The sequence below is a fragment of the Peromyscus eremicus genome, chromosome 15 (genome assembly GCF_949786415.1).
Source record: "Peromyscus eremicus chromosome 15, PerEre_H2_v1, whole genome shotgun sequence".
Classification (NCBI taxonomy): domain Eukaryota; kingdom Metazoa; phylum Chordata; class Mammalia; order Rodentia; family Cricetidae; genus Peromyscus; species Peromyscus eremicus.
In genome coordinates, this window is record NC_081431.1 from 58,499,488 (window position 1) to 58,556,247 (window position 56,760).

A 56,760-nucleotide genomic window follows, 5' to 3' on the forward strand; every position below is an offset into this window, starting at 1 on the left:
AGTCTCACTGCGTAGACAAACCACATCTAAGGGGAGCCCCATGCCCAGCTGCTGATGGCCAACCTAAAACAAATTCAATGGCACTTTTGGAGACGTTTCGTTTCATAATGGCTTTGGTTGATCTTTGTTTGGTTTTTGGTTTTTCGAGACAGGGTATTTCTGTGTTGCCCTGGCTGTCCTGGAACCTGCTTTGTGGACCATGCTGGCCTCAAACTCAGAGATCTGTAGCAAGCTTTCTTGTTGGACTTCCTTGGACGACCAGCCCGCAAATAAGGACACAGTGATTTATTATTAATTATGAAAGCTTGGCTTTTAGTTTTAGGTGTGTCCCCAACTGGCTCTTATAACTTAATTACAACTTATAACTGCTTCTCTTAATCTACATTCTGCCACGTGGCTTTTACCTTTCCTCAGTACAGCACTTGCTCCCCCATCTTCCTGGTGTCTCTCCGCCCCTCTCTCACCAGAAATCCTGCCTATCCTCTCCTGCCTAGCTATTGGCCATTCAGCTCTTTATTAAACCAATCAGAAAGTGCCTGGGCAAAGATACATCTTCACAGTGTACATACATTCTGCAACAGAGATCCGCCTGCCTCTGCCTCCCTAGTGCTAGGATTAAAGGTGTGTTCCACCACTGCCCAGCTGTGTTTTTTTTTTTTTTAACCTTACTTGTCTTTTGCTTAGCTATTATGGTCTCTGATTTTGTGTTTGTACGGGTGTGTGTGTGTGTGTGTGTGTGTGTGTGTGTGTGTGTGTGTGTATGCGCGCGCGCATAAGGAGGCCAGAGGATGAGCTGTTGTGATGTTTTAGGCGCACTCCACCTTTGTTTGTGACATCCACCACTAATTCAGAAAATGCCCCACAGGCTGGCCTACAGGCCAGTGTTACAGAGCATTTTCTCAGTTGAGGTTTCCTCTTCTCAGATATGTCTAGGTTTGTGTGTCAAGTTCACAAGAACCAACCAGTGGCGGGTTCCACTTTGGAGAATAAATTGCATAGGCACTGTATTCACAAGGAGGAGAAATTCTTGATCAATTGATGGATTTATTTCTCTCTTCCTAGACCCAGTCCTTGCAGAAGTCTCCCAGAACCTCTAATTCTCCTCTTCTTCCCCTTCCGTCCAGACTCTGATCTGTACAATTTTGATGGGGAAGTCATGAGATGCTGTCACCAGCAGTTTTATACAACGAATCTCCATCACAGAATCTTCCTCATAAAATACCATCTGGTCCAACTGACCTCTCACCAAAGGTCCTACTAAGGTATAGTGAGCACAGTGTTTGGGGTAGTCCATGGGGTCATAGCCCAGCAATATCTGCCCCTGTTGTAAGTAGTTCAACTTAGTCTGAGCAGAGCCTGTCCACACTGCTACCCGGATGACTTTCTGTGGCTTCTCCAGGACCACCAGCAAGTAGTTGCCTTTTTCAGGGTTCAGGACCCATAAGCAGTCATCATTGAGAATGTAGGCATATTGTGGAATCGTATTCCAAAATGAGAACATGTCCGTGAAGACAGTAGCCACAGGGTTGTCTGGTTCTCCCAAGTCTTTGTCTTGCCCCACAGGAAAGCATGTGTCTTCAAACTCAGAGTAACTGCCCATGTGGTAGAAGATGGAGGAACTGAAGTGAATGGGAACATTTTGAGACAGGAGAAGACTGAATTCAGAGAGAAGCAAGTGAGTGGGAATGTCCATGGGGAAGAGGAGCAAGAAGGCGGTCAGGCGGGGGAGGTCCCTGGTGTGGAAAACCTTCCCAGAGATCTTCATGCTAGAGAAGTCCAGGGTCACCCAGGGGAGCTCTTCCCAGGCTAACACTGCCCAGTAGATGTCAGACACAAACCTGGGGGCACACCTCACATTATCTCCTAGCAACAGGAAGTAGTCAGAGAGATTGCTGGCAAAATTCATGAGGAGGGCAGAACTTGTTTTCTGCTTAGAATAAAGCGCTTCACAGGGTGAGGTATGATTTACGCTCTTTGCTAAGGAGCCACCAAGCAGACCGTGGACCACTGCCAGCCTCCCGGATTCAATGTGCGGCAGGAAGAGACCTGAAATGTTGGCAACTGTTTGGTTGAGCCATTTGGGGTCAGTGTCTGACAGAAGGACCAATACCAGCATATATTCCAAGTCTTGTTCTGTGGAAGCTTGGAACAGGGACTTCAGGGTGTCCAAGAGGTAACTCCCAGCGGTACGCTGCACTGAGGAGATCCCCACGGTCAGCAGCCCTGAGGAACACAGGGACACACACCCTCAGTACTTCAGCAAGGTGGGTGGGTCACAGGACTTGCTTCCCAGCCCTTCACCTAATGCCAGTTCCCAAGCCAGGTTCGCATCTGCTTCTCGTGGGAGTATAGGGTTGTGGGAGGTGAATACCTGCTCAAAGGTATGAGTCTCACTTGCTCGCTCAATACTTTGAAAGGCTCATAGGAGACGCTTCACAGAGGGTAAGGCTCTCTTTGGTATGGAACTATGTAGCTATTGCCATGTAAGCCAATTCTCTTAGCCTGGCCTTGACTATTAGAGTTATTCCAACTACTGTGGACTACCCAGTCCTGGACTAGAGCATCCTCAAGTCCCTTTAAATCCTCCTCATGTCTGGCCAGTCCATTCCACTGAGCTGTGCAGTTCAGTGGCCGGTGAGTTCACACTACCTTCTTTTTTGACTACCCACTTCTTCCCCGACCCCTGTCCCAGTCTTCCTGGTTCCTCTTCCATCCATCTTCCCTTCCCCAGAAATCTGGCATGAATGAGTATCCACCAGAGGCTCCCTCACAGCATCACTCTGGCCTTTTGGTCCTGCTGGGCATTCAAGGGGGATCGGGTAGGAGGAAAATGAACCTAAATGGAAACCTGTACTGGCTGGCCCTCACTCGGAGTACCTTGCTTCCCACTAGCTGCCAGCTCAGTCCTTTGGACCCCACTCTCCTTTTCTAGATGAAAGACACTGCCTGTCCATTTCCAGATCCGATGGCCCCTTCCACATACTCACACCTTCCCTGGAGAGAGGTTCCAGCCAGGAATGTGTAGTTGGCATGCTGGAGTACACGGGAACTTTTCTGCATCTTGGTGAAGTATTTCAGATGGTTCTTGATTTCAGAGCTGATTTGCTCCTGAGCTAGCTGCTGTATTATTTTCTCCTTTTCATTCTGAATACAAGATGATGTATTATCAGCCCCAAGGGTGATTCTTAGGATCCTCTGGAGACAACTGGGCACGTGTCCTCTTTAGGGCAGATTGGATGACCCCAGGATCCATTACATGGAATCTGCTAGGGCCCAGCTTTCTGCTCTCCCCTCCTGGTCATGACCTCCCACCCCCCACCCCCAGAACTTGCCAGCCACAGCCATGTGGCCCTGGAATCCTGTAGAGTGAGAACCTGCCCACTAAGCCATTGCCCACATGTCATTTCTTTACCATGGGTCAAGCTGGCAGTCATTGTCGAACTTGACTCAGGCCTCTGCTGGGTTCTGAAAGACAGAGCCTGGCCCTGTCTTTAATGTCTTCCCCACACTGCCTCAGCCTGAAAGTCCTTTCTCTTGCTGAGTCTCGATACACACCGCTCTGCCTCCCAAAGCCTCAGCTGCCCTGGGTGTGTGCTGAGGTTCACACTGGGGGAAGTTACTTCCGATATTATCTGTCATGGTAGGTGTGCTGAGGAGGTGGCAGCAGACAGGTGTTCCTCATCACCTGTGTCCTGCTGGTCAACACCTCCTCTGATGGTGCCCAAGCTCTCTCCATGCCTGGAATGCCTGCTCCTCTTCCTGCCCTTCCCAAATCCTGTAAGTCCCAAGGCTAGTTCAAAGGTAACCTCCTCTCTGACACAGTCTGGATTCCTCAGACACTCTCCTTTGGCATTGCCATGATGAGCCTAGAGGCTTTAACCCTCTCTTACGAAGGGTGGAGACGCCTCTAGCCCTAGTACTCACCAGCGATGTGTTATGCTCGACACGTGCTGATTTATTCTCTCGAATAAAGAATCCCAGGATGACTAAGGACACCATGACTCTGATGCATCTCCACAGGCAGCCTTGCATGGTGCCAGGAGCCGCTGTGGAAGGAAGCTGAGCAGCAGTAGATCCCGAGGGTCTCCTACTCAGAGAGCAGGGGTGCCCTTCCTGCCTGGCATGCCATGTCCTGAGCCCACCCTTCCCGGACTGAGCGTTCCCAATACCTGATTATTGTCTTAACCTTTTTTTGTCCAGATTTTCTCTTGCCCCTGCTTTTAGCCATCTCAAGAAAGATAACAAACAAGGGCTTCATTCTGTGGAGCTCCTGCCCTCTCTATGCTCCCAGGGGAACTGGAGAGGATATGTTTGCAAGAAGAGGAAACAGAGGCTGTAGGTAAAAGTGCTTGCTAGCAAGCCTGACGACCTGAGTTCTATCCCTGGGATCTACATGGTGGGAGGAGAGAACCAACTCCTGGAAATTGTCCTCTGACCTCCACGTGGATGCCATGATGTGCTTGTGCCTACATATGTGTACACACATACTTAAAGAAAGAAAGAAGTAAATTCCTAAGTGTAACATGTAGCCTGCAGGTAATAGACTTTCTGGGCACTTCTCTGCTGTGTGAACTCTGTTCCCATAGACCTTTGTTTACTCCCTTGGGAGAAATGCCCTCAGCAAGATGTTTCCTCCCTCCTCTTCAGCAATGCAGCCTAGTGTGCTTAAGACATTATGTAAACAGTCCGCATTTCACCGTGAGACCGCCTGTAGCCTGAGCATACCTGGTGATAGTGATGAGAAATGGCATGTTTGCCACTATTTCTCTGTGAGCTATCTGGAATAAAAGTTTCACAGAATTCTGGTAAAGGCACTAGCCTAAGAGTCCTCTGGTTCTGTTCAATCTCAAATTCAACTTCAATTCCTTGGCAATGGCCACTGGCAGGTTGTGATAGTAATAAGCTATTTTTAAAATGTGTGTAGGTATTTTACCTGTAAGTACGTCTGTGTGCTACCTATATGTCTGGTGCATGCAGGGGCCAAAAGAGGGTGCTGAAACCCCTGGAACTGGAGTTACAGATGGTTGTGAGCCACTGTCTGGGTGCTGGGAATTGAACCAGGGTCCGCTGGAAGAGCAGCCAGTGCTCTTAACCACTGAGCCTGTCCAGCCTCCATAATACTTTTTTAAATGGCTGGGGTGGTAGTGGCATATACCTTTAATCCCAGCACTCGGGAGGCAGAGGCAGGTGGATCTCTGTAAGTTCGAGACCAACCTGGTCTACAGAGTGAGTTCCAGGACAACCAAGAATACACAGAGAAACCCCGTCTCGAAAAACAAAACAAAACAAAGTTTAAATGAAGAGGAAATTTAGGGTTAAGTGTTAATTATATTTTCTCCCAAGTATCAAATTCAAGCCAACATCTTCCTGTGGGGATTAGTGATAATTAAATTAGATCTCATCTCTCAACTCCATACTTACTTTTGGGCCTGATCCTGTCCAGGATTATGTTAAGTAGATAGACAAGGTTTTGGGTGAAGTCAGAAGGACTTGGTGTATCTACATCATGGCCGACTGCAGGGATCCATACAAACCTGGAAGAAAGCAGAAATTTCTATTCAGGACCACATCTTCACCAAGTTTCCAGTGCAAAATCCACTGAAGTCTTTCTGACCAGCAGAAAATGATGCTTTAGGGTTAACTGGAGTAGGATTTTCTCTGAAATCAAGAAAAAGAAAAAAAAAACCCTTAATGTTGAAGGATGTAGTCCCAGAGTGGCTCCTCTGAGGTTGCTGTAGCCAGTCACTCCTCCCAGGAAACCTCACTTGACAACCATTGTTCAGCCTGAATGGGTGCTGTGTGTCAATCTGGCCTTACATCAGGCACCTGCTATTAGGTGAGGTGGGGACATAGTTTTAAAACCAGCCTTTCAGTCTTGTGTCTTGAAATTGGAATGTTACCTGCTAGTTTGAGTCAACAAGTGTGGATTCTGAGTTATCCTTCCTTATCAGAGGGCCCCATTGGCTGGTTAGCACTGTGTGTTCTCACCTGCTGTCTGTGCTACCTGGTGGATTACCACAAAACTGTACTCAGATATCCAGCTCTCCTAATATCTAACTCTCCTTTGGACTTAGAAGTGTGCAGTAGCCCTCTGAAGTTTCCCTTTATTTCTTTTTCACTGCTGGGACTGTATTTCCAATGCTATTGCTTCCCCCTCCCCCATGTGGTGGTCTGAATGAGAATGGTCCTTGTAGGCTCATGTTTGAATACTTGGTCCCCAGTTGATGCAACTGTTTGGGAAGGATTAGGAGGTGTGGCCTCAACAGAGGAGATGGGTCACTGAGGGTGGGCTTCGAGGTTTCAAAAGACTGGTGCCATCCTCCATGTCTCTCTATCTCATGGTTATATCTCAAGATGTGAGCGCTCAGCTCCAGCTCCAGTCCCATGCCCGTATACCTACGGCTGTGCTCCCCACCATGATGGGCATGCACTCTAACCCTCTGAAATGCTAAGCCCCAAATAAACTCTTTCTACTATAAGCTGCCTTGGTCATGGTGTCTTATGACAGCAATAGAAAAGTAACAAAGACACTCCTCCACCTCCCCCCTTCCTTCTCCTCTTCTCCTTTTCCTTGTCTTCTTCCTCCTCCTCTCCCTCCTCCTCCTTCTCTTCCCTCTTCTCCTCCTGGTCTTCCTCAAAGCTTTATAGTGTTCTTTTTTTTTTTTACCTTTAGACTTATGATCCATCTCAAAATAATATCCATGTATGGAGTGAGGTAGATGTTGAAGTTTTTTCTTTTTTTTAAGCTGATACCCCGTTCTTCCAGTACTACTGTAGAAAGACTCTGTAAATTCTTGTCACATCTGTTACTGAGTATGTTTGTGTCTGTTTTAGTTTCTTTGAACTATTTGACTGTCTCTACTGTTACACACATCATCTATGCTTCCCTCAGGGTTGTAATGGTGGGTGGTCCCTGTGCACTTTCTTACCGATGTGTAGGACGGATTTTTATATGGAAGGCACTGTGAGGTTCTAATCCTATTTATTTTCCCCGTAGATGGCTGTATTAGTTATCTTACATGCTGGAACAAAAACGGCTAACAAGAGAGATTTAAGGAAGGAGTAAGTTTATTTTGGCTCACAGTCCAAAGGTAAATCACAGTGGCAGGAGCTTGAGGTGGCCAGTCACGTGACATCAGTTAGGACGCAGAGACAGATAAATAAATGCCTGTGCTCAGTTTGCTTTCTCCTTTTTATTCAGAGACCCAAGCCCATCGAATGGTACTGCCACGTTCAGGGTAAGTCCTCCCACTGCAATTAATGTAATCTAGAAATTCCTCACAGACATGCCCAGAGATTATTCACATGGTGATGACTCTGTCTTGTCAAACTGACATCATTCTAGGGTGAGGAGGTGAGGGGGGTGAGAGGGGTGAGGGGAGTGAGGGGGGTGAAGGGGGTGAGGGGGGGTGAGGAGGGTAAGGAGGTAAGGGGGTGGGGTGGGGGAGGCACATGCCTTTAATCCCAGCACTCAGGAGGCAGGTACAGGCAGATCTCTGTGAGTTTGAGGCCGGCCTTGTCTGAAGAGCAAGTTCCAGGACAGCTAGGGCTACACAGAGAAACCCTGTCGGGGGAGGGGGGAGATTAACCATCACACAGGTCACGGTGGCACATGCTCCCAGTCACAGGAGATGTAAGCCAGAGGCATTTTCAGTGCTGCTACAGCCTACTTCTTGTATCTCACAGATCGACTTCTCCATACGGGTTGGGGAGAAATGTCCCCATAGTTTCCATTGGCCTTTCTATCTACAGGAAACTCTGAAGGGTCAACTGTATCCTCATTGCTATAGTTGGCACCTGGGCTACAACTTGATTCCCATTTTAAGTTCCTTTTGCTATCACCTCAGCAGGTCTTGGATCATGTCTGGTGATGTGATCCAAGACTACATTACAAAGAGTCTGAATCTTTGTCAATGACCCCTTTGAACTGGGTTTGCTGCATGTATCTATACCTTCACACAATGTACAAATATTCCACAACTGGATGTAAATACTTTGATAGCTGGACCTTGGTGGTTAGCCTCAGGAGGAAGAAGTAGCCAAATTAAGGGAATAGGTTAGCTTTAGTGTCGTAACCTAACAGTTAGGCAAGGAAGGGTGTTGCAGAACATTATTTTAAGATGTGTTACATTTGTTTATGCTGTGGAACATTTGTTTAATGATGCAAAGATGTGTTGCATTCTTTTATGTTGCATTTGTTTAACTCTGTGAAGATGTGTTACTTTGCCTGTCTAAAACACCTGATGGTCTAATAAAGAGCTGAATGGCCAATAGCAAGACAGGAGAAAGGATAGGTGGAGCTGGCAGGCAGAGAGAATAAGAAATCTGGGAGAAAAAAGAAGGAAGAACAGAAGAACAAGGAGAGGAGGATGCTAGGGGCCAGGCACACAGCCACACAGCCAGCCATGGATGAAGAGTGAAAGTAAGACTCAGAAGTAAGGAAAAGAAGAAGCCCAGAGACAAAAGGTAGACAGGATAATTTCAGTAAAGAAAAGCTGGCAAGAAACAAGCCAAGCTAAGACCAGGCACTCATAAGTAAGAAAAGGCCTCTGTGTATTGAAGGTGGAAGTTTCTATCCCACCAGAAACTCCCAAACACCCAGCAGTTGCTTCCCAAATTACCACACAGAGGTTTATATTAATTACAAATTGCTCAGCCAGTAACTCAGGCTTATTACTAACTAGCTCTTACACTTAAATTAACCCATAATTCTTACCTATGTTTAGCCACATGGCGTGATACCTTTTCTCGGTACAGCATTCTCATCTTGCTTCCTCTGCATCTGGCTGGTGACTCCTGACTCTGCCCTTCCTCTTTCCAGCATTCTTAGTTTGGTTGCCCCACACATACTTCCTGCCTCGCTACTGGCCAATCAGTGTTTTATTAAACCAATTCGAGTGACAAATCTTACAGTGTACAAGGGGATTATTTCATAGCAGTGTATTTATTTGGGAGCTTGGTGGCAAGCCCCCCCAAAGAGTGAAAGAGACAAGAGTAAAAAGCAAACAACAACATTTTGATGGACCAACATGAGGCTCTAGAATTTCCATGTAGGGCCTGAGAAAGCTGGGGTGGGGAGGAAGAGGATATGGCTCCTTTAAGAGTTTCTGCCTTCTGGTGAGCCCTTGAGCAGCCAGTAAGCTAAGTGGTAACAGAAAACTAAGTAAAAACGCCTGCCACAGCGCAAGCACTGGCATTCTAGAGCTCTAAGAAGGTTGAATGTAGTTCTTGGTCACCTACCTCCAACCTGGCCACCAGCTTCTTCTGGGTCTTGGATGGAGTTGAAGACTAGATAGTTATAGTTGCAGTTTTTTCTAGTTATGGTAGAAAGTAAGTTAGGTCTAAAACTTTGAATTCACTAAGATAGGATAGATAATGTATTATTTTCTCTGAATATGCTAACTACCAATAGACAGAATATTGTAAATGTAATTTTTACTTGATAACTGTTTTTGTTGTGTATAGTTTTTACTATATTAAAGTTAAAACCTTTCTTTTTATTTAGACAAAAAGGGGGAAATGTTGTAGAATATTATTTTAAGATGTGTTACATTTGTTTATGCCGTGGAACATTTGTTTTTTTTTTTTTTTTTTTTTTTTTTTTTTTTTTTTTTAAAGTGCATCTTTTTTTTTTTTTTAAAGATTTATTTATTTTATGTATACAGTATTCTGCCTGTATGTGTCCCTGCAGGCCAGAAGAGGGCACCAGATCTCATTATAGGTGGTTGTGAGCCACCATATGGTTGCTGGGAATTGAACTCAGGACCTCTGGAAGAACAGTCAGTGCTCTTAACCACTGAGCCATCTCTCCAGCCCAATCCCCCCCTCCCCGGAACATTTGTTTAATGTGCAAAGATGTATTGCATTTGTTTAACTCTGTGAAGCTGTGTTACTTTGCCTATCTAAAACACGTGATTGGTCTAATAAAGAGCTGAATGGCCAATAGTGAGGCAGGAGAAAGAATAGGCTGGCCTGGCAGGCAAAGAGAATAAATAGAAGGAGAACTCTGGGAGAAAAAAGAAAGAAGAGCAAGAGAACAAGGAGAGGAAGATGCTAGGGGACAGTCACCTAAAGTAAGATATTCAGAAGCAAGGAAAGGAAAAAGCCCAGAAGTGAAAGGTAGACAGGACAATTTAAGTAAAGAAAAAAAAGCAAAAAAACAAGCCAAGCTAAGGTCAAGCATTTATAATTAAGAATAAGCCTCCATGTGTGATTTATTTGGGGGCTAGGTGGTGGGCCCCCCAAAAGAGTAAAAAGCAAAACCAACCAACAACAGAAGAGGGAATGGGGGAGGGCAGGACCTGCCAGAGCCATGCTTGCCATGCTTGGGCCTACTGGAGCCCTTCATTTACCAGCTGAGCCATCCCGCTGTCTCTCTAGAGTCTTTTTTATGTTTACCACATGCAGACATCTGAATATGCATCCAAGATTTGTTGTGGGATATCTGTACACTGTGTGAAGGTGTATTGCTGTGATTGGTGTAATAAAAAGCTGAAGAGCCAATAGTTAGGCAAGAGGTATAGGTGGGACTTCCTGGCAGAAAGAGGAAGTAGAAAGTGAATTAAGGCTCTGGAGATGCAAGGAGACATGGCAAGGAAACAAGAGGTGCAAGATGGAAGAGAGGTAATGCCACATGACAGAACATAGATTAATATAAATTGGTTAATTTAAGTTATACAAGCTAGTCAGAAACAAGCCTAAGCTATAGGCTGAGCTCTCAGAATTAATAAGAAGTCTCCATGTCATTGTTTAGGAGCTGGCTGGTGGGAAAGGAAAAGACTCATTGCAGTCCAGCAATCAAAAGCCCCCTTTTGGACCACCTAATTAACATGACTGACTAAAACAAACCAACTCAGGTAGGCAGTGGTGGCACACGCCTTTAACCCCAGTAGTAGGGAGGCAGAGGCAGGTGGATCTCAGTGAGTTTGAGGCCAGCCTGGTCTACAGAGTAAGTTCCAGGACAGCCAAGGATACACAAAGAAACCCTGTCTCGAAAAAACAAAAACCAAACCAAACCAAAACAAAACAAAACCCCAAAATATGTGAGTGGAGACATCAGGTAGGAAGGTCACTGCAAAGCGGGACCATCTCAGCCCTGGGTCTCAGATGCTATCTGACAGCATTCTTAGCCTTTTGATTGATGGAAGCTAGGGGTCTCTTTGTATAACCCTAGGGATTTACCTAATAGTCACAAAGTTGTTAGGTCACATTCAGAAGTAGTAAGTAAATGGCTATTAAGAGGTTAAGAGATCTCCACATAATTCATAATTAGGCCCTGGACCTGTAACATTCCACCCTCTCTGAAATCATTGAAGTTCTAATCAGCCTGTGATCCAGCCAGTATGTCTTCCTCCCAGAGACTTTCAGGCACCATAGCAATGCCATGCTACAATGCTGTGCTCTAACAGCCAAGCTGTGTTTGGAGATCAGACGACAAGCATGTGGATTCCAGAGAGAGGATTTATGTCATTAGGGTTGGCAGAAAGGACCTTTACATGCTGAGGCATCTTGCTGGCCTTATACAACCTATTCTCTTTAAAGATTTGTTTGCTTTTATTTTATGTGTATGTGCACCAGGAGTATGCCTGGTACCTGTGGAGGCTAGAAAAAGGGTGTTGGATCCCCTGGAACTGAAGTTACAGGTAGTTGTGGTCCACTTGATGTGGATGCTGGGAACCAAACCAGGGTCTTCTAGAAGAGTAGAAAGTGCTCTTAACCACTGAGCCATCTCTCTAGCCCACATATTGCTTAATATATTACAAAGAATGTATTTCTTTGGTAGAACAATGTATGGAGAAACAGCTGTTGGAAGCTTCTTGCACTTAACATGGTGAGCTATGAACATCTGGGGAAAATGCAAATCAAGGCCACAATCTCTCACTCAGCCAAGTACCTGCCATGCAATCATGAGGTCTGAGTTCAGATCCCCAGTACCCACATAAAACTCAAGCATAGTGGCATGCTAAACCTCAGAGCTTGGGAGGGTGGAGGTGATAGCAACAGGTGAATCCCTGGAGTTCATTGTCAGCCAGTTTAGTGGAATGAGTAAGTTCTAGATTCAGTGAGAGATCTTGTCTCTTAAAAATTAGGTAGAGATGGGCCAGGCGATGGTGGTGCACGCCTTTAATCCCAGCACTTGGGAGGCAGAGGCAGATCTCTGTGAGTTTCAGGCCAACCTGGTCTACAGAGGGAGTTCCAGAACAGCCAGAGCTGTTACATGGAGAAACACTGTCTTGAACAACAAAAACAACTAGATAGTGATGGATTGAAAAAGCACCCAAAGTTGACTTTTGGTCTCCATACATACCTACACATACGTGTGCTCAGACAAAAACACACATAGCAGGCCCTCCTACACACACCATAGTGAGACCTAACTTCACACCCATTAGGACAGCTGTGATGAGAAAGATGGACAGTAAAAAGTGTTGGTGAGGATGCAAGGAAACCAGATGCCCTCACAGCTGGTGGGAATTTGAAACGGTGCAGCTGCTGTGGCAGTTAGTGGGGTGATTACTCAAAAAGATAAGGTAAGACACCGTGGCAGAGGACCGAGAGCCCAGCACTTGGGAGGCTGAGGCAGGATGTGCCTGTGAGCCAGGGCTCATGGGAGACCATTTCAAAAAACAAACTCAAGCATTACCACATCAATTTCACTTTTGGTACGTGCTCAAGAGAACTGAAGCATAGGCTTACCCCAAATTTTCTCATGAATATTCCCGAAGCATTGTGCAAAATAGCCCAGTGCTCAGGCCAGTGTGGTGGTGCAGATCTGTAATCCCTGCACTTGGGAAGTGGAGGCAGGAGGATCAGGAGTTTAAGGTCACCCTCAGCTACACTGTAAATTTGAGGTCGGCCTGGACTACATGATACTAGTCTCAGAAAACCACTGACAACAAAACACAGCTCCAGATAGAAACAACTCTAATATCTATCAACTGATAAATACATGAACAAACATGATAGTCCATCTAAGGAATCGTCACTTGATGTAATAGCTGTATTTGCATTGCTGTTACCACACACCTGACATAACTTAAAGGAAGAAAAAACTGGGCGGGGGCACGGATTCAGAGCATCTAGTCATCGTAGTCATTTCTGATGGAGCAGAGCTTCATGCTGTGGGTGCACATGATAGCGGGTACTCACTGCGTGGCTGACAGGAAGCGGCCAGGGCAAAGCCAAATCCCCAAGGACAAGCGCTCAGCGACCTAATTCCACCAGCTGGGTCCCACCTACTTTTCACCATCTCCAAGCAATAACATATTTATTAATCTAACAAGTGGTTATGCCACTGTCTAGACCAGATCCCTCGGGATTCAGCCACCTCCCCAAAGCCCATCCTCTGGCAACTAAACTTTAATTACGTGAACCTGTGGGGACATTTCATATTAAAAATCGAAACGTTCTGCGTTTGTCTCTGAAATGCTCAGGACCATCTTATAATGAAAACAAACAAACAAACAACTTTTAGTTTATTTCCAAGATCTCTGAAGTCTTAAACAGTTTCAACGTCACTCAAAATTTTAAGCCACCGTTTCTTTGAGACTCAAAGCAGCTTGGCAGTGGTGACACATGCCTTTAATCCCAGCACTTGGAAGTGAGGCAGAGGCAAGCAGATCTCTGAGTTTGAGACCAGCCTGGTCTACAGAGTGAGTTCCAGGACAGCTGGGGCTACACAGAGAAACTCTGTCTCAAAACACAACAAACAAACAAACAAATAAACAGACATCAATAAACAAGTTATGTTTACAGAGTAAACAGTCCCATTCTAAAAAGAGACAGTGAAGACCTAAAAAAGAAGAATGGGACCAAAGCAAGAAAACCTATGTAGGTCCATGTCTAGAATGTGGGGCACACGGAGGCACCGCCTGAGCCCCAGTGGTGTGGGCCACTCCATCAATGTCACTTTCCCATTTGTAGTGCACATGGTCTGCTTGCCAGGGACTTCCTTCAGCTATGTCCCACATTTCAGGCATCTCCAGCATCCTGGAGATGCCACTGAGGCTGACACTCTACTATCCTAGCTTCAAAAATCCCCCTCTGAGGGGCTGGAGAGATGGCTCTCAGAAGACCCAGCTCAATTCCCAGTTCCAGTTTCAGCAGATCTGATGCCCCTTCTGGCTGTCTCAAGTACTGCATACATATAATACCCAGATATACATGCGGGCAAAATTCTTGTACACATAAAAGTAAAGAAATCTTAATAAGAAAGAAAGAAAAAAAATTCTCTTAGCAGTTCCCTGCAGAAATCCTGACCATGCTACACATTACCTGATCTCCCAGACTTTGAACTCTTGGTGGAAGCCTCCACGATCCTCTAACTCCTGTATTTTGTCTGTCTGCAAACTCAGTATGGTGGATGACACCAGGGTTCGCTGCCAGATCAAGTGCACACCTCTAACCCCAGCACTCGGGAGGCAGAGGCAAGCTGGTCTCTGTGAGTTCCAGGCCAGCCTGGGCTACAGAGCGAGTTCCGGGACAGCCAGGGCTATGTAGAGAGACTCTGTCTAAAAAGTAAGCAAACAAACAAAAAAACCAAACCAAAACAAAAAAAGAAAGCCTGTATTTCCAGATTTTTTAGTGAATGAAGTTCCAATATTGTGTGACATTATTCCTGGGGAGATGTGAACACATGTCTACTCCCCTCAGATAGGGAACCAATGATAGACCAATGTAAGGATACCACCAAAGTCTGTGAGTGTGAATCCATTAGTCTGTACTGGCGTTCCTACGAGATGTGGGTGAGGGGTTACTTATAGGAGCTGGATGACTCAAAAGCAACCGTAATACTAGAAGACCACCCCAGCAGGGGTGATGGCCCAGGGAAGCTGGAAACCATGAAAGGTCACCACACAACTTACAGGCAGCCTGACAGACTGGAGATCTCTTCCAGGCAGCTGAGCTGTTCTCTGTCTTCCAGGCAGCTTGGCTGCTGTGAGAGTCTCTCAGTCCTTCCTGCTTCTACACCCTTGGGAAGGGCCTTCCTAGTGCATTTGGTCAGTTTCAGGGAAGTCCTAAGAGTTCTGAGTTGTTAATTTCCTGGGGTTTAAGCCCCTCCCTTTAGAACTTCTTGAGTCTTAACTGGCTGCTCTCCAAGATGAAATAATTTTTTAATCTAAAAGAAATCGCTATACCACAAACGATTTAGATTTAAATATTCATAGACAGACACACATGGAATCCAGAGATAGAATAGTTATAAAATGTGGACAATAATAATGCCTACTTAGCTAGGGAGGCAGAGGCAAGCTGGTCTCTGTGAGTTCGAGGCCAACCTGGTCTACAGGGCAAGTTCCAAGACAGTCAGGGCTACGTAGACAAAACCCTGTCTCGAAAAAACAAAAACAAAAAAAGAAAGAAAAAGAAACTTGTTAGTAGTAAAAACATTTCTGTAGTTGTAGGTGTTGCTTAGTTTTGCAGTCAGATTTCATGACATCCTAACATTTTGGTCCTCTAATGAGGCTCTACTGCCCCCATGTGGTGTAGACTGCCCAGACACCTCTGTAAAGAGAGAAACAGTAGATTTTAGACTTCTAGGGCTGTATGTATGATCTTAGTGCTCTTGTACAGTGAAAGTAGCCACAGATAGGTCATTGAGGAAGATGTGGTTACAGCTGCAGCGGAATTCCGGTCTGCCTGTCAGCCTCTGCAGATTCACAGATTTGGCTTTAAAGAGTGCAGAAAGACACCAGGGGAAACAGTGGCAGGGAGGTCTCAGAATTAGGATCCCCCTAAGCAGCCACAGGGAGAACCATGGAGAGGAAGGTGTACTGACTGGATTAGAGGTCAAGTGAAAGGAACACTTTGGATCCCAAACAAGATTCTGCTACTCCTTGAGAGAAACTCCTTGGAATGAAGGTCCTAGGACTCAGGAGAATCCAAGACAATTGACATGAGAACCAGAGACGAATTAACCAGCAGTTCTGACACTGTCTCTCTGAGTCAATTACAAAGGGAGAAAGCAGCCACAATCAAACAGATGTGTTCCAATAAAACTTTACCCAGTTTTTACCTGCATCCCTCCCTTGGTTTGTGTAAATGTTTTGTCTGCATGTATGTCTGTGCACTATGTGCATTCTTGGTGGCTGATGGGCATCTGAGAGGGTGTCGGATACCCTGAAACTGGAGTTATGGATAGTTGTGATCTGCCATGTGGGTGCTAGGAACCGAACCTGTTCTTAAGTACCTGGCCATCTCTTCCTCCCCTGGAGATGAGATTTAATTTTTTTTGGATGCCTAGAGTTTTTGGTGTGGGGCCAGATTTACTGTCTGTTATAAAACTTCACCAAGGAGTCTATTGTGAGAGTGTTGATTAAAATACTATACCTCTGCTTGTAATTGTAACTGACATTTATTGAGTACATACTATACATCAAACACTAAGCTAAGAGCTTCCTGTATACTTTCTCACTTAATGCTCACAACTCTATGAATTGGGTACTAATATTTTACATATGTAGAGGGTGAGATGATGTAATTTAATTAGGCTAAGACAATGTTAGCAGGAAGGACAAACCCAGAGAATAGCCCTAAGGCCCCATCATTTGGCTATTCTTTTTGTTCGTATTTTAACTGGGGAACACTTCAGCATCTGAACTTAACCAAATGAACTATAAAAAAAACCCATATAGTTTAAATAAGGCTTACAAAGCTAGTTACAAGCACTTTCAGCTAGATTTAATTAATAAACTTTCTCTGGTACCACTGAACTCTTACTAAAAATTGTAACCTTTTTAGACCTTGTCCATAGTGTTGATCTATAATGGAAATGTATTAAGAAATGTATTTCCATTTGTTTTCTGTCTTAAAGAGTCTCTCCATCTGGCTCCATATGCATGATACGCTGATCTTTTTTAGGTTATTAATGGTCACTGTCAAGGTGACATAGTATACTGGGTTTAGATATGGGCTTGGGGCATAGTCTTCTGTTTGAAACCCAATCTTGCCCCTTGCAGGCTAGGACTCAATAAACACCAGCTAGTCTGCGAGCATTTTACGCTACTGGAATGGGCTGTCTCGACTGTGACTCCGCTTTGTGGTCTTTCTTCAGGAAGTAGGAACAAAGAGTCATCAGGCCGGATGGAGAGCGCCTACTGAGACATCTCAGCCCATTTAGGTGTCTTTAAATAATAGCAGCCACAACTCGACTGTCATTTCCACTACCACAATAACAGTAGCCGATGTTTAGTGGGCACTTGCTGCATGCTATTTTAAGTGCTTTTTATGAGTTAATGTAATCAGTTGGTAATCCTATCAAGCAGGTGATATTACCTGCACTGTGTAGGTAAGGGATTAAGTTACATGTATAATAAATGGCAAGGACCTTTTTTTTTTTTTTCAAACCCAAGGTCATATGCTAAGCAAGTGTTCTGCCATTGAGTTCCAGCCCTTGGCTTTTTGAGACAAGGTCCCCCATCCAGGCTGGCCTTAAGCTCACGACCTTCTACCACTGCCTCAGGAATGCTGGGCTTACAGGTGTATACTGCACCTGTAGATTTTTGACCCATGCAAGTCTAACTTCATGATCTACGTTCTGTTTAAATTTATTTTTAGTTTTGAGAAGGCTCTTGCTAAATTCTAGCTTGGAACTTGCTATGTAGAACAGGTTTCCTGGAACTCACAGACATCCCCTTGCCTCTGCCTGCGGAGCGCTAGGATTGAAGGCATGTGTCAGCACTCCTGGATATACTCTTCCTGTTGAACAGTAGGACACCGAAGAGAACAATCTGTATTTATTTTAATTTTCATGTTACTGATCTGCCTCCAGTAGGAAGTTGCACTGTGATGAATGTCTTCAGGAGGATTGACCAAAGATTCTGTATAGAATCAGTGTAGGTTTTTTTTTTTAAGATTTATTTATTTATTTATTATGTCTACAGTGTTCTGCCTCCATGCTTTGCCTGAAGGCCAGAAGAGGCCATCAGATCTCATTATAGATGGTTGTGAGCCACCATGTAGTTGCTGGGAATTGAATCCAGGACCTTTGAAAGAACAGCCAGTGCTCTTAACCGCTGAGCCATCTCTCCAGCCCATTGGAACCAATTGTAGGTTTTAAAGAAAGGATTAAGCTGGGTGGTGGTGACACATGCCTTTAATCCCAGCACTAGGGAGGCAGAGGCAGGTAAATCCTTGTGAGTTTGAAGCCAGCCTGGTCTACAGATCAAGTTCCAGGCCAGCCAGAGCTACACAGAGAAATCCTGTCTCGAACCTCCCAAAAACCACACACACACACACACACACACACACACACACACACACACACACAAAACCCAAAACCCCAAACCAAACCAAACCAAACCAAACCAAGAAAAGAAAGAAAGAAAAGAAAGAAAGAAGAAAGAAAGAAAGGATCTTAAAGGCACACACATCACTATTTACTATTAGCACAAAATAAAGTACAATGTAATGCCAGGAGTACTGTGGACATAATCTAGATAGATAGCACATATTAATACTTTACCTATTCACATATTGTCCTTACATTTCCTTCTCGGTTGAGAAAGACCCACACTCTTTTCCCTAATACCTAGGTTAAACAACTTCCTTTAAATACAATAGAGACTTGAGTCAACTTTTTAGTTTATATTTCTAGAAAGAATCTGTAAATTTGGGTCTGACAATTAATACTACTAATCAAGATTTGTTGCTCAAATGTGTGTGTGTGTGTGTGTGTGTGTGTGTGTGTGTGGTGGGGGGAGGAGGCTGGCCAGCAAACCTCAGGGATTAGCCTGTCTCCACCTCCCCAGTGAGCTCCCACAGCCACCACCCCAACCCCAACCTCAACCCCAATCACCGTTGCTTTTTCTGTGGGGGTTGGAGAGACGGCTCAGATGCTAAAGTTCTTGCCAAGCATCTTTCATGGCAAGCACTTGAGAGAGTTAGCCATTTCCCCAGCCACCAGTTGTTCCTCTAAAGTCCGAGGAACCTTGTTTAAGATTTTTCTCAGTCAAATTTGAAGGAGGACGCGGTGTGGGGCAGGGAGGCGGGTTTGGAGCTAGAATTTCTATCATTCTAAAGCATTAAAATGAGAGAACATTTCAGCTAAAATCCTTTTTTTTTTAAATAGCAGTGATGGTATATTAATTTTTGATTCCCTTCAGACTCTGGATGTGAGTATTCAAGAGTGTCACATGAGCAGAGATCTACACGCATGAAAGCTTCATTAATTTTTAACTAGTAATGTGAGATGAAAAGGCTCAGTATTGACCAGCTGTATTTTGAACTCAACTACAGACATGAATTATGTATACACGGAAAATTATTTGAAACAATTTTAGTCTATTATACCCTTGCTTCCTGTTATAATTTTAGATAAATTAGAGTATATTATAATTATAACCAATTATGTTGTTTCAATTATCATTTCTAATTGATCCAAGCATTAATACACGACCCCTGGTGAGAGTCTGTTTCATAATCCTGGTAAAAAGCCAGTGGTTTGCTCTTAATGAACTTCTGTACACAGTACTATTTAATTAGATTAAAATGGAATCCCCTTTGAAGTGTCTTAGAGGACACTTTCTGGATGGATCTTGCCAGTTGGGTGGGTCAAAAGGACTGTCTTTTTGTTTGTTTTGTTTTTTCTGAGACAGGGTTTCTCTGTGTAGTCCTGGCTCTCCTGGAACTCACTCTGTAGACCAGATCCACCTGCCTCTGCCTCCAGAGTGCCAGGATTAAAGGCTGGCCCACCACCTCCCGGAAAAAGGACTATTGGGAACTGAAAGGAAATTAGGAGGATAAAGACACAATTCACCTCTTTCAATACAAAGGAAATATGATATTCTTTTTTCATCTATCCTTTTAGAATTTGCTTGGATGATAGTGACGTAAAAACCTTTTAAGAATCCCTTCTAGCCAGGCGGTGGTGGCGCACGCCTTTAATCCCAGCACTCAGGAGGCAGAGCCAGGCGGATCTCTGTGAGTTCGAGGCCAGCCTGGACTACCAAGTGAGTTCCAGGAGAGGCGCAAAGCTACACAGAGAAACCCTGTCTCGAAAAACAAAACAAAAACAAAAACAAAAACAAAAAAACAAAACAAGAAAGAAAGAAAGAAAGAAAGAAAGAATCCCTTCTACTTTGAGAATTCTGACATTTATTTTCTTATTTATTTTTGAAACAGAATCTCATGTAGCCCAGCTGGCTATGAACTGAGGATGACCTTGAACTTCTGATCTTCGCTCCTTCGCCTGCTATGTGTTGGTATCACAGGCGATAGCCACAGGTCTGGATGGAGAATTTTACAGCTTTTGTAAACGAAATGATAGCGAACACTTTGATATTTACGTTCAGGTTAGTTGGCGTGAGTGGGAAAGAGAGAACGAAGATAACCATGTATACGCAATCTAGACGCTGAAGCGGGGAATAGAATCATTAGCAGGAATAACCGGGGAGACCAGGATGTAAACTATTGGTTCTAATCAACACCAATCGGAGGACTGGGTCTAACACACCAAACGCCCCAGAAAAGACTATGTCGAACACGCCCTGTTCAACACCAGCTACCTTTGGGGAACCCAGCCTCGGCTATAACTGGGGCGCCGGCTGATGACGTCTACCTGGGCCTGGAGGCGATTGGCTCCCCGAGAGGGGCATCGGCTGCCAACGGGACCCAGAGCCCTCGCTTATCATCGCGATAGCCCCGACCTCGGTGCGGGATGGCCGCGGAGCCGGGTGGAAGTGCTCCGCGGCTCCGGGAGCCGGCTCTCGGGGCCGAGACATGGCCCGGGGCCCCGGCCAGCTAAGTGGGTCTCATCTAGACACTGTCGCCATGCCCAAGAGAGGGAAGCGGCTCAAGTTCCGGGCCCACGACGCTTGCTCGGGCCGAGGTGGGCAAGGGGCGGGGCCGGGTGGCGGAGGGGGGCTGGGCAGCCGCGTCTGGCGGGGAAAGACTCCACCGGGAGCGGCCCGCCCGGGAGACTTTGCCCGGGAGTCTGAGGAGGCCTTGGCGCTGTGCTCTGTTTCAGTGACCGTGGCGGATTATGCCAACTCGGATCCGGCGGTTGTGAGGTCTGGACGGGTCAAGAAAGCCGTGGCCAACGCTGTTCAGCAGGAAGGTAGGTTTTCGTGGATCTTTTTATGCCCATGCCCTCAAGAGAGCATTAGGTGGTGTATTTTCCTAGAATTTGCCCTGACGTTTTTCTTGCGGCCCTTTGGGCATCTGGCCATGAGCGTGTTTGCTCTTTTCACTCTTTGCTTTCTCATGTTGGGGGTGGGATGGGTGTGTGTAGCCCTGATCGGCAGATTCTGGAACTGAGATATTTCGTTTCCTCTTTGAATTAAAAAACAACTTTGTGACCAGATGGGGTAGGCATTCCTTTAACCTCAACATTGGGGATGCAAAGACAGGTGAATCTCTGTGAGTTCAAGGCTAGCCTGGTTTACACAGCAGTCTACATAGTGGGATCCTGTCTCAAAAGAACAGTCAGCCCATAAAACAACAACAGAATTCCACACAACTCTGTTTACTCATTACTTTCCCCTGTCACGTCTTGATACCAGTCTCTCTGGTTTTATAATTTATGTATCTTTTACCATGCAATTGACATCCATTACTTGGGCATATTATTTTCTTTTTGCCACCTTCATCTTGCTTTCAAGATTTTTGCAGTTGGATCTCTTAGATTTGTATTTTATGTCACATGTCTCTAGTGCAGGGACAGGCTTAAATTGGATCCTGTTTCTCTGAAGCCATTGCTCCTCAGAGTTGAGGTGCATGAGACTAGACGACCTTTTGCTTTTATTGTCTGCAGGGCTCACAGCGTGTGAATTGTGCACCCTTCCCCGAAGTTGGCACTTGGAAGGAGTCAGTTCCTGCAACTTTAGATTGCTAACAATTTGCCAGTTTTCCAATTTTTTTATGGTTATTAAAATGCTACAATTTTGTTTCAGCTTTTGTTATAGGTCCTCACCATTCTTCAACATTGCCTCTTTCCTCCATGGTTGCTGATACATTGGCTAAGTATTTTTTGGATGGGACCAGGTGCATTTAATTCTTTCTTTGTTTTCTCCTAGTAAAATCTCTTTGTGGCTTGGAAGCCTCCCGGGTTCCTGCAGAGGAGGCTCTTTCTGGGGTGGGTGAGCCGTGTGACATCATGGACAGCAGTGATGAGATGGACGCTCAGGAGGAAAGCACACACGAAAGATCAGTCTCCAGAAAAAAGAAAAGCAAGAGACACAAAGGTATGGGGCTTGCTTTCCGGAGGATTCTGAGTTCTGTCTGTGGTGATTGATGCTGTTCTTTTTCAATGTAAGGGGAGCTCTAAGAGGGGATAATACTTCTACTATACCAGTTGTTGTCAGTGATACCCCTCTTTCCCAGGATCCCCAAATTACCTTTATTATACTTTGCTCTTTCTCAATTCTGCTAGGGATGGATATATATGTGTGTGTGTATTTATACACACATGTATATACATATATACATGTATTTTCTTACATCTATATATACACATATATTTCCTTATGTCTGTATACATATGTGTGTGTACATTTTTGAAATTTTCTAACTTTTTAAAGGTTTTTTTTTAAATACTGAATATGAATTTGTCATTGTGTATATGTGTGCGTCACTTGTATTTTAAAGTATATAATTGAGTAATTTTACTACTTTCTCAGTTGTTCTCTTGTCTTTGAGCTAAGTATAGAACATTTCCATCACTCCAAAAAGAATTCCCAAACCATTAGCATCACTGCTTCTGTCCCCACCTGATCTAATTTCATTCTCTGCAGATGGACCTGTTGTAGACATTCCATACAAATGGAATGATAGCATGCTCTTTTCGGTCTGATTTCTTTCACATGGCTTAATGTGTTTAAGGTTCATCCATATGGACTATGTACAGACAATTCTTTTTTTGTTTGTTTGTTTGTTTGTTTTCCGGAGCTGAGGACCGAACCCAGGGCCTTGTGCTTGCTAGGCAAGTGCTCTACCACTGAGTTAAATCCCCAACCCCAAAGATTTATTTATTTATTATTTATATAGCATGTTTGCCTGCAGGCCAAGAGAGGGCATCAGATCTCAGATAGTTATGAGCCCCCATGTGGTTGTTGGGAATTGAACTCAGGACCTCTGGAAGAGCAGTCAGTTCTCTTAACCTCTGAGCCATCTCTCCAGCCCAAAACTTAACACTCCCTTTGTTTTTTTTTTTTTTTTTTTTTTTTGGTTTTTGGTTTTTGGTTTTTCGAGACAGGGTTTCTCTGTGTAGTTTTGGAGCCTGTCCTGGATCTCACTTTGTAGACCAGGCTGGCCTTGAACTCACAAAGATCTGCCTGGCTCTGCCTCCCAAGTGCTGGGATTAAAGGCGTGTGCCTCCACCGCCGCCACCACCACCACCACCACCCGGCTCTGTTTGTTTGTTTTTTGAGACAGGGTTTCTCTATGTAGCTCTGACTGTTTTGGAACTCCCTCTGTAGACCAGGCTGGCCTTGAACTCAAGAGATCTGCCGTCCTCTCTACCTCTGGAGTGCTGGGATTGAAGGCGCGTGCCACCACTGCCTGGCCTAACAGTTCATTTTTATTGCCTTGTGTTTGGCTATTTTGCATTGTGAAGCAACTTTAGGGATAAGTTTTGTGTGGGTAAATGCTTTCATTACTAATGGGTAGTAAGTAGGCATGCAGTTTTTGGATTGTGTGGTACTCTGTTTAAGTTTTGAGGAGTCACCAAAATGGCCATATCATTTGATATTTCTAGCAATATCATAGGAACATTGTAATATCTCCACATCCTTGCCAACACTTATTATTATTTTACTTATGAAATTATAATGGATATGGAGTAGTATCTTTAAAAAACACTATTTTTATTATGTGTGTGTGTGTGAATATTTGTTGTGTATGCATGCTTGCAGAGACCAGAAGAGAGAGTGAGATTCCCTGTAGCTGAATTTATAGGTGGTTATGAGTGGCCTGGTGGGCGCCGAGAACCAAACTGGAAGAGTAGCAAGTGTTCTTAACTGTGAGCTCTCTCTCCAGCCCCTTCATTTAAAAAAAAAAAAAAAAAAAGTGTGTGTGTGTGTGTCTGTGTCTGCATGTTAACTAATGATGTCTGTATGGGAACCCCTGGAGGCCAGAATGGGTATCATGTTCTTGGAGCTGGAATTTCAGGCATTTGTCAGTTTCTTGATGTGGTGCTAATATCATACTGGTCCCCTGAAAGAGCAGTGTCCTGGTTGTGCTTTTTTGTTGTTGTTGTTTGTTTCTGTCAGCTTGACACAAGGTAGAGTTATTTGGCAAGAGAGAACCTCAGTTGAGAAAGTGTCCCTGCCAGATTGCCATGTGGGCAAGCCTGTGGTGTGTTTTCTTGATGGATGATCAGTGTGGGAAGGCCTGGCCCACCATGGGTGGTGCTGCCCTGTCAGATGGTCCTGGATGATGAAATGGCTCAGCTGGAAAAGGTCCTTGTCCCATGCTGACTGAATTCAGTCCTTGGGGTTGCATCAGGAAGGAGAGAAGTGACACCCACAAGTTGTCTCTGACCTCAACACACATGCCGTGTCATTTGTGCGCGCGCGCGCGCACACACACACACACACACACACACACACACACACATTCTGTGGCATAAATAATTCAAATGTAATAAAACAAAAGGCAGGCTGAGCGAGGAGCCCTGAGGAGCAAACCAGTGAACAGCACTTCTTCATGGCTTCTCTTTGACTTTGTGCCCTGACTTCCTTTAGTGTCGAACTGTGACCTGAGAGTTGTGAGAGGAAATAACCCCTTCCCCTTCATGTTGCTTTTGGTCATGGTGTTTATTTACCACAGCAGTAGAAACCCTAAGATGAGCAGTAAGTGCTCTTCGTTTTTGAGCCATCTCTTCAGCCCCAGTGTCTGTTTATCTAACAATGGGCTTCATGGTTTCTTCACCAGGCGGTGGTGGTGGTGGTGGTGGCGCACGCCTTTAATCCCAGCACTTGGGAGGCAGAGCCAGGCGGATCTCTGTGAGTTCAAGGCCAGCCCAGTTTCAGGACAGTCGAGGCTATACCAAGAAACCCTGTCTCAAAAAAACAAAAAGCAAATAATAGTTTCTTCATTTTTGTTGAGGAATTATTGGAGTTGATTGTTAAAATATACACAAAGGAACTTTAAAAACTTGTGTTTTTAAAACACTTGGTGCACATTCATGAGGGCATGAGTTCTGATTCCCAGCAGTCATGTAAAAAGACAAGTGTGGCAGTGTGGGTATGTGGCCCCAGCAGTGCTGAGGAAGAGAGAGGATTCCTGGGGCTTGCTGGCCAGCCTCTCTACCTGGTTGGTGAGCTCCAGGTTCAGTGAGAGACCTTGTCTCAAAAAATGAGGTAGAAATATAATGGAAGAACACGCTCTGGCCTCCACACACACATACACACATGTGACCACACACGAAAATGTATACACACATGCACATCCACACAACAAAGGCCTTAAGAACATTAATAGAAGATTTTAGCGGCTAGGATTATCAGAAGCCATCAGCCTGAGGGGCTTCCTTGGACCTGTTTAAAAGCCTTTTCTTAAATGTACAAGCTGTGAGAGAATTGAAGTGACTATCTTAGGGTATATGTGTAATAGTAGAACACAGAACAGTGTTCTTTTTCTGTTTCAGAAGACCTGGACGGGGCCGGAGGAGAAGAGTATCCTATGGATATTTGGCTGCTGCTGGCTTCCTATATCCGTCCTGAGGACATTGTGAACTTTTCCCTGATCTGTAAGAACGCTTGGACTGTCACTTGCACTGCTGCCTTTTGGACCAGGTTGTACCGAAGGTGCGACCACAAATACCACAGTTTTTTCTCTGTCATGGTTGCATTGCTCTTTGTGATTGGACCTGTGCCCAAGACGGTGGGCTCTCTCACTTCCTTTACTCTGTGCCTGGCCATGACCCTAGCTTTGGACTTCTTGATACTTCTCTGAATCTTACGTTACTGATTGTCGAAGGTGATTGATTGTCTTCCCAGTGGCTGCCACCTTACCCCAGCTAGTGTCTTGTGTTTTTTTTTTTCCCAAGCAGTATTGCTTCAGGTCCCAGAGAGAACTTAGATTTTTCTCTCGGAGATACCTCTTATTACATGGTCAGAAGTGCTAGATTTTAATGTGGAGTACAGAGCTGTAGTGGACTTTATAAACTGTAGAGCTGTGGTGAGGATGCATGCTAAGTTAGCAGGGAGTAGAATTTGCTGAGGTGTCTGACAGGGAACCCAGTGGCTCTTCTCTAGGACAGGTTCTCTTTGAGCAACTCAAGTATATTACACTATCATCAATTAGGAGGCTTGTAATTTTGTAGAGCCTGAAATAATCCACATTTAAACCAAAAAAGGTGGAGAACTACACGGTTACAAGATGAAGAAGCAAAAGCCATCTGTAATTTAAGGAGATGGTGATGGTATTTGTGAGAACTAGGCAAGCTAGTACCCAGCAGTGGAACGAAGTTCCCATGAAACCAGGAGTCCTGGGGGACTGAGGAAGAGCAGGAGAGACAGGTTACATATTGGTAGGAGTCATGTGTCATGTTTCAGGCACTACACGCTGGATGCTTCTTTGCCTTTGCGGCTGCGACCAGAGTCCATGGAGAAGCTGCGCTGTCTCCGGGCATGTGTGATCCGATCTCTGTACCATATGTATGAACCATTTGCTGCTCGAATCTCCAAGAATCCAGCCATTCCGGAAAGCACTCCCAGCATACTAAAGAATTCCAAAGTAAGTGAGAATTGCTCTTGAGGTTTGGCTAATGGACTCTTGTGTGGCGGGCCTCTTCCAGTGGCTTGTATGTAGCTTCTTGATGGGGAGGGCTGTTGGTCCCAACCCATTAGTTGGCTGATGTAAACTTGCAGGATTCAGAAGTTTCATTTCTCCCAACACATTTCTGCTGTTCTGGGCTGGTTTATGCTATCCTTTCTTTAAAGCTTTCTTTTGCTTTTAGTGTATTTCTTAGTCTCTTTAACTTCTTTTTATGCACTTATTTTTATTTTATTTGACCAGTGTAGGTAGAATGGTTTTGAAAGTTTGGGCTAGGAGGGGTAGAACTTGAATGGTAGGTGTATACAACAGTTTTCACAAAAGTGCTTAGTCATGACTCAACGAGCATGAGTAACTCAACCAATTTCCTGTTTCTAAAGTAACCTTGGCATCTGAGATTCCACTTCACTCTTGACTTCCTTTCAGGATTCTGGTATAGACGTCTTTACTTGGTAAGCCCCATGCCAGGCTCTTGCCAGGCTCTTGCCAGGCTCTGTGGTGATTTGTCTCAGAGACTATAAGGTACTCCAATTCATGGATCTTAGGATTCCCAAATCTTCCTATGTTTTAGTCTGCTTTTATCTTAGGATTCTCTGCATAGTTTACATTCCTACGCTGTATTCACGTTTCTGGTATCCTGAATAATAAGTAGGTCTATTAGTCCTTGGCCCATTTCTCCTCGCTGGTGAACACCTTTACCAAGCTAGATGAATGTAGTCTTGGTTATTTAGGCAAGGTGATGTCTTAGCCCTTGTCTTACTCAACTGATACTGTGTAATTTTCTTACCTTTTGAATTTGTAGGTAATTATTACAACTCTATCCACTCTAGTCCATTCTGTAGCACTTCCTGTTCTCTTGTACTTTATGCTCATAGACGTTATATGATTCTTCTCTCCTAGTTGAGCTCTAAGGTTATATTAATTCCAGGAAGTAAAAGGGACTATTGATTTCAAGGTAACCAAGATCCCCTCTGCAACACTTACCAATGGAGGTCATCAGGACCTAAGTCTGTTTCATAGAATGCTAGCTGATGGATTTAGGGCAGGAGTAATGTGCTGCATGAGTAGAGTGTCACCCTGAAGCTGCTTCTGCTTGTAATGTGAGTGGACAGTATCCCATCTCACATTTGCAGTGTCTTCCTCCCTAGAAGCATTTACTACTCTCCATCCGATTAACTCCAAGGAGGGTGGTAATCGTTACAGAGTTAACCATGCCGGGTATGGAACAGGGCAGCATTGACTGGGCAAACTCCTCATGCTTGACACATCTTGGCGGCTCCAGTGCACAGTGCAAGGGCTACTGCTTACGTCCTAAACTACCCGTATCTTTATATTCTTGTTACTGTGTCTTTTTTTAAAAAGTAGATTATGAAGCCAAAGTGGATTGAAAAATAAGCTCTTACTCCAGGTAGTGAGCACACGCTACCTGGCAGCCTCTTTTTGTCTTGGTAGAGATCCTCTGAAGAGGATATGGGTCCTGTAGTGGCAGATGCCTGGTGCATGGCCTCACCACTTATGTGCCTGTAACTGCATGGCACTCAGTTGCCAGCATGCCTAAAGGAAGTTGTCCCATTTCCCGGACGCCAGCTTTTTGTATTTGATCCCCTCTCTCTCTTTTCAGTAGCATAGCTTGTGTGGGACACTGGAGCCGTTGTGATGGCAGCCGAAGTGTTTTCCCCTAAAAGCCAAGCCCATTATTTTTGGTGGAGCAGCAGGACGTACAGGGCATGTCTGGAGGCAGGACAGCTGGCACGGCGGACGACCCACCCCCTGCCCCCTGGGAGGTACTTCACTTCTTGTGCTTAACCTTAGCTGTAGCCTGACTTCATTGAACCCTAGCTGCTTTAGACCGAATTCAGCTGAGCTCATTGGTTTCCATAACAGCTGTCTGTTTCCAGAAGGTCCTGAGTGGCTTGTTCCTGTTATCGGGCTAGCCCTCCTTGTCTGCTTTGTGGCCTTGTTAACCGTCTTGCCTGGTGGCTACTTGCTGCCTTTGTATTTTAATGAAGAGCACTGGCTGCTGAATCAGAGAAATGCCCCGCACTGTCGAACATATTTCTGTCTTTACAGAGGAGAGTATAGGGTTGATCTTAGCAAGCCTCCGAGGTTGACTGGTATTGGTCCCTCTCCTCCTCTGTGATAGCACTGTGACTGTCTTCATGGTGCCCCGGTGTCAAGTCGGCCTGTGTACCAAAGCCAGTCCTCCGCATCGCAGCTGTGGTTGGCTTTAGAGCTTCACAGATAGTTTTGCTTACTAATTTTTTTTTGTTACTTAATAATGTGTTTTAATGTCATTCCCATAGTTGATTTTTGCTTTTTTTTTTCCAGTGCTTACTTTTCTGGTGCAGAAAGATTGTTGGGAACAGACAAGAACCAATGTGGGAGTTCAACTTCAAGTTCAAAAAACAGGCATGTGTTCTTCTTTTTGTCTCTATATTTTTATAAATTTAATTTTTTTAAGATTGTTATTAGGGCTGGATGGCTCAGAGGGTAAGAGAGTGTACTGCATTTATAGAGGACTTAAGTTCTAGGGCATCTGATACCCTCTTCTGGCCTTCTAGGGCACTATACTCATATGTTCAAACCACTATCTACACTCATTTAAAATTAAGAGTTTTTATTTTGTATGACTTTTTTTTTTTTTTGAGACGCGGTCTATGTATCTACGTATCCCTGGCTGTCTTGACACTTGGCCATGTAGACCGGACTGGCCTCAAACTAGAGGGATCTGCCTGCTTCCGTTGTTCAAGTGCTCAGATTACAGACGTGCCACCATGTCTGGCTTGTCTAGTGGGTGTTTTGCCTGCATGGATCCATTGCACTGTGTATGCCTGGTACTTGTGTTGGCCAGAAGAAGGGGTCACATTCCCTGGAACTGGAGTTATGGGCAGTTGTTAGTCTCCTTGTGGGTACTGGGAACCAAACCTGAGTCCCTTTCAAGAATAGCAAGGGCTCTTAGCTGCTGAGACATCGCTGCATCCCTTCAGATACCTTATTTAATGAGTTTCACCATGTCTTAATCCTTTTGTGCTGCCATAACAAAGTACCAGAGATTGGGTTAGTTATAAAGAATAGAAATTAATTTCCTCATAGTTCTGGAGGCTAGGAAATCCAGGATTAAGGTACTTGCATGTTCTGTGATGAGGCTCTGGTCCTTCTGTTTTCAAGATGGTGCCTTATTGTACCTTGTGTGTTCTCACATAGCCGTGGTGGAAGGTTCAAAGGGCCTGAATCCATTTTAAAGCCTTCCTACCTTTTTTTTTTCTTTTTTTTGAGACAGGTTTTCTCTGTGTAGCCTTGGCTGTCCTAGAACTCACTCTGTAGACCAGACTGGCCTTGAACTCACAAGAGATCCACCTGCCTCTGCCTCCCAAGTACTGGGATTTTTAATGAGTCTTCATCTCATTCATGAGAGAGGAGTCCTTATGACATCATCACCTTCTAAAGGCTCCATTTCTTATATGACAGTAGAGTAAATTTCAAAATAAATTTGAGGGAACTCTTTTATTTTCAGTTACTTGAAACAGGGTTTGTCTGTGTAACCCTGGCTGTCCTGGAACTCTCTTTATAGTCAAGGCTGGCTTCTAACTCACAGAGATCCACCTGCCTCTTCTTGAGTGCTGGGATTAAAGTGTTCGCCCCCATGCCTGGCGGGAACTATTTTATATTGGAGGAAAAAAAAGAATAACAACTTTGGGTTGTTACCCAAGATAAACCTTGACAGATTCCCAGATCAGAGAACAGAGCTATAAAAGGGGTGTGTGTGTGTGTGTGTGTGTGTGTGTGTGTGTGTCTGTGTAAATGTAGCTATGGCTCAGTGGATAAACACTTGTCACAAGCATGAGGATCTGAATTTGGTTCCCCAAAACTCATGTAAAAACTGATGTGGTGGTATGCTTCCGTAAGCCCGGTGCTGGGCAGGTGGAAATGGGCAGAATGCGGGAGCTCACTGGCTTCCACGTGCACTTGACACACACATCTATCCTCACACATCCCACCCCTACCTTCATCTACTTTCTGTGGGCATCTAAGGAATATTACATATGCATAGTATCTTAGTCAGTGTTCTATTGCTATGAAGAGACACCATGACATTGGCAATTCTTATAAAAGAAAGCATTTAATTGGGGCTTGCTTATAGCTTCAGAGGTTTAATCTATTATCATCATGATGGGAAGCATGGTAGCATGCAGACAAACATAATGCTGGAGAAGTAGCTGAGAGTTCTACATCTGGACCTCAGGCAGTAGGAGGAGAGAGACACTAAGCCTGGCTTGGGCTTTTGAAACCTCAAAGCCCACCCCCAGTGCCTTAGTTAGGGTTTTTTATTGCTGTGAAGAGACACCATGACCACGGCAACTCATAAAGAAAGTATGTTATAGGGGTGGCTCACTTAGTTTCAGAAGTTCAGTCCATTATCATCTTGATGGGGAACATCGTGATATACAGGCAGATTCAATGCTAGAGCTGAGAGTGCTACATCTTGCAGGCAACAGGAAGTCAACTAACACACTGGGCAGTATTCTGAGCATAGGAAACTTCAAAGCCCACTCCCACAGTGACATACTTGCTCCAGCTCCCTATGAGATTATCGGGCCGCAGGGCGGTGGTGGCGCAACCCTTTAATCCCAGCACTTGGGAGGCAGAGCCGGGTAGATCTCTGAGTTTGAGGCCAGCCTGGTCTACAGAGTGAGTTCCAGGAAAGGCGCAAAGCTACACAGAGAAACCCTGTCTCGAAAAACCAAAAAAAAAAAAAGGAAATTTTGGGGTTGGAGATGGCCCTGGGTTCGGTCCCCTGGGGGAAAAAAAAAGAGATTATGGGGCCAGTTACATTCAAACTACCACACCCAGAGACACACTTCCTCTAGCAAGGCCATACCCACTCCAATAAAGCCACACCTCCTAATCCCTCCCAAGTAGTGAGTGCTACTCCCTGATGACCAAGCCTCTTGAGTACTGGGATTAAAGGCATGCGTAATTATAATTTAAAAAACAAAACAAAATGAGAGGAAGGAGGGAAGATAAATCATGGCAAAATATTCAGTGGTTGAGTGTATATATAAGAGCTTTTTATGTGTGTAAATATTTAAAAGTTAGGAACATTTTAGTAATGTACTGAAATTACTTACATACCCTTTTGGTCAAACATTTAAGATAGTTGGGCTAGTGAGATGGTTCAGCAGGTTTCTCTGTGTAGCCCTGGCTGTCCTGGAACTCAGTCTGTAGACCAGGCTGGCCTTGAACTCAGAGATCTGCCTGCCTCTGTCTCCGAGTGAAGGTGTGTGCCAGCACAGCCTGACTACTTGTCCTTCTCTTGATGACAGGCACGGCAGCACTTCCACTGCTGGGCCCTCTTGCTAGCCCCACAGAGTTTTTTAAAGTCGGGCATCGTACTTCCCTGTTCATTTATTTCTAAAAACATGGTTCTTGTGAAGAAATCTGACTCCAAGTCTTCGTAAGGAACTCGCAGTCTGTGATGTCAACTAGACACCTCTGTCCACTAAGCAGTGGAGGGATGGGACAGGAGACTGGAGTTATTGTGGGAAGCCGAATGCTGAGAGCTCCTTTAGTCGTGAGACTGCTGAGTCCTGTCCCAGGGTTCCTGGAATCTGGAGGTCGATTCTGCATCTGCCCCTTTTCTGCAGCAGATACTCTTTGAAGTCTGACAGATCACATGGAATTTGCAGTCTTTCAAACATTGGAGCGTGGCTGCTAGAGCCATTTACTGTCTGATGGTGGAAATTGTATCTAAATGAAATAGAAACCCATGGCTGTATTTACTAACGTAAACATGCTCTTTCCCTTTTCTTAACAGGTAGATTGTCTTTGATCTCTGCATAGAAACCAGTATGAATACAAAGAGGAGATGACAGAAAATTTTACCTTATTAACTTTAGTTTACCTATTGGACTTTCCTCCACAGCATTAAAGAGCATACATCTTTCCTCTGAACCACTAGATTAATACTTAGTCCTCCTTAGTCCCCTAGATTAAAGAGCAAGTGTACAGAACGGTTGCAACCACCCATTCAATATGAGGATGTTCACACCAACCCTGACCAGGACTGCTGCCTGCTGCAGGTTACCACCCTCAATTTCATCTTTATTCCTATTGTCATGGGGATGATATTTACCTTGGTAAGTGGGGATTCAGCTCCTCTATAGATTCTCATTGTATCTGGAGTTTGAAAAAGGATTTGTAGATTTAACTATTAAGAAGAAATCTCTGAAGAATAATAAAGCCCCAAATTAAAACCAGAATAATACATGGCTATACCCCTTCGCCCCCATCAACTGGCTGCACACACACCAAAGCCAAAATAAAATCCACAAAAGAAAAAAAACAAAACAAACACTTCCCAGATAAAAACAAAACAAAGTCTGAAATCAGATTTGCATATTAGAAAGACAGACAGATATGGGGAGAAGGTAATTATATCTGAGGATGTTTTGCCTGTCTCCTCTGTAAGAAAAGGAAGGCTTTCACATCTTCCTGTATGTGCAGTGATCATTAATGGTTGAGAAATGGTGTCCTGACGGGAACACTGGTAAACACACACATGAGCACTGTCAGGACTTTGGGCATTCATGTGCTGCCATAATGGAATATTAAACTAGAGGAGAACCAGCTCTGTCCTCCTGTGATGCTCTGATTCTTCAGAACGTGGCCAGTAGTTAGAGGAGTAAATAATATATGTACCTGTAGCTTATACTTTGCATGTTTTAAAAATACTTACTTGGATAGGCAGCCAGAAAGTTCATGTTCTTTGCCATTTGTCCTCTGTGTGTCTTAGGCTTGTGTTCAGAGATGTGTGGAGTTCCTCTCTATGATGAAAAAGCTTAATTTTTTAATGATAGATAATGTATGTATCATGAAGACTTTAAATAATGGATAAATTTATTGAGAAAGTAGAGTTGACTCAGCCTGCCGCTCTCCTATAAATACATTTAACCTTCTGGGGATTGTTTCCTTTTTTTTTTTTTTTTTTTTGTAATTTTTTATTCATTTTACATTTACCAACCACAGATCCCCCTCTCATCCCTTCTTCCACTCCCTCCCCCCCATCCCCTTCTCCAACAAGGTAAATTCTCCCATGGGGGGACAGCAAGTCTGGTACATTCAGTTGAGGCAGGTCCAAGCCCCTTCCTGCTGCATCAAGGATGAGCAAGATGTCCCACCGTAGGTAATGGGATCCAGAAAGCTAGCTCATGCACCAGGGATAGATCCTGATCACATTGCCGGGGCCCCTCAAACAGACCCAGCTATACATCTGTCTCCTGTCTGCAGAGGGTCTAGTCTGGTCCCATGCAGGTTCCACAGCTGTCAGTCTAAAGTTTGTGAGTTCCTTTGAGCTTGGTTCAGTTGTCTCTGTAGATTTCCCCATCGTGATCTTCACACACACCCCCCCCCCCCCTCATATAATCCCTCTTCCATCTCTTGGCTGTGGATCTCTGCATCTGCTTCCATCAGTTACTGGATGAAGGCTCTATGATGACAGTTAGGGTATTCACCAATCTGATTACCAGGGTAGGCCAGTTCAGACACCCTCATCACTATTGCTAGTAGTCTAGTCTGAGATTGTCCTTAAGGGTTCCTGGGAATTTCCCTAGCTCCAGGTTTCTCCCTTACCCCATGATGTCTCCCTCTATCAAGATCTCTCCTTCATTGCTCTCCCACTCCATCCCTCCCCCAACTCGACCATCCTGTTCCCTCATGTTGTCATCCCCCATCCCCTCCCCTCTTTTGCCCCCCCCCCCCGCCCCCCCTTATCCCCAGTTTACTCATGGAGATCTCCTCTGCTTCTCCTTCCCAAGGTGATCTGTACATTCCTCTTAGGGTCCTCCTTGTTTCCTAGCTTCTCTGGAGCTGTGGGTTGTAGTCTGATTATCCTTTGCTTTACATTTAGTATCTGGGTTTCTCAAGTGTGTCTGTTTATATGTTCAAGTATACACCCTCTTGTAGTTAATTTTCTGTTGTTGAAATTGTGTCATAATACTATTTTTTATCATAGGCACTTCTCCCTCCTTTCATGTTAAGCCACATTAATGATCTTGCTGTTATTCATATTCCATATATGTCATACTAATTCTGTATAAGTCTACATATAAATACTTGGAGGTTTTTTTGGTTTATTTTACAAAAAAGTGGGGTCAGACTTGGGTTTCATGTATTAAGTTTCGTGCTTGACTTGTTCATCAGTATCTTATCAGAATTCTATCTTTATCCTATATGTATAACACAATTAAATGGCTTTTGTGATAGAGTGTGTGCATTGATCTTAAGTTATTTATCTGTAAGGCCCTTTAACATGTTAGATACATAAAGCATAAAAATCACCCTGAACCTTTTATGTCTTTACAAATGTATTGGTATCATAACTTAAGAGATGAACCTTGAGACTGAACTAAGGTGTATTATGTGTAGAGCAGTCAAGGAGAGCACAAAGAAACCAAGGTTAAATTAAATACTACACACATTTAAACTTAACTTAAACGCTGAATGTGCCTTTCTCTTGTAGTTTACTATTAATGTGAGTACAGACATGCGGCATCACCGAGTGAGATTGGTGTTCCAAGATTCTCCTGTCCGTGGTGGTCAGAATCTGCGCAGTGAACAGGGTGTGCAAGTCGTCCTGGACCCAGTACACAGTGTTCGGCTCTTTGACTGGTGGCATCCGCAGTATCCATTCTCCCTGAGAGCATAGTTACTGCTTCCCATCCCTTGGGACAGCTTCCAGTCTAGTCCGTTAGTAATCAGATTCTGTTTGGAGGGGCAGCTGGATTGTATATCTGATTAGTGATGCACGTGCTGTTTGGGTTCCTGGGGCTCCTATTACAGGACGTGGAAAGGTTGAATCAAGAGGAAAACCAGCTATGATTTATACATATTTTAATGTAAACTTTGCATATTTGAAAGGAGAAACCTGGCCTCATTTTCTGTGTTAAACCCCAATTGGTGCTGTTGAGTTGGTTTATTCTTTCATCTCAACAAAAATGGTTGATCTTGTGCTAGGGAGAAATTAAACTCTGTTGAAGCAAGGAAGTTTTCCCTGTGGACCAGAGGAACGCAGAGGTTCAGATGGTTACTCCATTGTTGCTGCTCCTCAAATTCAAGTGAATATTTTTTTCTTTTCCCTTTACCCTTCTCCAGAAATAAAGCAGGTGACAGGGTTGTCAGAATCTTACAAGATTGACTTGTGCATCTTTAAAAAAAAAATGCTTTTCGGATATTTATTACATGAATATTGATTGTTTTGCTGATTTTGTATTTTGGGTTTTTGTTTTATTGCATGAGACTGATAGTGATGGTAATGATTATGTGCCCCTGGTACTGTTCTAAGAACTTTATACATTGTGTCTCTAATCCTTGTGTCTTCCCATTCTATGGTTGAGAAGCTGAATCATTGACTTACCCAAGGCCAGAACTGCTGGTACATGCAGAGCTAGGATTCTGACCCATGTCTTTTTTGCTATACCACAACTTCAAAGGCAGTCATTTTTCTTGTGGTACATAGTGGTAAAAAGGAGTAAAAGAATGAGTTAGTTTGAATCTTTCAGATAGATATGCATTAACTGAAAGGTAAAACAAAAGAGTGTAGGAAGAATTGTGATGTTTGTTAGAAAGCCTTTATTATGCTAAAGGTCATTTTCAAAAAATGCATTGCATGTTGAAACCAGCCTTAAACTCGAAGCAATTTAGTGGCTTTTCTCTGCCCTGTCCTGTGCTTTGCAGCCTTTGTTTTCTTTTTGAAAACCGTCCTGTGTACTTTGATGAACCTGTCTTCTGTCATACAGAAACGTCGACACCCTCCTTTGGTCAAAGTTCTGACTGTCACTGACATGCTCCGAGAAAAGGATCATGGGTGGGCTTTTTGTTTATTCTTTTGCTAAGAAGCAACCTTTGTTGTCTCCTCTCCCCCTGGATGTGGCAAGAGGTAGGCAGTAAGACAGTATTCTTATACTCAGGTCTTGAGTCCAGCCCCTAGCACCACAGTCCAGCCTCCCTGCCCCACAAAAAGGAGTCTTCTTGAGACAGGTCTTGCTGTGTAGCTAGCCCAGGCTGGCCTTGAACTTAATCCTCTTTCTTTAGCCACCTGGAGTGTGGGATTACAAGTGTGAGTCACCAGACACGACAAAGACAATATTCTTTAAACTGAAAACTATTGTGAGGTAGATACTGTTGTGAGCTAAACTGCTAAGTTAGTACGTTGTTTTTTATCACTCTCGTTACCCCATGCTATTTAAAGAAGATTCTTGAGAAGCGTCTGTTAATACTGCTGCTGATTGCTAGCCTTACCCCACACTCAGAGGAATACTAACATTGTTGAACAGAAAGTGAGACTGGGTCAGTTAGAGGAAAAAAAAAAAAAACAACAAAACCAACAACCAGAATTTGGGTACTAAATTAACAAAAGCAAGAAACCCAAGGACAGTGAGCCCTCCACAGATCTCTGCAATCAAAAGTTGTCTCTTTGAAGCGGAAGAAAAGAAGCACAGTTTGGAGTTCCCTGAACAACGATGCCCCGGAGCCGGGGGACGTTGTCCTTGAGGGTGTGTGTCTCCCATTTAGATTACTTAAGGGGTGAAATAAATGTGGCTTAATAATTGTTTTCTGGCTCAACTTCTGAGTTTTTGTGCCAAACTCCTTGGTGTGATGATAGATACCATATTCTGCCTTTGAAGTTACTGCCTCTGCTGTGTCCTTAACACATTGCCAACACTTGGTAAAGTGATTCTTCATGGTTACCATGGCTTCAGTCTTCCTCAGCATTGGCTCAGTTGCCTTTTCTGGCATTATTCATGCTTTGTTAATGAAGGGATCTGGAGAGTCTCAAGGATTGCCTTTTGGTAAGCACTAGACCATCTGGAGAACAACTGGAACTTTGTAGACTCTAGGTTTAAAAACTAGTACTTTTCACTTCTTGAAATGTATATGTATATTTATACATATACATATATATGGTATATACGTTCTTGCTCAAAGGGTCAAAAAATACAAATTTAGCTTCTCCCAACCCCCATCGGAATTACATTTCCTTGCCTTTCTCTAAAGATGCAAAGAATATGTTGACTATATTGGGAGAAAATGAATGAAAGGCTGTGTTACCTGAGCTCAGCTATAGCCTCTACAGGACGTTGCTGTTACAGGATATGCATAGAACTGTAACTGCACATTGCACGAATAGAACAGTTCTTCGATGCTGAGCGGTGGTGGCTCACACCTTTAATCCCAGCATTCGGGAGGCAGAGACACAGACAGGTGGATCTCAGTTCAGGCCAGCCTGGTCTACAGAGTGAGTTCCAGGACAGCCAGGGCTACACAGAAACCCTGTCTCGAAAAACCAAAAAAGAAAAAACCCAAAAAACTCACCAGTTTTCACACTTACAACAGTGTTTATGGGGTATTTGTGAAGGATTTGTCTAGGCACTGTAATGAAACTTAACAAACCAGATGGGAAAGATACAGTAATAGCCACGGGGGCAGGGAAAGGGAGCAATTCAGGAAAATAGGTTTAGCTAAAATTTGTCAGGATTTTGGCATATGAGCATGTTTTCATAGGATGTATGTATCATAGACAAACACTTCATTTTATAGTAACAGTGTTAGGACAGTCACATGCTTAAAAGCAAGTCACACTTTACTGAAGCACATACTATAGAGTATAAGGGTTTCCAGTTTCTCCATTTAAAAATGTGGGAGAGAACAGGTGTGAAAGGTGACAGACGACTGGCCATTTAGGGAACAGGTTAGACTTGGGAAAGGTGAGTTCCAGGAGGGTAGAAGCGGGTATGATACACTCTGCATTCCCAGTCCTAAGGCCTAAACACCTCCCAGATTAAATGCTGGCCCTGCCCTCCCAGACCCAACCAAGATGGCGCACAGCATCAAAGCAGCGCCCTTGTCACGTGTGAACCGGGTCTAGGGAGCGCCCGGGTGTGGGGGGCGTGGCCTCGGGAGAGGCGGCCAGGCCCCGCCCTTGGGGGGTGGGGCCGGGGTATCCGCGGAGGCAGGGGGCGGGTCCTAGAGGCCGGGTACTGGGCGGCGGAGGCTGCAGCTACCTTTGCGCGCTTGCCTCTAGGACGCCTCGCGCTGCCGAGGTCGGGGGCGGCGCCCCGCTGCTGCTGAGCCTTCGGCGATTCCACGCAGGTGAGCGCCCACAGCCCACTCCGCGGGAAAGGATTCCCCTTTCCCCAGCTCCAGCTCCCCTGCACAGTTTGAGGAGGAGTCTCTGTTAGTGCGCCTTGGGAAACAGCCTCTTCTGGTCTGGATGTGTCTCTGCGGGGCGCGGGTTTCGTCGCCCCTCGCCTTTGCTGTGCCCTGTGCCCTTGGGGATGAGGATGGGGGACGATGCCCGTTTTGCAGGGAGGGTGTAGAGTTCGCCCTCAGCTCCATCGGCTTCCTGGGAGGGGGCAGCCGTGTGGACTGCGCCCCCACATCCTCTCCAGGAGTCAGAGCAAAAGCGCCTCTGGGCTTGGGGGCCAACTCTGCTCCTTTGGGCGAGCGCTTGTGAGAGGCTGAGGTCTTGGTTCTTCCCGGGGGTCTTCATGCATCCCGCGTGCCTCTTTACGCCCTTGGTTACTATCGTCAGCTCTGCATTCCTGGAGCTGTCAGGGTGTCAGGCCATACCAGAGATGCCCCCCATCTCCGCAGTGCTGGGGCGGTGGGGTGGAAGGAATGGCCAGCCCGAGGCCTGGGTGGGGGTGGGGATGAGGGTGGGCGCAACAGGAAAAGACGTTCGTAATAGATTCCTGAACTGGTGTGGGGTGGGGATGCGGGGCCGGTTCGTGAACACAGTAGGGGTATTTTCCTGCACGGATGTTGAGGGTTTTATGGTGGGTAAGAAGGGAGGTCGGGCTGGAGGACTTGGAAATGTGTTGTAGGTGGTTTCTTTGAGAAGGAGGAGGGATCTAGGACTAAGTGCCACTAGGTGCTGATGTCACCTTTGAAGAGAGATGTGTTGGAGAGGAGGAGAGTTGAGGCAGCTCTTCAGTACTTGTTCGTGGAGAGCAAGTGGTTAAGGGGGCTGTGCTTAGCCTGACGATTCCCTCCTGGTGTGAGCTTGAGGAGCCTCCTCCAGGAGCCAGGTTTCAGGGACTCCCTGCAGTCCTTTCCAGAGTTGTTGGGATTGACGTTTGGTACTTAGTTCAACATTGAGTAAACATTTATTGGGCACCTATACTATGTGCCAGACATCAATGCTAGCTACTTGGTCATCTAAAAGCAGTTTAGGGCCATGGAGCAGATAAATGGTACCTGAAGTAGGCACGAGTATTAGGCACCACCCTCCTACATACAATTTAGTTACATTGCTAGTGGACTGGCAAAAAAGAAAAAAAGAAAAAAAAGACCCCAACCGGATTTCAACCCACAGAATCCCCATCACTGTTAACTGGCCATACAGTCTTTAGTAAAAATGACAGCTTGAATGATTTTCATTGGCTTTTTTCTTAGATTTTGTGCTAAGATCTGAGGAGGCATCCCAAGATGAATGATGTCTCAAAGTAATGAGATGAGGGATAGCACATGGGCTGTCAGGGCTGTGGTGGCCTTAGACACTGTGTAGTAGGAGACCCCATCTCCGGAAAATGAGTGGGTATGGGAGGCTGCTGTGGGGGGAGTTCTCATCTGGAGGTGTTTGGGCCTGTGCTGCTGAGCATGTCATGATGTCAGTATATGAGCTCTGCCCCAGCAGCCACCTTGGAGGGATGGAGGGGCAGAGTAGGGGCAGACAGGCTCCTGGGTCCCCTCGGAGTTGATGGTTGAGATCTTAGCCTTGGAAAGAGTTATGAGGTTTGCCGTGGGACCTTTCCGAGCCTCTGAGGATAGTAAGGCTAGAGCGGGGGAGAAGATGGGTAGTTGGGCTGGGATGGTGATGAGGTAAGGGTGAAGGGTCAGGAGGGCCAGGGAACTGGGTGCCAAAGGGGCTTGAAAGTATAGGGAAGTTAGCTGAGGCCTTGTTATGCCAGAAATACTCTCCCCTGGGCCTCAAAGAGCTGTATTGTATAAAGTTGGTAGAGGATTTGCTCTATGAACAAGGTGTGCTATGCTGACTGAGCAGTGTAGAGAGGTCGTGTGTGTGTACACATGCATGGTGTGCATGTGTGTGTTTGTGCAAATGTGTGTGCTGGAAATGAGGAGTAAGAAAGACTGAGAGAGAAAAATCTGCCACAGAGTCTGGGTCCTACATAAGGAACCGGAAGAAATGGAGGAGCGGGAGTGGGGTCAGAGGGAGAGACAAGTGTGTATTGCAACCACATAAGTCACCATCTGTCCCCCACCGCCACCCCCCTGGCCTGCTAGCTCACTGACCTATAATTAGCTCTGGAGGGCATACGATGCTGGCTCACAGGAGTGTGGCACTTTGGGTGACCAACAGACAGAAGGACACTCTGAGCGAGGGGCTGTGGTCCTACGCTGAGGACCCAGGACCACGACCCGTCTGAATTCTGCAGTCTGAGAAGGGCTCTGTGTTGCTGGTGTGGGAAGGGGCCTTCGGAAGCTGAGAATGTCGATGAGGTAGAGCTGGCGGAGGAGACAGTGGTGGGCCGAGGGGCTCTAAGGGAGGTTTATGTGAGGCTGGAGGCCGGCAGGCACTAAGGACTTTCCTTCTGTCCACTCCTGGCTGCTGCCTCGCCACACAAACAGGACTGCTGCCTGGGTTAGTACTCACATTGCAGATGGGCTGAGGTCCTATAGCATGGGGGCTTCCTTCAAGTGTTTTCTGCTCTCCCAGGAGAAGTCAGTTCTAGCACAGGGCAGCGCTACGTGTCTTTCAAGTGGGGACTGAGAGGCCTTGGCTTGGGGTCACATCCTCTGAGAGCTTCAGTTGCTCATATTCCAGGTGGCGCTTAGCACTGACCCCAGGCTAGACCAGAGGCTGGTCAAATGCTGCTCTGTACAGATATTCTTCCCAAAAGATATATCTTACAAGATTTCTCTATCTGTAACAGTGCTCTTTGAGTGAGTATTGAATTGAATTGAAGTCCTTGGTCTTCTGGTCCCCTTGGTTCTATGAAGCAGGACCTCCTTGCAATTAAGATATTTAACCTGCAGCAGAGAAGTGCTGGATGCAGTACCATATTGTTACATTCTGTTGGGTGAATTGGCAGTAGATAACATGGAAATCCTTAAATCTGTCATAAAGCAGAGTATTTAGGTTTAGGTTTATGACCTTGAATGATACAACAAATGTATAGATTTAGTGCATCTTATATATACATATTTTTATTAATTATAGAACTATGTGACATGTTATTGTATGGCAATTTAAAAAAGCACTCAAATACTTTTCAAAAGTTTTAAAATTTTTAATTCAATGTGTATGGATGCCTTGCTTGTAAGTATGACTGTGCCAGGTGTGTCCCTGGTGCCTGTGGAAGCAGAAGGCATTGGATCCACTAGAACTGGAGTTAGAGACAGTTGTTAGCCACATGTGGATGCTGGGACTTAAACCCTGGGTCCTCTGGAAGAGCAGCCAATGTTTTTAACCACTGAGCCATCTCTCCATCTTCCTGAAATGTATGCATGCATATATACATATATACATACATATTTGTTTATTTATGACAAGGCCTCTCTACATAGCTCTGGCTGTCCTGGACCTCACTATTTAGACCAGGCTACCTCAAACTCACAGAGATCCACGTGATTCTGTCTCCTGATTGCTGGTATGTGCTGGTGTGTGCCACCGTACCCAGCTTTGAAATAACTTTTTTTTTTTTGGTTTTTCAGAGACAGGCTTTCTCTGTGTAGCTTTGCGCCTTTCTTGGATCTTGCTCTGTAGACCAGGCTGGCCTCGAACTCACAAAGATCCTCCTGCCTCTGCCTCCCAAGTGCTGGGATTAAAGGCATGCGCCACCACCGCCTGGCTGAAATAACATTTTAATTGTCAGATGAAGTAGGTAGTTTGTATTTAGAGGCTGTTGTTGCTGCCTTGCCCAGCCAACGAGTTGAAGTCTCATAAGTTATGAGTGCTCAGTAGCGTTCCATGTAGCACAGGCTGGCCTCAAACTTGCTGTATAGTTGAGGATGACCTTGAATTTATTTCTGCCCCCAAACTCAAGTGCTAGAGTTGCAGATGTGCAGTTCTGTGCATATCTGATGTGCCTCCATGGCCAGGGAAAGACAGTTGTCTTTTCAGAGGGGAAATAGGTTTCCATTCACTTTTAGAAAAACTTCCACAGAATAATGAAAGTCCCTCATGTGATACTGTGCTCCTTATTCCTAAGTAAGATGTGAAGGGCACACAGGATGGGGAACGTGAAGCTACAGGTAGGTGGGGTGGTGGTGGTTGGGCGGAAGGTGATAGGTACAATGGACCATGGTGGTTGCTTTGGAAGAACTCTTTTCCATGTTTGGCTTAGAAGAGCAGGGCTGAGAGTGGACAGTTGGGAAGCCTGGCTGTCTGAGATTGGGTAGGGCTGCTCCGTGCTAACTGACATTCTGAGAGATGACCTGGAGTGAACCCAGCCTTCTCTCATGGACATAGAGACCTGTGCTGGGAGACCCTGCAGTGCATCCCTAATAGAGTGAGGTAATCGAAGGGGGAGGGTTGGGCCCATTCCTGTGATCTCAGCTCACACAAGACCAGGGTAATATGTCTAAATCTTTTGGCCCTATGAGGGGCAGAATACTGGGAACAAAGAGAGTTGTTTATTTTTTCATCCCCATCCCTCTCTCCTTTCTCTCTCAGATATTGTCACATAGGTTCACTTCGACTCTTTCATGACCAACAGTGCACTTTCATGATCACACACATACACATGAGCTTTCATGGTCCCACTGTGCTTTCAGGAGTATAAAGTATTTCTTGCCTCCTAGATGTATATGGCTGTCTTTACCACACACACTCATTCTCATGACTGTGCACATGCTCACACACCATCATGTATAGTCATGAGCTTGACACAGAATTGTAACCACACATGTCTATGACTCACTGTTTATGTTTATGAAATGTTTATACACTCACTGGCTTTCATGTACACACTCAGGCCCTGATTGTCATGACCATTCTCTCTCTCTGTCTCTCTGTCTCTCTCTGTCTCTGACTCTCTGTCTCTGTCTCTGTCTCTGTCTCTCTCTCTCTCTCTCTCTCTCTCTCTCTCTCTTTCTCCCTCGAGATAGGGTTTCTTTGTATAACAGCCGTGGCTGTCCTGGAACTCGCTCTGTAGAACAGGTTGGCCTCGAACTCACAGAGATCTGCCTGCCTCTGCCTCCTGAGTGCTGGGATTAAAGGTGTGCGCCACCATGCCTAGCTTCATGACCATACTCTTACCCCATTCTCATCCTCTTCCTAAATCTTCCATGGCTACACATAGATACCAAGCATTCTCAGGACTACACGCTCACATATTTGACTTCATAAAGACACATGACCCCCTCATTCTCTGTTTCATAAACACTCGTACACATGCTGTTTTTGACCACACACACACACACACACACACACACACACACACACACACCCCTTTTTACAATGCTTGCATTTCTCAGTGGTTCTATATCCTGATGCTTCCCCCTGACACCTGTCAGCACTCTGACCAGGACGGCTTGCTGCAATGTGATAGCCCCTTAATCTCAAGACTGACTCACTAATGCAGCGACTTCTGAGCATTTATTTTTTTTCCCATGCCAGAGAACCCTGTTGAACATTTGTCCCACACAGATCTCTGGCTTTGAGAGATTTTTATTTTCCAAATATACCATACCCATTGCTTTGTTTCTTCTTTGGAAAACTATTTGAGAACACTTGTTTCAACGGATGACTCTGAGTAGTAGGAGATGCCTAGGATGATTGTCCTCGTGATGAGATGGAGAAGCTGAGGGCTGTGTTCAGTGCTGCTGCCTTATGTCTTGGCTCGGGTGATATACCATCTCTGTGAGATGTCCGGAATGTGGGAAATGGTTGACAGACCCCAGCGTTAGCTTTGTGACTGTCCCAGGTCTATTGTTCTGTTGCATTGATGTTCCAGTTCTCTGGCTGAAACTTTATTTTAGCAAAACAGGAGGATTGTATTTTGTATCTTAATAGACAGTCCTTAAACCAGGAATTGTCAAATCAGTTTTTAGACTAACATCCCTTTAATACAAATGGAACCTTGATCAAGTGTCCTGTAAAAGGACAGGTTTGTAATCAATGAGATTGAAGTAAGAAAAGGGGGCTTGTGGGTGGGTGAGACGGCACAGTGGTTAAAGGTGCCTTCCATGAAGATTTGACACCCCGAGATTGAGCCCCGGACCCCCACAGTGGGAGGAGAGGCCTGACTCCGGAGAGTTTCCCTTGACCTCCACATGCACGCTGTGGCATACACTCACCCGGTCTCGCATATGCACACATACAGCAAATAGAATTTAAACAGAGAAATAAAGGAGAGTTTAGAGTTCTGAGCTTGTCACACCGCTTCCACCATGCCTGCCCCCGGAAGCACTGTCCGAGTGTCCCGTCTACAACCTTTGCAGTTAGAGAGAGAGTCGCGATCACCCCTGGAAGTGAGTGTCCCAGAGGAGGAACCAAGCTGACAGGTGTGCCCGGGGTAGAACTGGTTTCTACCAGTGTCCCGGTGTGGTTGTTGGCAGTACCTCCCTTCACTGTCAAGAAGGGCGTAGATTGGTCAGTATGTTGTGTACTCACAGGTGAATTGAACTCCCTTGGGAAGAAGTGGCCCACAGCCGTCCTCCTAGGGAGTAACTAGAAAGTTGGACTTCAGAGATTCTGGCTAGGGGAACCTGTTGGGTAAGCCAGTGCCGCCTCCTGTGCCCACCTGAAATGCCAGGTATTAGGGAGGCTGAGTGCTGAGGCTGGCAGCTGGTGCCAACTTGTACTTTGATCACATTTGATATCCTTTCAGAACCCCTTCTTGGCCATTGTCTCCCATGAGCCTCTTGACAACCTGTGGGATCCCTGAAGTGTTGTGCATCATGTCCTTTCTTTGTCACACTTAGAAACCAGAAATGCAGAGGCAAGAATTCCCTACTGGTCTTGTAGGAGGTGCAGAGGACTGGACACATCTGAAGAGTTTATGTCAGGCTACTAGCAACTCCCAAGTAAATCTTGTCCGAGACTTGAATTCTCTGGGAATGGCTTCCTGAAGTCAGATTGATTTTCTGGTGGGCTCATTCTTGAGGGCTCCAGGAGCCTTTGGTGTTGAGAGTTAACACAGAGTTTGTGTGGCCAGGAAATGGTGTCCACACTTCCGGGATGGTGACCTGTGATTCTTTGACAGCTGTCCGAAGTGGGGGCTGCTAGCTACCTCTTCCATCTCAGAGAGGGAGACTGAAGCTTGGAGAGAGTAGGTATCTTCTCAGGGTCACATGAACAGCCTGCTCCAGAGTCTGCCTTTTAAGAGAGGAGTGGCCGGCCCCAGGGAGCTGGTGGAAGACTGTAACTTTCAGAGGGCGAGGTAAATGACCATAATTCTGGGCCAGGATTTCCTCCCTGGATTTCCTTGAAGTCTATCAGGAATGAACTTCTAGAAATCCCTCCAATTAGCCCACATGTGTGCTCAGTTTCTTTCCCATGAAGGCTTGCTGTTAGAGCTTCCAAAACTGCCTAGGGTTCTTATGTAGGGCCTACCGAGCTAGATGATGTAAAGGAAGGCCAGTGCCAGAAGGAGGTATAAGTATAGGTCTTCAGCCGGGCGGTGGTGGCGCACGCCTTTAATCCCAGCACTCAGGAGGCAGAGGCAGGTGGATCTCTGTGAGTTCGAGGTTAGCCTGGTCTACAGAGTGAGTTCCAGGACAGGCTCCAAAGATACACAGAGAAACCCTGTCTTGAAAAACAAACAAACAAACATACAAAAGTATAGGTCTCTAAGGGGCAGCCCTCCCCTTTGGGAGTGGATCAGACAAGGCTCCATGGATGAAGTGTGGGATGAGCTTGGACAATCCAAGTTCATTAGAAGAGGCAGGCCAGGCAAGGTCTTGGGGGTGATGAAGAGAGGAGGAGGAGAAGCTCTGGCTGAGAAAGAAGGACAGGTGAGCAGTCTGAGGGCATGAGCAGATGGTTGTTGGTGCCACTGGGGTTAAGGGATTCCAGGACTCAGGGGAAAAAAAAGTGTGATTAGAGCGTGCAAGTGAGTTGGTGGTGGGTGACATAAGGAAAGACTTATAATTCTGTGTGGAGTCAGCTGAGGCAGGAGGAAGTGATTTGAGTGCGTGGGTGGGGCTCTGGAGACAGGTCACACTAGGAGGGAAATGGCCACCTTTGTGAGCATGATGGCACAGACCCTCCCCAGGCTTGAGGGCGATGCCAGAGGAAGGGCCTGAGCTGGTTCCTCACAGGGCACCCGTCACCCTGAGGGGTGTGAGACAGGGCATTCTCAGGGACGACAAGATGCCTGAAAGACCTGCCCCCTTCGGTGTTAGCTACACCTCTAATCCTGATTTTCCCTTTTGTCTGTGGGGCTTACTTATGTGACCCCAGTCCCGGTTATCATATCTGAGACATGGGTAGAGGGATTGTGTCTTCCTTGTAAGGAACTGTGAGGATGAAAGTAACTCCATTCTAGCATGTGATAAATGCCTACACATCATCGTGGCAGCCATTGTCGTCATTTTTCTGGGTCACCACTTCCATGTCCTTAGACTCACCCCCCCCCCCCAGTCTAGGGTGTGTAAGACCCTCCTCTTGTCTTGCTGGCTTTGAAGAAGCTCCTGTCCCAATGCTCCTTCTTCAGCCAGCTCATGGTCTACTCAGGCATGAGCATAGTTCCGATCAGCTTTGCTGTCTTCTTTGCTAAGCTAGGCAAGTGGTGGGGCCTGCCATCTGGTAGGGCAGTAGGGAGCCAGGCCTGTGTGAATCCAGAGCCAGCCGGAGCATCAGACTGGAGTGTCCACCCCTCCTGTTTGTTAGGGGAAAATGGGGGGTGACTTTGGGGAAGCCAAAGATGCCTCAGAGATTGCCTTTTATGTTTCCGAAGCCAGAGGCCTACTTTCCAGGCACCCCTCCCTCCCTCCTCAGCACACATTCACACCCACTTACTCTTGAGCCTGCTTTTGCTGTTCCCAGCCCGCCCCACACCCTTCCTGGCAAAGCCCCTTGCAAATGCTGGCACTTTCTCTTCTGAATCAAGACCTGTGAGTTTGGGAGTTGCAGCTTCTGCTAGGCTGAGATGATAATTGCACTATTTAAAGCTGGCTGCGGAGCCAGAGAAGCCAGGGGTCCCCCATGTGGCTTGTCTAAAGTTTCTTCTGCCTACCCACGGTGTAATGATTGGGGTGGGCAGGAGGTCCTTCGTGGTCCTCCAGGGCTTCCTGCCTGGCACCTGTCTCTGGGCTCATCTCCAGCCAGCTCTAGGTGCCATTTCACCAGAGGAAGTGGAGGCACCACCTGGCGCCCGGTGTGCAGGGAGGCTGGGAAAAGGCTCTTGGCTCCCAAGTCGGCTTGTCAGTTGTCAGAGTGGCCGAGAGGATTGGGGGAGGCCGGGTTGCACCAGACAGCCAGCACCTTACACTGTTCACCCTGGTCTCCCCTGGGAACTCGAGCATCATTCTTAAAAGAAACTTTCCAGATGAGATGGGGTGCCGTCATGTGACGTGGCCGTGAACAGAAGGAGCTTCGCAAACACCCAGGCTTTCCTTAGCCCAATATGAAGGTAGTTCCTTCTCTGACATGGTAGGGTGCTTTCTCCCCAGAGCCAGACAAAACAAGGACTACAGGCTCCTTCTTACAGCCCAGGCCTCAGGAGTGGTACCATGGCCAAGTTCATGCAGCTGGACTCACCTTGGTTTCCTAAGTTCTGGCTCTAAACTTCTTTGTGCTGTAGTGCAGGATCTCTGGGAATCTGGCCCTGAAGCCATTGGCAGGGTACCCCACATTTCTTTTCCTTTCTTTCCCTCTGTCCCCCTCTAGTGACCAAGGCCAGGACCTTGTGCATAGTAGGTGAGCCCTGTGTCACTGAGCCACACCCCACAGGACCACTTCTACACAAGGGGCCTTGGCCCGGCCTTCTCTCCTCTTTCAAGCTTTCCGAAAAAACTTGGGAAAAAATAAAATCAAGAGGTGGTGTGGTGGTGCAGAGAGAATGTGGATCTGCTGTTGATGTGTTTGGAGAGGGAAGATGGGGCCCTGGGACTTTCAGTCTCGCAGCCTGGGGCACTCAGGGTGAAGGGGCTCTGAAACACTGGGTGGGAGAAATTGCTGTTGTTAGCATCCCAGAGGGTAGCTTATGGGAGGGAGGGGCAGGCAGTCCATCTCCTGTGTTCCCAGCTGCTCTGGGGTGGGGAGGGAGCCTGGGCTGCCTGACCACAACTTTCCACCTTGGTTCAGCTGGCGGAAAGGGTCCCCAAGAGAAGAGTTCATGTCTATTTCTCCGTCTGGGAGGATGCGTGTGTGTGTGTGTGTGTGTGTGTGTGTGTGTGTGTGTGTGTGTGTGTGTGGTGCCGGCTTGAGCTGTGGCTCCTCTGGAAATGTCTATGAGCTCTGGGGTTTTCTAGCTGCTTCTCTGTCTCCTCCTCACTAGTCCCCCATTTTTGCCTATTTTGTTAGGACTCTATTTTCCCGTTGGACTCAGCTCTGCCAGAAGCCCGTGTCTCATCTCTCCCTCATACTGGATCTTGACCCTCCAAGCTGCCTATTTTTACCTGTTAAAAAGTGCATAGGCTGCCCCTATGTCTCTAGAAGGGGTAAGGCAGGAAGGACAGCGCCACTTATGTAGGTCTCCAGGGTACCCATCGTTGTGTCGGGACCTTTATGTGGTTTTGGAGTTCTCCTCCAGAGGGCCACCTGAAGACACTCCCTCTGAGAACTGATGAAGCCGGTGGCCTAACCCTGGCCAGGGGGGTTGAAAACTGATGGTAGGCCGAGAAATTCCCAGGTGTATCCCGACTTCCATATCCAGCCGTCCTTTGCTGTGACTGCTGGGTCCCTGGGCTGTGCATACGCTCATGAGGTGGCTGGTAGCACCAGCAGTGGGAAGTTACCTATACCAAAGGAGTGGATTCCTCTGACTAGGCCGCCTCACACAGGTCTCCCTCTGGAAACACCACTTTCATTCCCACCCCCATATAGACCTGGGGTTCTCTGTCATTCGGTCTCCAACAAAGAGGTGGAGGCTGTGAATCTACTAGGTTTGCACAAATTCTCCTTGGCAGACTTCAGAAGTGGGCAATGACAAGCCAGCCTCATCCCTGAATTATGGGCATCCTAGCAGGTCAGGGCTCTCTGCCTGCCCCAGTGCCCAGGCTGTGCCTCTCCAAGACTTCAGCCATATCATGGGAGTCCAGCCTCGGTGGGACTCCCATCCTCTAAGCCCTTTAACCCCTTCTGGAACCTGCCTTGGCTGGAATGTGAGAGAGAAGGCTATCGGGGTGTGTGTGGGGGGGCGTGCAGAGACCCCATTTCCTCTCCTCCCACCTTCAGGTCTCAGGAGGACTCTGGGCAGCCTGCCGGCTGCTCCCCTACCGCTGACTGAATCATTTCTATATTTGGCCAACAAGCCACGTGGGTGGGGAACCACTGCGGCTGCACTTCTGACAGCTGCAGGGGTGGGGGGCAGGGGCTGCAGGCACAGAGGCTAGGCAGGAGGCATGTGTACTCTTTGGGAAAACTAATGAGGTGCCACCAAGGTGAGTAAGCCCCGAGAGGGGGTATGTGCCAACATTCCCACTCTCTCCCACTCTGGTTCGGGGCCTGCCTCCTCTGCCCCTCCCCTGATGCCCTTCTCTCTTTAGCTGGTCCTCACAGCGCTCTCTTCTCCCACAGACCACACCGCCCTCCAGAAACCATGGGTGTTGCTAGACCCAGCTGGGATTCTGCCAAGCTCTGGTGCTCAGTCTAAGACAAGGGCTGCCTCCCAGCCCGGCTCGCCCAGCCTGTCATGGCCACACGCCGATGCCTCCCGCTTGTGTGGGGACACAGGGCACCCAGCCCCAGCCCTGAAAGGTTAAGCCAGGCCTTCTGGCTCCATTCCACAGGGACACTGCAGGCCCCAGGCTTCTTTCAGAGCAAGAGCAACTGATGCCATGGGAGAAGCCCCTACCCACCTGTCTACTTGCCTGGCACTGCTTGTTCTGAGACCCATGCCCTGGGTCCTTCTGCAGGTGCCAACCCTGTGAGTTCTCCCCATCCCCTGACCTGACGCTGAGAAGGCTCTGTCCATCCCCATCATGTGTGAGGTGATGCCCACAATCAATGAGGGGGACCCCCTGGGGCCTCCCCACGGAGCCGATGCCGACGCCAACTTTGAGCAGCTGATGGTGAACATGCTGGACGAGCGAGAGAAGTTGCTGGAGTCCCTTCGGGAGAGTCAGGAAACTTTGGTAGCCACACAGAGCCGGCTCCAGGATGCCCTTCACGAGCGAGACCAGCTCCAGCGCCACCTGAACTCTGCCCTTCCCCAGGTAAGGATACAGACTTTCCTTCCCCAGTTCCTTTGAATTCAACACCTTTGGGCCTTCAATTCCTCATCAGTTTGCATATCAGATAGTAGAGTCCACAGAGTGTTTTCATCTCCATGTCCCTACATAAACCCTTTCCCTTCCAAGTGCCACTGTCTAGATTGGCTTTACCCGGAGAAATGAATGCAGAAAGAAAATCCTGCCTTGACTGCCAACAGCAGGGGGCCCAGACTACCAGTAGGTGGCACCCTAGACTGGAAAGAACCCTCATTTCTAACCACGTCTCACCAGAGACCAGGAGTTTTCTGGAGCGGGAGGGAATCAAGGAGAGTAGAGAGGGGAGAAGCCTTAGAGACTATCTTTTCCGCTTTCCCTCCTACGCAGATGCAAACAAGACATGTTATCATCACACGGATAATTATAGGTCGAGCTGAACCTCGAAGCCAGGTGTCTTGCATCCCATTTCCTGGTCCTCAGCAACACCTCCAGTAGCTGAAACGTAGTCACCCTTTATTGTACACCTTCTGTGGGCCAGGCATTCTGCAGAGATTATCTCAGCCGAGTCTCACGACAAAGCTGGTGCTGTTAGCACTGTCACTGTGTTCTACCAATGATGAAACCGAAGCCTGGGGGGTCAGTCAGTTGCATATTGCTATGCAGGTAGTAAGTAGCAGTGGGAGGGTTGTGTGCCCCCGAACCCCCAAGACATTGTCTTGTTGTCTGTTTTATTTCCACTTCACCACATGGGCTCTGGAAATCTGAGTTGCCTCCTGCCTAGTACCCATTGGGTGGATATTCTGGGGATGGGGTGGGGTGGGGTGGGGATGCATAGAGGCTGGAGACAGGAACAGGAACATGAGTTCTCTTACAGCTTGTGAGAGAAGGTGTGGTCTGCCAGGTCACTAGGTCCAGGGAGGCTGGGGTTTGTCTGTCTGTACGTACAGTACTTATGGAGTCTACCTGGCCACTCTGCCCCCTCCACTTCTTCTCAGGACAGAGATGGGTTTGAATACATTGCACAGACCACCCTGAGCCAGTGGGGGTGCTGCTTGGATTAGGGGAGGCAGCCCCGAGACACCGGAGAACCTGAGCCTCAGCTGCAGGCCTTTTCTCCAAATTCAGGGAAAACCAGGCCTGGGCCTGGATTGCTGCGTTTCAACCTAGGAGCCCAGAGTCTTGTGATGGTTTATGTCTAAGAATATGGACCCTGGTAGAGAGGAGGGGTGGGCACGTGGGCCCCTCCTACCTGGCCCATTACAAGCCCTGGGCGATGTATGTACACAGGTTACATAGCAACTGGAGGAGAGCTGAAATTTGATTCTAGGTCTTCCCAACCTTGTACATTTGAAGATTCGGAAGGGGAGGAGTTATGTCTCACCCACAGTGATTGACAAGGATCTGATGGTCTTCAGGGAGGGATGCTTCCACTGCGGAGTCTGGAAAGCCCCTGAGGAGGCCGAACCCTGTTCAGATGGACTTTGGAAGTGGAGTGTGACCTCACCAGGGAGTGACAGAGGGCTGGGCTGTGTAAGGCGAGGGAGTCCTGCCCAGTGAAGGTGTGGTTCCTAGATGTTTTGTTGGTGTTTGGAAACAGTAAGTCACACAGGTGGCCTAGGTCTTAGGGTACACAGAAAAAAAGCCATGAGAGAAAAGTTTGAAAACTAGGAGGAGTTTGTACTCAACTTTGTGGACAGTATTGTCCTTTGGGGGATTCTCCTGACAGGAGGCTATCTGATGAGTCAGAGCTAGAAAGGGAGGGCACAGCATCCTAGGGTAGGGAAACAAGGTAGCTGCTCAGCTTGGGGCAGAGGACAGAGAGCATCATAGCCCATTAGGGATGGGATGGTATCATGAGGTGTGGGCATGCCTTCAAGTCCTTTCTCTAGGTGTGTGTGTGTGTGTGTGTGTGTGTGTGTGTGTGTGTGTGTGTGTGTAAGCCGAGGGGCAAAGCAGCATCAGGCTCAGGCCTCAGCTTCCAGATAATGAAATCTTTAACTTTCCTTCACTTTGGCTGTGGCCTTGATAGAAAGGTAGTAATCAAGGAATAGGGTGAGAAGTCCTCAGTTTCTCCTGCTCTGCTCTCTGGCCCCTTGGCCCTTCCTTCTGTTCCCTTTTGCCCGGTCTTCAGTGACAAGGGGATACTGCTTTGAGAATCCTTCCTGAGGTTCTGATTTCTTGGTGTTTAAAGGGGGCTGCAGAGGTGGGGTGGGGCCCAGCCTCTACAGCATGTTTAGACTCTGTGGCCACAGGGTGCAGCTGCTCATCTGAGAAGGTTGTTTTTTTTTTTTTTTTGGGGGGGGGGATGGTATGATGTCATCAAGTTAGTGGGATGTAATGGGCCTAGAACTCCAAGGCCAGACACGCTTCCCTAGTTGCTTGTCCTCCTAGAAGAGTGGGGGTTGGGAGAGTTTCCTCTAGGAAGGGACAGTTAGTATATGCCATCAGAGGCTGGACTGTAACCCTGGCTGGATTGAACAGGGCACCTAGAAGCCAGGGCTGACATCACAGGCCTGTAGACCCTTCTGCTCTCATGTAGGTGGCTCCATTTCTTTTACTGGCCACCTGCAGCCTGCAAAGTCCTGGGGAGGGGGGTAGGAGAAAGCTTCCTGGGAATCATGCCCCTGTGAGCTTTATTTATTTATTTATTTATTTATTTATTTATTTATTTATTTATTTTTTATTTTTTGGTTTTTTGAGACAAGATTTCTCTGTGTAGCCTTGCGCCTTTCCTGGAACTCACTCTGTAGCCCAGGCTGGCCTGGAACTCGCAGAGATCAGCCTGCCTCTGCCTCCCGAGTGCTGGGATTAAAGGCGTGCGCCACCACCGCCCCCCTGTGAGCTTTATAGCACCTTTCTTCTCTCTTCCTAACTCCCATCAGTTTCTGTGTGGGCCTCACTCCATCAGACATGCAATGGCACTGCCCTCCGTGATTCCAAAGGAGACGGCTCCTGAGTTGCTGGAGAATTGCAGAGACTGAGTGGGAGGGAGGGAGCGTGTAATCTGGTCACTGATGGCTGGAGGGGCAGGCCTTGCAGGGCAGACTTGGTGACTTAATCATTTCTGTGTGCAGTTCTCTTCCTTGGAATCCTAATTGCGGGGAGCTCACAGTAGCTGCAGGCTTCCTGCCCTGCCCTGCCACGGGGACAGGCTGGGATTTGAGGGAGGTGGGCAGATGAAAGCAAGAAGCGAATGAGAGAAGCCTACCATACTTTGGGTGTTCAGGGCACTGGGTTAGAGTCGAATCCCAAGCACTGTGGGGTTTTGGGGGCTTTCAGGAATTTGCCACGTTAACTCGGGAGCTCAGCATGTGTCGGGAACAGCTTCTGGAGCGGGAGGAAGAGATATCTGAGCTGAAAGCAGAGCGAAATAATACAAGGGTAAGTAAGGGGTGGCCTTGTGTGTGAGCGGGCAGCACCTTGGCTAGGTGGGTTCTGCCTCCCATCCTGGCGTCATGGGAAGGCTACCTAGTCCCCAGTACTGGGTTCTTATCTGTGGTTCCTGGTCACAGCAGGGTTGAGGTTCTGGGGAAGAGGCCAGGGCAGCTGAGCTGGGGTCCAGTGTGTTAATTGAGGACATTGCACTTTGTGGTTCTGTGGGGCCTGCCCTGTAGCCAGCCGTTGGGGCACATGCCCATGGTCCTTCCCCTGCTTCCTGCTAGCTGCTTCTGGAACATCTGGAATGCCTGGTATCCCGCCATGAGCGGTCATTGCGGATGACGGTCGTAAAGCGCCAGGCCCAGTCACCTTCGGGTGTCTCCAGCGAGGTGGAAGTGCTGAAGGCTCTCAAGTCGCTATTTGAGCACCACAAGGCGCTGGATGAGAAGGTACCCTCCTGCTCCACCCTTCTTCCAGTCTATCCAGGCCTCCCTGACTCGCCTGTGCGCCTTCCTGGGCTTTCTGCACCTGGTGTTAGGGAACACATCTTCCAGCTGCAGGGCTCCTCCTACCACTGGCCTACCTTCCAATCCCAGGAGGTTCTCTCCTGGGCCTTTGCCTCTCCACAGACCCTTCGCATTTTCCCGTGCCCAACAGCGGCAGACCAAGCCTATGCTGCCCCAGCCGGAGTTCTGTGGGGATAGCTTTCTTCCTCCATCTCTCCTTACCTTGGGCAGGTTCGAGAACGGCTCCGGGCAGCACTAGAGCGTGTTACCACCTTGGAGGAGCAGCTGGCAGGAGCTCACCAGCAGGTAAGCGGCCTGGCTGGGTCTGCACCGCAGCTCGGAGAAATCCAACTAGTTACCTTCCCTCTTTGTTTCGTGGTGTCCCTCATCAGGTTTCTGCCTGCTCTGGCTGGGGACTGCTAGCTGAAGCTAGGCCAGGCATATCTTTCCAGGAGGTGTGGAATGTGCAGGAAGTCTCTTTGACTTATTAGTTTTTTTGGGGTGGGGTGGGGGGGCTGTGTCTTATAGGTGTCTGCCCTGCAGCAGGGGGCAGGGGTTCGCGAAGGAGTGGCGGAAGAGGAAGGAACCATGGAGCTGGGACCAAAACGCATGTGGAAAGTGGGTAATGGGGAATTGTTTAGTCGAGGCCTGTATTCCCCAAGACAGGAATGGGAGGTTCTGCCTGCCTAGGTTCAGTAGAATATTGCCTGCGTTAGATTTAGGGCTCTCTGTGGTGTTCTCACTTCTCTTTCCCCTCCTCACTCCTTTGCAGAGTAACGTATAGGTTTTCAGTTTTGTGCTAATGCACGTGATGTGCATGCCCACACATCTTCCTCGTGTGTCAGCATCAGGCAGGGTTCCTTCTGTCTCTGAGCCTTTCTTCCCTTAATCTGTCCCTCTCTGGGTTACAAGAGGCGGAGCCAAAAGGAAAAACTAGAAACACGAGCTGACACTGGAGAGCAAGGGTATTTGTCCCTTGTCAGGGGTGAGGCACTAGGCTCAGTGGGAAGACAGCGTACCTGGACCTGAGCTCTGCTCTGGGGGCAGAGCTATGACCTGTGGGCATGTGTCCCTGCCTCCTAGCCTCCCGGGATAGGGCAGGGTGGGGTGTGGGATTCTCTGGCTCCGTGGCTGATGGTTGGCTCCCTGTCCCTGGAGGACGACACCGGCCGGGTGGAAGAGCTGCAAGGACTCCTGGAGAAGCAAAACTATGAGTTGAGCCAGGCCCGCGAGCGACTCGTCACCCTGAGCGCCACTGTGACGGAACTTGAGGAGGACCTGGGCACAGCCCGCCGAGACCTCATCAAGTCCGAGGAGCTGAGCGGCAAGCATCAGCGGGACCTCCGAGAGGTGGGTGAGGGCCCAGGCCTGCTCTCAGAAACTGCACCCTGCTGGGTACAGGTGTGGGCACGCTGGAGGGTGTGACCAGAGGGCCGGGCGGTAGCAGGGGGAGGGTTAGGCTGAACATTTGGCAAGGTCCAGGTGTGAGGACGAAGATGGACGGGCCAGGTCAAGGCCAGAAACTGCCAGGGCAAGCACAGATCACAGACCTTTCTGGGCTTTGGCAGCCAGGTGCTAGCTGGGGAGGTGCTGATAGGGAGGCGGGCAGGGAAAGGCTGGTGACCTTCCTTCTCGTACCCTCTGCTCTACCCAGGCTCTCGCTCAGAAGGAGGACATGGAAGAGCGAATCACCACCCTGGAGAAGCGCTACTTGGCTGCTCAGCGAGAAGCCACATCCATCCATGACCTCAATGACAAACTAGAGAATGAGCTGGCCAACAAGGAGTCCCTGCACCGCCAGGTAACTCTGTTAGATGGAGTGGGG

General features: G+C 46.9%; 3 protein-coding genes across 8 annotated transcripts in view; 2 read left to right on the forward strand and 1 right to left on the reverse strand.

The window, feature by feature from the left end:
- Window positions 1-1,024: 1,024 nt before the first annotated feature.
- LOC131925383 (alpha-1,3-mannosyl-glycoprotein 4-beta-N-acetylglucosaminyltransferase-like protein MGAT4E) lies at window positions 1,025-19,855 on the reverse strand. Of its 5 annotated transcripts, none has more exons than XM_059280705.1 (5): window positions 19,757-19,855; window positions 5,422-5,534; window positions 3,925-4,046; window positions 2,988-3,144; window positions 1,025-2,223 (listed from the first exon to the last, which is right to left on the reverse strand). In XM_059280705.1, the coding sequence occupies exons 3-5, from the start codon at window positions 4,030-4,032 to the stop codon at window positions 1,094-1,096; spliced, it is 1,395 nt and encodes a 464-aa protein (XP_059136688.1). In that variant the 5' UTR covers window positions 4,033-4,046; window positions 5,422-5,534; window positions 19,757-19,855; the 3' UTR covers window positions 1,025-1,093. The 5 variants fall into 5 exon arrangements, with proteins under 5 accessions (XP_059136688.1, XP_059136690.1, XP_059136685.1 ...); XM_059280707.1 differs by lacking the exon at window positions 19,757-19,855 and adding an exon at window positions 5,687-5,734 and having other exon boundaries at window positions 5,422-5,533; XM_059280702.1 differs by lacking the exon at window positions 19,757-19,855 and adding an exon at window positions 5,615-5,722.
- Window positions 19,856-20,300: 445 nt separating this feature from the next.
- On the forward strand, window positions 20,301-37,324 carry Tmem183a (transmembrane protein 183A). Of its 2 annotated transcripts, none has more exons than XM_059280380.1 (8): window positions 20,301-20,827; window positions 20,966-21,055; window positions 22,014-22,181; window positions 25,589-25,745; window positions 26,496-26,676; window positions 29,044-29,124; window positions 32,697-32,852; window positions 35,234-37,324. In XM_059280380.1, the coding sequence occupies exons 1-8, from the start codon at window positions 20,719-20,721 to the stop codon at window positions 35,417-35,419; spliced, it is 1,128 nt and encodes a 375-aa protein (XP_059136363.1). In that variant the 5' UTR covers window positions 20,301-20,718; the 3' UTR covers window positions 35,420-37,324. The 2 variants fall into 2 exon arrangements, with proteins under 2 accessions (XP_059136363.1, XP_059136362.1); XM_059280379.1 differs by having other exon boundaries at window positions 20,310-20,827; window positions 25,586-25,745.
- Window positions 37,325-50,290: 12,966 nt separating this feature from the next.
- Window positions 50,291-56,760, forward strand: part of Ppfia4 (PTPRF interacting protein alpha 4) — a 33,829-nt gene continuing 27,359 nt past the window's right edge. The window contains exons 1-7 of the mRNA XM_059280265.1: window positions 50,291-51,057; window positions 54,331-54,432; window positions 54,714-54,878; window positions 55,167-55,241; window positions 55,464-55,553; window positions 56,094-56,285; window positions 56,590-56,744. Of these exons, the coding sequence (XP_059136248.1) occupies window positions 50,824-51,057; window positions 54,331-54,432; window positions 54,714-54,878; window positions 55,167-55,241; window positions 55,464-55,553; window positions 56,094-56,285; window positions 56,590-56,744 (1,013 nt within the window). The 5' untranslated portion in view covers window positions 50,291-50,823. The remainder of the gene's footprint in view (window positions 51,058-54,330; window positions 54,433-54,713; window positions 54,879-55,166; window positions 55,242-55,463; window positions 55,554-56,093; window positions 56,286-56,589; window positions 56,745-56,760) is intronic.

Coding starts and splice junctions, on each gene's coding strand:
- LOC131925383 (XM_059280705.1), bottom strand. CDS start 4,032: ATGCAAGGCTGCCTGTGGAGATGCATCAGAGTCATGGTGTCCTTAGTC. Junction 3,145..3,924: donor TCGAGCATAACACATCGCTG/GTGAGTACTAGG, acceptor TCTTGTATTCAG/AATGAAAAGGAGAAAATAAT. Junction 2,224..2,987: donor AACCTCTCTCCAGGGAAGGT/GTGAGTATGTGG, acceptor TGTGTTCCTCAG/GGCTGCTGACCGTGGGGATC.
- Tmem183a (XM_059280379.1), top strand. CDS start 20,719: ATGGCCCGGGGCCCCGGCCAGCTAAGTGGGTCTCATCTAGACACTGTC. Junction 22,182..25,585: donor GAAAAGCAAGAGACACAAAG/GTATGGGGCTTG, acceptor TTTCTGTTTCAG/AAGACCTGGACGGGGCCGGA. Junction 25,746..26,495: donor TGGACCAGGTTGTACCGAAG/GTGCGACCACAA, acceptor GTCATGTTTCAG/GCACTACACGCTGGATGCTT.